The sequence below is a fragment of the Bacillus rossius genome, chromosome 12 (assembly GCF_032445375.1).
Source record: "Bacillus rossius redtenbacheri isolate Brsri chromosome 12, Brsri_v3, whole genome shotgun sequence".
In the NCBI taxonomy this organism is placed as follows: Eukaryota; Metazoa; Arthropoda; class Insecta; order Phasmatodea; family Bacillidae; genus Bacillus; species Bacillus rossius.
In genome coordinates, this window is record NC_086339.1 from 159895 (window position 1) to 218547 (window position 58653).

Genomic DNA, 58653 nt, shown 5'->3' on the forward strand with positions numbered 1-58653 from the left:
ATGAGGGCCAAGTTGAAACAGATTAAAGAATATAAGTTCGTTGCTTGAGGGGATAAACATAGCTTTATTCCTACGGAGTGTATTTAAAGTTTACCCCAAACACTAAGATCGTACAGGGAGATTATTGAAAAAACCGTCAACGATATAAAGTGTTGAACATTTCCAAAGTAAAGTTGGAAAACCATTTACGAAATCTTTTTTAACATGGCAGAATAAAAACATTAACTGATGCTGCTTCACTCCCCAGTTTTTACTCATTTAGGGGTTTCCTACAACAAACAAAACACAATCTGCGTTCCTGTTTACACTTCGGCCTACATCGAAACTAAATCATTAACGCACAAATAAGTTATTACGTTCAGGTCGGTACGCGTTCACTAAATTCAAAGTTCTGTCAGCTAAAAATGTTATCTTAAACAATGAAGACTGCCTGGAATACTGTGGAGTTATTCTCTATTCTCAGGCATGATCATCATTTTACAATCTTCAGATTTTATAACCGGAATTTATTTGCCAGTATGTGGCAAGAACAGATTTCCGAAATTTGTAGACACTTGTGAATTTAATATCAGCGGAACTGTTGTTAAGTGGTTGGAATCATAGCCGAAGAAAACTTTGAATTTGAAAACATAACTAGTTACATTAAAAAATTTTAGCGTAAAATTTGTCTTTTATAGTAGCCAGTACTCGGAATCGTTTTTCTACGAAAATTCTTTCCTGCGACAGCAATAACGAGAGATTAGCAGCCAATGAAATGTTGCTTGTTCCAGCAGACACACTTTTTTTTCTGTCTTGGAACGAACCGGTTACGTATTGTGTATAATTCAGAAATAAGGGAAGTCGCTCGGAGTCGCCTGTAGGACTGTACAGGGGGGGGGGGGAGGGGAGAGGGAGCTCGCACTGCGCATGCGCGGTGGCTGGCCAATCGGGAGGCGAGCTCGGCGTCTAGGCGTCCCAGAAGCCCGCGACTCCATTATTCACGAGGCACTATGCGCCGCGGCGCCGGTCGCTGGCTCCCGCGCCGTGATTGGTCGAGCCGCCTAGCTGCGGGAGCGCAGCGCCTGCACCACTCGCTGGCCAAACACGTGGACCTGATACTCCCAGACCATGGCCAAGAAGAGGAAGTGACAGTGCATCGGCGAGCCCGGCTGGAACTGTCCTAACCTTGAAAATGTAGACTTCACACGCTTGGTTTGCCTCTTGACGAACTAAAATGATGGGAGGAGTTGATAATGTTTTCGTTTAACCTCATTGTTTTTATTTCTCTTTCGAGAGAATAAACTGTTTTTTTTTTTTTTTTTTCGTTTATCGTTCTGTGGATGAGCAACGTCGAGAATCACCGCAACGCCAATCCGCATAGCTCAACCTGCTGTGACCCTGGACTATGGGAATTTGCTTGGACACAGGTAAGTGAATTGTTGCTTAACTAATGCACACATGTGTTATATTAATCGAGTCATAACATGTTAGTGCAACGCATTGTGGTGCGCAGAAAAATATTTTCTCTACTTTTACACAAGATTCCTTTGGAAACTTGTTGCCAAGAAATAGTTTGTAATACTACAAGAAATATAGTAACTTTGTATAACACATGGCTGTGGTTATTTTTTCATATATTAAATACGTTTTACGAGATAACATTGTATATTTATGACGAAAATAGCCTCATAATTATATATTTTATGTTTCATTAAAGCATAGGTTTTCAAACCAATGAAAATGTAATCAAATATGTAATAATTTGACTTTATTTGGTTTTATCGTGCTTATTAATTTCCGCAGTTAATACTGTAAAGCTATTCAGGGAACGGTTTACAAATAACTTCAACTATTGGAGTTACTTGTACAACACAGCGTAAATGGCCGGGTAAGAATACGAACCCAGTATTACTGCAAACACTGTATTGTAGTGATACAGTTGCTACACATTTACAAATATCTATAATTTTACATGAATATTTATATTCCATTTACAAACCTGAAAAATTGTTAGTGCCACAATTAAATAATTTTCATTCTTAATTACCAGCATAATTATTATTTTTTAAATTAATAATTCTATTTATGTACTGGAAAGTTAAGACCTCAAAGACATACATTCACTGGATGGACACAAATATAGCCAATTTTTACGTACCTAACAATTATTGTTTTCAGTTGTAGTAAATAATTTAATTGATGTATATGAACTATGCACTTTAAGTATAACTTTATGGTCTTCCACACTTCCATAGTGATATGGAGCATGTTTGTTCATCCGGTGGCATAAGAATCAGGGAAATAGTTACTTATGCATCCAATCCAACTATATCGCTGTCACAAGTCTTGACTGCGGTGTAATTCTGCACGTTAAGCTGACCGAGTACCTTAAACACAAATCCACACTTGAGCTTGTAGGGAATATTGATGAAGACATCGCCCAATTAAAAATACTTGAATGTACCAAGTATGGCGAAGTTGAATCAGCGAGTCCCGTGGAAGCGGAGGAGAGGTCCTCGGCCATGCACAGAGGCTAAATGTGCAACCCACTCGGCGCTCGTGCGTGTGGGTCGTGCTGATTGGCTGGTACAGCGTCACGTGTGTACACCGTCTCGTCCACCGAGCTCCTTGGAGCACGCGTCCTAGATCCACAACACAGACCCGAGTGAGAACTCTAACTTACCGTCACTTCAAGCTATTTTACAAATAAATAACCAGCTGCGGTACTCGGCTTCGCACGGTAAACAGTGAGATTTTAAAAGAATAGATTTTCTTTAAATAAACACCATAAAAATCTAATACACAAATTAACTGTCAAAATTCAGCTAATTTTTTTCTTTCGTTTCTGGCCTTCAAATTCAAATTTATTGAACTAATACTGTGAAAATTTGATGGGAAAAAAGATAATTAAAGATGGAATGAATTGTCCCAAATTATGTTCACTTGTAAGCATACATAAGACAACACACACTGACGTGTTCAGCACGTGCCGGAATGTCGTGGTTGTTGGGTCACACTGTAACGGTTTAACTGGCTTAAGCTAATAATGCAGTCCGATTGATCGTTTTTCTCCGATGTTAGTTAGAAAACTTCCTTAAAGCATATATTAAGGAAACAGTATTTTTTTAAAAATAAAACACAGTCTATGTCTATTTGTAATAATGTATCTCCAAATTGTAAAAAAAAAATTGAAATCGTCTCATTGATTTTCGAGTATATATTTCTTACAAACAAACTGACACTCTTTCTTTATAATATTAGTGGAAATTAGTCAACTCATTTTTAAATATCTGGTGACACTCATTTCCCATTCCGATTACATATGATGCTCTGAGAGTTTGTCTTTTTTCGTTACTGCGTTTGCCTACAGATAGAGAAGTGAAGTTTATGCCATCTACTAGACAGACGTGTGGTAAAAACAACGCAAGGCTTTCTTGGGAAAATATGTGAGCTGTTAGGCATTGGTATATAGAGTATCTTCTTGGAATTAGTGAGGACTTCATTGGCATCTATTAGGTACCACTATAAGCATAACCCAACTGAAATTCCCACAATGTAGAAAAAATCCCTCAGAAAATTTCTTTCCAAAAATGTTTTTTGGTCTTAGAGAATAGACTGGTAAAGTCAGCAATGCAACCAAGTTTAATTTGTAAAATATAAAAAAGTTATAAACCTTCAAAGATTGTAAGTGAAAGTACTACTACTTTAAGTCAATAAATAAGTATCCATGAAAATGTACAAAATTTTCTATTAGAAACAAATACCTTGAGATATATCTACATATAAATTATTCAGATTGTAGTTTTGAACCAAAAAAATTTGTGTATAAAGAACACTGGGATAAAGAGGAAGATATAGGTATGTACAAACTGAGTAATCTAGAGTTAGTGCATAGTTTTTTTAGTTTTTGCCGAAATAATTATACTGGATTGGGAAGTTGTATTTTTGTTCAGACAGGTATACATAACAACTTAAAATGTAGATATGATATTTTGTCTCTCAGCAGGGAAAAGGATATTGAGTGTTCGGTCATTGAAATATATTTGGAAAACATAAAATATTTTCTGATTGGCATTTTATAGATCTCCAAATGGGAATTTAAATATATTCTACCAATAGGCAAACTTGTTATTAAGGTTGTATAATACTACGTGGAGATCTGAACATAGTGCAAAAGAAATCAAAAGTAGAGATGATTCTTACATTTCTTAAAATCATATGACTTTAACAACACAATCACGCAGTTTACAAAAGAATCACACACTACTCACTCTAAATATCTTATCTATATATCATTGGCACGGACCAATCATGAACATGGAGGAGGAAACTGAGATAGGACCACTGAGACTGCGCCCACCTGTTTCCGTCCTCCTTGGCTATTCGTAATCTATACGTTAAACATGTTATAACCATCGTGGAAAATTTTCAAATGTATTGTAAAAGGTGCGTCGCTACATGGTAATAACCAAACCCTCCCATCGTCTCCCATTGTTCAATGATCCAATAACATATCACTTAATATTATATTATACTGTTACGATTTACCGCGGGTTCGTAAAGGATAGCCCAATTAAAGATTTTATTACACACACAGTTTTATTTATTGCCACTATTTGCATTACTAACAAATAATCTAAAAATGTCATTTAATCAATTGTACTTAAAAATGTTGCTTCCTCCAGTTGCTCGTTTTTAGACACCGCACACCTCGCAGGGCCGCACCTCTGGCGCAACTCTCGCCGCAGCACCCCTCGTGGTCCTCCGTCGCAGGACTCCGTCGCCACACTCCTCCACCGCCGCCGCCGCACTTCCCTTCGCCGAAGATACACTCTACTCCTTGCTCGGAACTTCGCTAGGAACTCCGCCGCGGAAAAACTCCCGACTTCACTCACTCACTGACTCCCTGCCCTGGAACCTTCGTCCAAGGACTTCGCCACTCTGCAGCACCCGCGGCACTATCGCCCCGGAAACTCCGCCGCGGGAAAGCTCCCGCCTGAACTCTCTCTGTCTGACTCTACTCACTCTCCCAGGCCGGCGTACCGGGCACATATATATATATATATAGGCCCAGACACCTTCCAGAACTCTCGAGCGGGGCTGGGGCCAGTCGCGTCATTCCGCGCCGACCCGACGGCAGAAATCTCTCGAAACACGTGTCGGCGGCTCGCGTAACTCCGCAGCTGCCAGGTGTCAGTTACGTGTCAAAGGCAGGGCGCCGCGCGGGGAGTGGAGGGAAGGAGGGGTGAAAGCGACAATCCTTGTAATCTTCCAGGCGCGCGCGGCGCATATCATGTTGCGGCAGCTGTCAGCCAGCTATGCACCTGCACGTGTCGCGGCCTTGCTCACGTTCGTAACAATACTTAATATACAACAAAAATTAATTAGTTGATATTAAGAAAGGTTTTGTCAACTTACAAAATATATTTTTTTTTTGTTATTTGGCGAGCCAATGGGAAACATAAAACCAAAAAAAATAGAACTCTGAAAGACATTGGGAAAGTTACATGTGCCGAGAGTAAAATACGGTGAAGTCCATCCAAGAGTCACTGATAAACTCGCGAATTTTCCATTCTCTTCAAATGATTACTTCGTATGATTTTAATTGTAACGACACAAATGCTTTCATAGACAGTAAAAATAATATATAGTTATTATATAATATATATGTATGTAAATTAAACATATTGTCATAGCAGAATTATAAGTTAGTCTTCACTTTTATTCTTTAATTTTATCAGATAACATGAAAAAAATGCTAAAGATTCATTTTGGAAATAACCTCTGCATTTACATTGAATTATTAGACTTTAATCCAAGCTAAACCTATTTGTCAATTTCTTTACTGGTACAAAGATATTATTTAAGTGCTAAAATTGTTAAGCTTTTTGCTCGGTAACACTATTTAGTTTTGTGGAAGAAACATCCATCAGTTCTCGCTTAAATTATATATTGAGGCATATTATTAAAGGGGAGATATGTGAGCCTAAATACGCAATATTGATTTCACCAGTTTTAATGGCATAATAGTTTTGTGTCATTTTATATTTAAAAAATTGACTTTACTTAAGCGGAGATAGCACATAAAGATATTTAAAAATATCATGACATATTATATAATGAATTATTATCACAGTTGTATCCATTCCCAAAATATTAATTAAATATTAATTTTAATGACTCCACAGGGCAAATTTTTAATAGCAGCCATTCGCTATTAACTTCAGCTTTTCTATTGAATTTTAAATAATGCTTTTAATTTGGCCATTTTTTTGAAAATTTAAAGGTGCGAATTAGTTATTACTAAAAATGTTTGAATCCAAGATAGCGTTTTCCGGTTCCTGTCTCCCCCATAAAGCCCCATAGCTGTATACAGCACTACTTTAGCGTCTTTTGCGCAAAGGCGACTGGGTAGTTTGAGTCGACTTAAAAATATTATTTTGTTGATAACGGTTAATGACGTTTTTTTTTTCCTATTTAGGAAAGTTTTCATTAATCTTGATTTATAATAACTTCATGGAACGTAGATTTTTATCGTTACTCTCTAAACCTTCGTACGTATTTAAACGCCATATGTGTATTGTGTAACTAGCATTACTACATGCAGTCACGGGAGATGGAACATTTGATTGGAATAGATTTTTCAGGGTAAGTCCTCGCAATGCCCCTCCAAATAATAATAACAACTACTTATGACCGCTGACGCACGCAGGGAGCGCCTGAGGCTGAATGAGGGAGGGAGGGGTAGGGGAAGGGGGCGGGTCGATGCGTGGCGGTGGCCCAAGCGACCAGGCGAAGGCGCGTAATCGCTTGGGAAACACGGCCTGCGGTATCGACTTGTCACGCACAGGGAGGGAGGGAGGGGTGTCCTGGACGCAGTTCTAGCTGGTGTCCAACCCGGAAAAAAAAATGCTTTAACAATTATTGTTATTTCGTTGTTGTTCGCCTCATCTACGAGATCAGATACACCATTAGTTCACCACAAGGGGCCAGTGATGTCGAGGAAGTGTTTTTCCTAGAGTACCTTGGAGTAGCCGGGAGTAGCCAGTCGTTCTGTCCGGGTAACATTCACAAGTTGTCGCCGATGGTTTGTAGTCGTGATCCTCAGCCTGCCAGCCTCTGTCCACTCCACCACAGACCACCCTCTTGTGTTTACATATGCCCTTCATGCACTAAACACTTCGTCTTACTCGCTTGCGACTTCACTCGTCAGGCGAGTAAAAATTCTGTCAGGTCGTCGGCGAGACTTTTCAAACAGCAGGTGCTATTCTACGCATCTAATACTACCCTATACTACCCGATGAGCGAGTTTTGCATTCAAATCGCTCCCCGGTTTCCCTTACCAATGGATTGCCGAGTTACCTTGCTCCACCGCTGCACTAAGTCCTTATGGCTGGCGCTGCTTCGTCCTCCTCGAAGTCAACAATATAAGTGTTCAACTTCTTACCCGGTGCAGAGGCTACGTCAAATGTCTCGTCAGCGCGTGGTCGGGCAGAGTGACTTAGTAGCAGCGGTGACACTGTGGCGTCGTCTTGAGAGGTTCCCTCTCTCTCCATCTCTGCCGCTGTGTCATCTGCCCGAGGAGGCCTCTAAGTCACGTGACCAGTGTGACCTGCCACGTGGTCACTCGTGGTCACTCCCACTCACGGGGTTCTGGTCACATGACAAGGGCCGTGCAATGCCACCTCGTGACGGCCAGCCATGTTAGCTTTCAAAAGTGCAGCAGAATTTTCTAACAGCTTGGCAACTTCTATAAGTATGATTTATGTTCAATGGTTGAATGTCATAATATGGTGGCGAGAACATCCAACAAAAGAATTCGTACTCGAAGGTTCCCGGAAAAGAACATTACGTGGCAATTCTCGGCCCTCCTATTCTGAGAATTAGTTCTTTCTAGCCGACGACGTTAAAAAAAAGAGGGAAAATGAATGGCGCGTATTGAATTTTTAGTCCATAGTTGGAATGCCAGCTGAGGAAATATGTGTTCGTCTATGGAGAATTGCGGTCGATATCAATCTTGCAATCCACCGAGTTCTCCCTTCTCGTACGTTGGTAGAAGCTGCGTCGTTCTATCGAAAACGACAACAGTCCTTTTGCTGTCTCCGTTGTTGAGAATTTGAATTTCGTGTAGTGGAAAAAAGAAAAAAAAAGAAAAAAAGAAAAAAAAGAGCGATGAAACAGGAAATTGGAGGACGAGGATAAAGGCTGACAATTCTTTGACATGATTCATCGATTTTAATTCCTTGGTGTTTTTGTGTTTGCCCTATTTTTTGTGGGTTCCGATGACCTTTACAACAGGGGCTGTTTGAGGCGTTCTGTCGTGACCTGATAGCTACATCGCGACTCATTTTCGATGCCCTAAGTGCGAATTCGTCGCCTTTTAAAGTTTACAAATTTTATAATAATTTTATTTAGTTGATAATTTTTTTTAAATTTGGATTTGCTAAAGCATAGTATATAATTTATTAAAATACTTAAGTTAAAACGTAGTTGAAGCTACTGTACACTACCTTGCTTTAACTTTCTCATAAATTCAAAAGGGGAAGAGTGAGCAAAGGTAGTAAGTAATACCAAAAGAAAGAAATTAGTATTAAGTTAAATTAGATTGATAAATTTCTCAAACACCTTAATATTTATTGCCCATCTCAACAATATTTAGGGAACTCACGAAAATAATTTTAAATCAAAGCACACCAAACAACAAGATCATAAGAAATCAAAAACATTATTCTGTAACTCATTCACTTTGTCATAGAAAAAGGGAAACCTTAAATGTTTTGTGCAGCTGCAGTATACAAGTTTTGCATCTGTGTGTAATGTAAACATCACTCTTCACAGTACTATCGTTACCCACGTAACATGTTATCTTCTCACACACCACAACACTATGCATTAAAACTTTGTATGTATGTGCCAGAATAATGGCCAACCAACATTTGCCTAAAACTCCAACCATACCTTGCAAGTTATTTATAAACCTCTACACACTATAATAAACAATTAAAATATATGCACAACTTAATAGAAGCATATTGATTTTCTAAAATCATAAATACGCATTAGCTATAAAGGCCATTTTTTCCCCCGCAGATAAAGCACACTTTCAAGAATAAATATAAATAAATATACAAGTTCTATAAAACGTTCTTGCTTAGCCAGCTCTTAAAATTTACTAAATAATGTTTCAGTGTATATAAATAGTCCAGCGTACAAATTTATGATGGACAACTAGCGCAGAATCTGAGAATACATATTTACACTCAAAGTACATTACACCTCTGAGCCCCTCTTAGCAAAAAAATTACCTCACAGGTGAAATTTCTTAACCATAATAACATATTTTTATGGCCTCTAAATATCACAATGCCTCAATATAACTATTATTTCAAAACTTATTCAAAATAAAATCTCACGATCTTATAATCGTACTAACAAAAATTTACATTGATTAGAACATTCTATTTTCCTTCGTAACTATTTATTTGACACATTAGTTAATGACTATCCACGACTGCAAATGTAGATTACAGTTTTTTTTAAGCTTGGTTAAAAATTCGAGATTTTTGCGAGTTCTTGTTCAAATTAAGTAAATTTGATTAAAATCATTATTTTGGGGAAATGCCCTGCTAGTTTTCACTTTATGTCATAGAGAAATAACGAGGAACAGGCTAAGGAAGTGGATACAAAAGACACAGAAAACAAGCCTCTATCAGACGATGTCAAATGTTAAATGTAAAGACAACATAGATAATTCTGTGGACGTAATCAGTCAGAACAATATCACAGCACAGACGAAAATAGTGGGCAGTCAATGACGAAATAAAAAAATAGATACAGACAAGCAACAACTTTTGACAACACAGTGGCAAACAGAAGAAACCAACGATGATCTGGGCATCACACCGACAAAACCGCTACGTACGACATAGCTGATTTTGGCTTGTTTTCTGTGTCTTTGTGAATTAATCCTTCTTTGTCTATTCTTCGACATTTCTCTATGACATACAGTACAAACTAACAATTGTGTATGTTTAAAACAAATGGTCTAAATATATATTTTTACATCGCGAGAATCTTTAAAAGAACATAAGTAAATTGACATTGGATGAGTTGAAAGCAGTGTAAGTGCAGGTGTCCTCGGGTGCCCGCAGCCCAGCAGAATGTCCCGTGGATGAGTTGACAGCAGTGTTGTTGAGCGCAGTGTAGCGCAGGTAGAGTGCAGGTGTGCTCGGGTGCCCGCAGCCCAGCAGAATGCCCCGTGGATGAGTTGAGAGCAGTGTTGTTGAGCGCAGTGTAGCGCAGGTAGAGTGCAGGTGTGCTCGGGTGCCCGCAGCCCAGCAGAATGTCCCGTGGATGAGTTGACAGCAGTGTTGTTGAGCGCAGTGTAGCGCAGGTAGAGTGCAGGTGTCCTCGGGTGCCCGCAGCCCAGCAGAATGTGCAGTGGATGAGTTGAGAGCAGTGTTGTTGAGCGCAGTGTAGCGCAGGTAGAGTGCAGGTGTGCTCGGGTGCCCGCAGCCCAGCAGAATGTACCGTGGATGAGTTGAGAGCAGTGTTGTTGAGCGCAGTGTAGCGCAGGTAGAGTGCAGGTGTGCTCGGGTGCCCGCAGCCCAGCAGAATGTACCGTGGATGAGTTGAGAGCAGTGTTGTTGAGCGCAGTGTGAGCGCAGGTAGAGTGCAGGTGTGCTCGGGTGCCCGCAGCCCAGCAGAATGTGCCGTGGATGAGTTGACAGCAGTGTTGTTGAGCGCAGTGTAGCGCAGGTAGAAAGCAGGTGTGCTCCGGTGCCCGCAGCCCAGCAGAATGTGCCGTGGATGAGTTGAGAGCAGTGTTGTTGAGCGCAGTGTAGCGCAGGTAGAGTGCAGGTGTGCTCGGGTGCCCGCAGCCCAGCAGAATGTGCCGTGGATGAGTTGACAGCAGTGTTGTTGAGCGCAGTGTAGCGCAGGTAGAGTGCAGGTGTGCTCGGGTGCCCGCAGCCCAGCAGAATGTCCCGTAGATGAGTTGACAGCAGTGTTGTTGAGCGCAGTGTAGCGCAGGTAGAGTGCAGGTGTGCTCGGGTGCCCGCAGCCCAACAGAATGTGCCGTGGATGAGTTGACAGCAGTGTTGTTGAGCGCAGTGTGAGCGCAGGTAGAGTGCAGGTGTGCTCGGGTGCCCGCAGCCCAGCAGAATGTCCCGTAGATGAGTTGACAGCAGTGTTGTTGAGCGCAGTGTAGCGCAGGTAGAGTGCAGGTGTGCTCGGGTGCCCGCAGCCCAGCAGAATGTCCCGTAGATGAGTTGACAGCAGTGTTGTTGAGCGCAGTGTAGCGCAGGTAGAGTGCAGGTGTGCTCGGGTGACCGCAGCCCAGCAGAATGTACCGTGGATGAGTTGACAGCAGTGTTGTTGAGCGCAGTGTAGCGCAGGTAGAGTGCTGGTGTGCTCGGGTGCCCGCAGCCCAGCAGAATGTACCGTGGATGAGTTGACAGCAGTTTTGTTGAGCACAGTGTAGCGCAGGTAGAGTGCAGGTGTGCTCGGGTGCCCGCAGCCCAGCAGAATGTCCCGTGGATGAGTTGACAGCAGTGTTGTTGAGCGCAGTGTAGCGCAGGTAGAGTGCTGGTGTGCTCGGGTGCCCGCAGCCCAGCAGAATGTCCCGTGGATGAGTTGACAGCAGTGTTGTTGAGCGCAGTGTAGCGCAGGTAGAGTGCAGGTGTGCTCGGGTGCCCGCAGCCCAGCAGAATGTCCCGTGGATGAGTTGACAGCAGTTTTGTTGAGCACAGTGTAGCGCAGGTAGAGTGCAGGTGTGCTCGGGTGCCCGCAGCCCAGCAGAATGTCCCGTGGATGAGTTGACAGCAGTGTTGTTGAGCGCAGTGTAGCGCAGGTAGAGTGCAGGTGTGCTCGGGTGCCCGCAGCCCAGCAGAATGTCCCGTGGATGAATTGACAGCAGTGTTGTTGAGCGCAGTGTAGCGCAGGTAGAGTGCTGGTGTGCTCGGGTGCCCGCAGCCCAGCAGAATGTGCCGTGGATAAGTTGAGAGCAGTGTTGTTGAGCGCAGTGCGAGCGCAGGTAGAGTGCAGGTGTGCTCGGGTGCCCGCAGCCCAGCAGAATGTGCCGTGGATGAGTTGAGAGCAGTGTTGTTGAGCGCAGTGCGAGCGCAGGTAGAGTGCAGGTGTGCTCGGGTGCCCGCTGCCCAGCAGAATGTGCAGTGGATGAGTTGAGAGCAGTGTTGTTGAGCGCAGTGTGAGTGCAGGTGTGCTCGGGTGCCCGCAGCCCAGCAGAATGTGCCGTGGATGAGTTGACAGCAGTGTTGTTGAGCGCAGTGTAGCGCAGGTAGAGTGCAGGTGTGCTCGGGTGCCCGCAGCCCAGCAGAATGTCCCGTGGATGAGTTGACAGCAGTGTTGTTGAGCACAGTGTAGCGCAGGTAGAGTGCAGGTGTGCTCGGGTGCCTGCAGCCCAGCAGAATGTACCGTGGATAAGTTGACAGCAGTGTTGTTGAGCGCAGTGTAGCGCAGGTAGAGTGCAGGTGTGCTCGGGTGCCCGCAGCCCAGTAGAATGTCCCGTGGATGAGTTGACAGCAGTGTTGTTGAGCGCAGTGTAGCGCAGGTAGAGTGCAGGTGTGCTCGGGTGCCCGCAGCCCAGCAGAATGTGCAGTGGATGAGTTGAGAGCAGTGTTGTTGAGCGCAGTGTGAGCGCAGGTAGAGTGCAGGTGTGCTCGGGTGCCCGCAGCCCAGCAGAATGTGCCGTGGATGAGTTGAGAGCAGTGTTGTTGAGCGCAGTGCGAGCGCAGGTAGAGTGCAGGTGTGCTCGGGTGCCCGCAGCCCAGCAGAATGTGCCGTGGATGAGTTGAGAGCAGTGTTGTTGAGTGCAGTGCGAGCGCAGGTAGAGTGCAGGTGTGCTCGGGTGCCCGCAGCCCAGCAGAATGTCCCGTGGATGAGTTGACAGCAGTGTTGTTGAGCGCAGTGTAGCGCAGGTAGAGTGCAGGTGTCCTCGGGTGCCCGCAGCCCAGCAGAATGTGCAGTGGATGAGTTGAGAGCAGTGTTGTTGAGCGCAGTGTAGCGCAGGTAGAGTGCAGGTGTGCTCGGGTGCCCGCAGCCCAGCAGAATGTGCCGTGGATGAGTTGAGAGCAGTGTTGTTGAGCGCAGTGTAGCGCAGGTAGAGTGCAGGTGTGCTCGGGTGCCCGCAGCCCAGCAGAATGTGCCGTGGATGAGTTGACAGCAGTGTTGTTGAGCGCAGTGTAGCGCAGGTAGAGTGCAGGTGTGCTCGGGTGCCCGCAGCCCAGCAGAATGTGCCGTGGATGAGTTGAGAGCAGTGTTGTTGAGCGCAGTGTAGCGCAGGTAGAGTGCAGGTGTGCTCGGGTGCCCGCAGCCCAGCAGAATGCCCCGTGGATGAGTTGAGAGCAGTGTTGTTGAGCGCAGTGTGAGCGCAGGTAAAGTGCAGGTGTGCTCGGGTGCCCGCAGCCCAGCAGAATGTGCCGTGGATGAGTTGACAGCAGTGTTGTTGAGCGCAGTGTAGCGCAGGTAGAGTGCAGGTGTGCTCGGGTGCCCGCAGCCCAGCAGAATGTGCAGTGGATGAGTTGAGAGCAGTGTTGTTGAGCGCAGTGTAGCGCAGGTAGAGTGCAGGTGTGCTCGGGTGCCCGCAGCCCAGCAGAATGTCCCGTGGATGAGTTGACAGCAGTGTTGTTGAGCGCAGTGTAGCGCAGGTAGAGTGCAGGTGTCCTCGGGTGCCCGCAGCCCAGCAGAATGTGCAGTGGATGAGTTGAGAGCAGTGTTGTTGAGCGCAGTGTAGCGCAGGTAGAGTGCAGGTGTGCTCGGGTGCCCGCAGCCCAGCAGAATGTGCAGTGGATGAGTTGAGAGCAGTGTTGTTGAGCGCAGTGTGAGCGCAGGTAGAGTGCAGGTGTGCTCGGGTGCCCGCAGCCCAGCAGAATGTCCCGTAGATGAGTTGACAGCAGTGTTGTTGAGCGCAGTGTAGCGCAGGTAGAGTGCAGGTGTGCTCGGGTGCCCGCAGCCCAGCAGAATGTGCCGTGGATGAGTTGACAGCAGTGTTGTTGAGCGCAGTGTGAGCGCAGGTAGAGTGCTGGTCTCCTCGGGTGCCCGCAGCCCAGCAGAATGTGCCGTGAATGAGTTGAGAGCAGTGTTGTTGAGCGCAGTGTGAGCGCAGGTAGAGTGCTGGTGTGCTCGGGTGCCCGCAGCCCAGCAGAATGTACCGTGGATGAGTTGAGAGCAGTGTTGTTGAGCGCAGTGTGAGCGCAGGTAGAGTGCAGGTGTGCTCGGGTGCCCGCAGCCCAGCAGAATGTGCCGTGAATGAGTTGAGAGCAGTGTTGTTGAGCGCAGTGTGAGCGCAGGTAGAGTGCTGGTCTCCTCGGGTGCCCGCAGCCCAGCAGAATGTACCGTGGATGAGTTGAGAGCAGTGTTGTTGAGCGCAGTGTGAGCGCAGGTAGAGTGCTGGTCTCCTCGGGTGCCCGCAGCCCAGCAGAATGTGCCGTGGATGAGTTGAGAGCAGTGTTGTTGAGCGCAGTGTGAGCGCAGGTAGAGTGCTGGTCTCCTCGGGTGCCCGCAGCCCAGCAGAATGTACCGTGGATGAGTTGAGAGCAGTGTTGTTGAGCGCAGTGTGAGCGCAGGTAGAATGCTGGTCTCCTCGGGTGCCCGCAGCCCAGCAGAATGTGCCGTGAATGAGTTGAGAGCAGTGTTGTTGAGCGCAGTGTGAGCGCAGGTAGAGTGCTGGTCTCCTCGGGTGCCCGCAGCCCAGCAGAATGTACCGTGGATGAGTTGACAGCAGTGTTGTTGAGCGCAGTGTGAGCGCAGGTAGAGTGCAGGTGTGATCGGGTGCCCGCAGCCCAGCAGAATGTCCCGTGGATGAGTTGACAGCAGTGTTGTTGAGCGCAGTGTAGCGCAGGTAGAGTGCAGGTGTGCTCGGGTGCCCGCAGCCCAGCAGAATGTGCCGTGGATGAGTTGAGAGCAGTGTTGTTGAGCGCAGTGTAGCGCAGGTAGAGTGCTGGTCTCCTCGGGTGCCCGCAGCCCAGCAGAATGTGCCGTGAATGAGTTGAGAGCAGTGTTGTTGAGCGCAGTGTGAGCGCAGGTAGAGTGCAGGTGTGCTCGGGTGCCCGCAGCCCAGCAGAATGTGCCGTGGATGAGTTGAGAGCAGTGTTGTTGAGCGCAGTGCGAGCGCAGGTAGAGTGCATGTGTGCTCGGGTGCCCGCAGCCCAGCAGAATGTGCCGTGGATGAGTTGAGAGCAGTGTTGTTGAGCGCAGTGTAGCGCAGGTAGAGTGCAGGTGTGCTCGGGTGCCCGCAGCCCAGCAGAATGTGCCGTGGATGAGTTAAGAGCAGTGTTGTTGAGCGCAGTGTAGCGCAGGTAGAGTGCAGGTGTGCTCGGGTGCCCGCAGCCCAGCAGAATGTGCCGTGGATGAGTTGAGAGCAGTGTTGTTGAGCGCAGTGTAGCGCAGGTAGAGTGCTGGTCTCCTCGGGTGCCCGCAGCCCAGCAGAATGTACCGTGGATGAGTTGAGAGCAGTGTTGTTGAGCGCAGTGTAGCGCAGGTAGAGTGCAGGTGTGCTCGGGTGCCCGCAGCCCAGCAGAATGTGCCGTGGATGAGTTAAGAGCAGTGTTGTTGAGCGCAGTGTAGCGCAGGTAGAGTGCAGGTGTGCTCGGGTGCCCGCAGCCCAGCAGAATGTGCCGTGGATGAGTTGAGAGCAGTGTTGTTGAGCGCAGTGTGAGCGCAGGTAGAGTGCTGGTCTCCTCGGGTGCCCGCAGCCCAGCAGAATGTCCCGTGGATGAGTTGAGAGCAGTGTTGTTGAGCGCAGTGTGAGCGCAGGTAGAGTGCTGGTCTCCTCGGGTGCCCGCAGCCCAGCAGAATGTCCCGTGGATGAGTTAAGAGCAGTGTTGTTGAGCGCAGTGTAGCGCAGGTAGAGTGCAGGTGTGCTCGGGTGCCCGCAGCCCAGCAGAATGTCCCGTGGATGAGTTGAGAGCATTGTTGTTGAGCGCAGTGTAGCGCAGGTAGAGTGCAGGTGTGCTCGGGTGCCCGCAGCCCAGCAGAATGTGCCGTGGATGAGTTGAGAGCAGTGTTGTTGAGCGCAGTGTGAGCGCAGGTAGAGTGCTGGTCTCCTCGGGTGCCCGCAGCCCAGCAGAATGTCCCGTGGATGAGTTGAGAGCAGTGTTGTTGAGCGCAGTGTAGCGCAGGTAGAGTGCTGGTCTCCTCGGGTGCCCGCAGCCCAGCAGAATGTCCCGTGGATGAGTTGAGAGCAGTGTTGTTGAGCGCAGTGTAGCGCAGGTAGAGTGCAGGTGTGCTCGGGTGCCCGCAGCCCAGCAGAATGTGCCGTGAATGAGTTGACAGCAGTGTTGTTGAGCGCAGTGTAGCGCAGGTAGAGTGCTGGTCTCCTCGGGTGCACGCAGCCCAGCAGAATGTCCCGTGGATGAGTTGAGAGCAGTGTTGTTGAGCGCAGTGTAGCGCAGGTAGAGTGCTGGTCTCCTCGGGTGCCCGCAGCCCAGCAGAATGCCCCGTGGATGAGTTGAGAGCAGTGTTGTTGAGCGCAGTGTGAGCGCAGGTAGAGTGCAGGTGTGCTCGGGTGCCCGCAGCCCAGCAGAATGTGCCGTGGATGAGTTGAGAGCAGTGTTGTTGAGCGCAGTGTGAGCGCAGGTAGAGTGCAGGTGTGCTTGGGTGCCCGCAGCCCAGCAGAATGTGCCGTGGATGAGTTGAGAGCAGTGTTGTTGAGCGCAGTGTGAGCGCAGGTAGAGTGCTGGTCTCCTCGGGTGCCCGCAGCCCAGCAGAATGTGCCGTGGATGAGTTGAGAGCAGTGTTGTTGAGCGCAGTGTGAGCGCAGGTAGAGTGCTGGTCTCCTCGGGTGCCCGCAGCCCAGCAGAATGTGCCGTGGATGAGTTGAGAGCAGTGTTGTTGAGCGCAGTGTGAGCGCAGGTAGAGTGCAGGTGTGCTCGGGTGCCCGCAGCCCAGCAGAATGTGCCTTGGATGAGTTGAGAGCAGTGTTGTTGAGCGCAGTGTGAGCGCAGGTAGAGTGCAGGTGTGCTCGGGTGCCCGCAGCCCAGCAGAATGTGCAGTGGATGAGTTGAGAGCAGTGTTGTTGAGCGCAGTGTGAGCGCAGGTAGAGTGCAGGTGTGCTCGGGTGCCCGCAGCCCAGCAGAATGTGCCGTGGATGAGTTGAGAGCAGTGTTGTTGAGCGCAGTGTGAGCGCAGGTAGAGTGCAGGTGTGCTCGGGTGCCCGCAGCCCAGCAGAATGTGCCGTGGATGAGTTGAGAGCAGTGTTGTTGAGCGCAGTGTGAGCGCAGGTAGAGTGCAGGTTTGCTCGGGTGCCCGCAGCCCAGCAGAATGTGCAGTGGATGAGTTGAGAGCAGTGTTGTTGAGCGCAGTGTGAGCGCAGGTAGAGTGCAGGTGTGCTCGGGTGCCCGCAGCCCAGCAGAATGTGCCGTGGATGAGTTGAGAGCAGTGTTGTTGAGCGCAGTGTGAGCGCAGGTAGAGTGCAGGTGTGCTCGGGTGCCCGCAGCCCAGCAGAATGTGCAGTGGATGAGTTGAGAGCAGTGTTGTTGAGCGCAGTGTGAGCGCAGGTAGAGTGCAGGTGTGCTCGAGTGCCTGCAGCCCAGCAGAATGTGCCGTGGATGAGTTGAGAGCAGTGTTGTTGAGCGCAGTGTGAGCGCAGGTAGAGTGCAGGTGTGCTTGGGTGCCCGCAGCCCAGCAGAATGTGCCGTGGATGAGTTGAGAGCAGTGTTGTTGAGCGCAGTGTGAGCGCAGGTAGAGTGCTGGTCTCCTCGGGTGCCCGCAGCCCAGCAGAATGTGCCGTGGATGAGTTGAGAGCAGTGTTGTTGAGCGCAGTGTGAGCGCAGGTAGAGTGCTGGTCTCCTCGGGTGCCCGCAGCCCAGCAGAATGTGCCGTGGATGAGTTGAGAGCAGTGTTGTTGAGCGCAGTGTGAGCGCAGGTAGAGTGCAGGTGTGCTCGGGTGCCCGCAGCCCAGCAGAATGTGCCTTGGATGAGTTGAGAGCAGTGTTGTTGAGCGCAGTGTGAGCGCAGGTAGAGTGCAGGTGTGCTCGGGTGCCCGCAGCCCAGCAGAATGTGCAGTGGATGAGTTGAGAGCAGTGTTTTTGAGCGCAGTGTGAGCGCAGGTAGAGTGCAGGTGTGCTCGGGTGCCCGCAGCCCAGCAGAATGTGCCTTGGATGAGTTGAGAGCAGTGTTGTTGAGCGCAGTGTGAGCGCAGGTAGAGTGCAGGTGTGCTCGGGTGCCCGCAGCCCAGCAGAATGTGCAGTGGATGAGTTGAGAGCAGTGTTGTTGAGCGCAGTGTAGCGCAGGTAGAGTGCAGGTGTGCTCGGGTGCCCGCAGCCCAGCAGAATGTGCCGTGGATGAGTTGAGAGCAGTGTTGTTGAGCGCAGTGTGAGCGCAGGTAGAGTGCAGGTGTGCTCGGGTGCCCGCAGCCCAGCAGAATGTGCCGTGGATGAGTTGAGAGCAGTGTTGTTGAGCGCAGTGTGAGCGCAGGTAGAGTGCAGGTGTGCTCGGGTGCCCGCAGCCCAGCAGAATGTGCAGTGGATGAGTTGAGAGCAGTGTTGTTGAGCGCAGTGTGAGCGCAGGTAGAGTGCAGGTGTGCTCGGGTGCCCGCAGCCCAGCAGAATGTGCCTTGGATGAGTTGAGAGCAGTGTTGTTGAGCGCAGTGTAGCGCAGGTAGAGTGCAGGTGTGCTCGGGTGCCCGCAGCCCAGCAGAATGTGCCTTGGATGAGTTGAGAGCAGTGTTGTTGAGCGCAGTGTGAGCGCAGGTAGAGTGCAGGTGTGCTCGGGTGCCCGCAGCCCAGCAGAATGTGCAGTGGATGAGTTGAGAGCAGTGTTGTTGAGCGCAGTGTAGCGCAGGTAGAGTGCAGGTGTGCTCGGGTGCCCGCAGCCCAGCAGAATGTGCCGTGGATGAGTTGAGAGCAGTGTTGTTGAGCGCAGTGTGAGCGCAGGTAGAGTGCAGGTGTGCTCGGGTGCCCGCAGCCCAGCAGAATGTGCCGTGGATGAGTTGAGAGCAGTGTTGTTGAGCGCAGTGTGAGCGCAGGTAGAGTGCAGGTGTGCTCGGGTTCCCGCAGCCCAGCAGAATGTGCAGTGGATGAGTTGAGAGCAGTGTTGTTGAGCGCAGTGTGAGCGCAGGTAGAGTGCAGGTGTGCTCGGGTGCCCGCAGCCCAGCAGAATGTGCCGTGGATGAGTTGAGAGCAGTGTTGTTGAGCGCAGTGTGAGCGCAGGTAGAGTGCAGGTGTGCTCGGGTGCCCGCAGCCCAGCAGAATGTGCCGTGGATGAGTTGACAGCAGTGTTGTTGAGCGCAGTGTGAGCGCAGGTAGAGTGCAGGTGTGCTCGGGTGCCCGCAGCCCAGCAGAATGTACCGTGGATGAGTTGAGAGCAGTGTTGTTGAGCGCAGTGCGAGCGCAGGTAGAGTGCAGGTGTGCTCGGGTGCCCGCAGCCCAGCAGAATGTCCCGTGGATGAGTTGAGAGCAGTGTTGTTGAGCGCAGTGTAGCGCAGGTAGAGTGCAGGTGTGCTCGGGTGCCCGCAGCCCAGCAGAATGTCCCGTGGATGAGTTGAGAGCAGTGTTGTTGAGCGCAGTGTGAGCGCAGGTAGAGTGCTGGTCTCGTCGGGTGCCCGCAGCCCAGCAGAATGTGCCGTGGATGAGTTGAGAGCAGTGTTGTTGAGCGCAGTGTAGCGCAGGTAGAGTGCAGGTGTGCTCGGGTGCCCGCAGCCCAGCAGAATGTCCCGTGGATGAGTTGAGAGCAGTGTTGTTGAGCGTAGTGTAGCGCAGGTAGAGTGCAGGTGTGCTCGGGTGCCCGCAGCCCAGCAGAATGCCCCGTGGATGAGTTGAGAGCAGTGTTGTTGAGCGCAGTGTAGCGCAGGTAGAGTGCAGGTGTGCTCGGGTGCCCGCAGCCCAGCAGAATGCCCCGTGGATGAGTTGAGAGCAGTGTTGTTGAGCGCAGTGTGAGCGCAGGTAGAGTGCTGGTCTCGTCGGGTGCCCGCAGCCCAGCAGAATGTGCCGTGGATGAGTTGAGAGCAGTGTTGTTGAGCGCAGTGTAGCGCAGGTAGAGTGCAGGTGTGCTCGGGTGCCCGCAGCCCAGCAGAATGCCCCGTGGATGAGTTGAGAGCAGTGTTGTTGAGCGCAGTGTGAGCGCAGGTAGAGTGCTGGTCTCGTCGGGTGCCCGCAGCCCAGCAGAATGTGCCGTGGATGAGTTGAGAGCAGTGTTGTTGAGCGCAGTGTAGCGCAGGTAGAGTGCAGGTGTGCTCGGGTGCCCGCAGCCCAGCAGAATGTCCCGTGGATGAGTTGAGAGCAGTGTTGTTGAGCGCAGTGTAGCGCAGGTAGAGTGCAGGTGTGCTCGGGTGCCCGCAGCCCAGCAGAATGCCCCGTGGATGAGTTGAGAGCAGTGTTGTTGAGCGCAGTGTAGCGCAGGTAGAGTTCAGGTGTGCTCGGGTGCCCGCAGCCCAGCAGAATGTCCCGTGGATGAGTTGAGAGCAGTGTTGTTGAGCGCAGTGTAGCGCAGGTAGAGTGCAGGTGTGCTCGGGTGCCCGCAGCCCAGCAGAATGTACCGTGGATGAGTTGAGAGCAGTGTTGTTGAGCGCAGTGCGAGCGCAGGTAGAGTGCAGGTGTGCTCGGGTGCCCGCAGCCCAGCAGAATGTCCCGTGGATGAGTTGAGAGCAGTGTTGTTGAGCGCAGTGTAGCGCAGGTAGAGTGCAGGTGTGCTCGGGTGCCCGCAGCCCAGCAGAATGTCCCGTGGATGAGTTGAGAGCAGTGTTGTTGAGCGCAGTGTGAGCGCAGGTAGAGTGCTGGTCTCGTCGGGTGCCCGCAGCCCAGCAGAATGTGCCGTGGATGAGTTGAGAGCAGTGTTGTTGAGCGCAGTGTAGCGCAGGTAGAGTGCAGGTGTGCTCGGGTGCCCGCAGCCCAGCAGAATGTCCCGTGGATGAGTTGAGAGCAGTGTTGTTGAGCGTAGTGTAGCGCAGGTAGAGTGCAGGTGTGCTCGGGTGCCCGCAGCCCAGCAGAATGCCCCGTGGATGAGTTGAGAGCAGTGTTGTTGAGCGCAGTGTAGCGCAGGTAGAGTGCAGGTGTGCTCGGGTGCCCGCAGCCCAGCAGAATGCCCCGTGGATGAGTTGAGAGCAGTGTTGTTGAGCGCAGTGTGAGCGCAGGTAGAGTGCTGGTCTCGTCGGGTGCCCGCAGCCCAGCAGAATGTGCCGTGGATGAGTTGAGAGCAGTGTTGTTGAGCGCAGTGTAGCGCAGGTAGAGTGCAGGTGTGCTCGGGTGCCCGCAGCCCAGCAGAATGCCCCGTGGATGAGTTGAGAGCAGTGTTGTTGAGCGCAGTGTGAGCGCAGGTAGAGTGCTGGTCTCGTCGGGTGCCCGCAGCCCAGCAGAATGTGCCGTGGATGAGTTGAGAGCAGTGTTGTTGAGCGCAGTGTAGCGCAGGTAGAGTGCAGGTGTGCTCGGGTGCCCGCAGCCCAGCAGAATGTCCCGTGGATGAGTTGAGAGCAGTGTTGTTGAGCGCAGTGTAGCGCAGGTAGAGTGCAGGTGTGCTCGGGTGCCCGCAGCCCAGCAGAATGCCCCGTGGATGAGTTGAGAGCAGTGTTGTTGAGCGCAGTGTAGCGCAGGTAGAGTTCAGGTGTGCTCGGGTGCCCGCAGCCCAGCAGAATGTCCCGTGGATGAGTTGAGAGCAGTGTTGTTGAGCGCAGTGTAGCGCAGGTAGAGTGCAGGTGTGCTCGGGTGCCCGCAGCCCAGCAGAATGTGCCTTGGATGAGTTGACAGCAGTGTTGTTGAGCGCAGTGTGAGCGCAGGTAGAGTTCAGGTGTGCTCGGGTGCCCGCAGCCCAGCAGAATGACCCGTGGATGAGTTGAGAGCAGTGTTGTTGAGCGCAGTGTGAGCACAGGTAGAGTGCAGGTGTGCTCGGGTGCTTGCAGCCCAGCAGAATGCCCCGTGGATGAGTTGAGAGCAGTGTTGTTGAGCGCAGTGTGAGCGCAGGTAGAGTGCTGGTCTCCTCGGGTGCCCGCAGCCCAGCAGAATGTACCGTGGATGAGTTGACAGCAGTGTTGTTGAGCGCAGTGTAGCGCAGGTAGAGTGCAGGTGTGCTCGGGTGCCCGCAGCCCAGCAGAATGTGCCTTGGATGAGTTGACAGCAGTGTTGTTGAGCGCAGTGTGAGCGCAGGTAGAGTTCAGGTGTGCTCGGGTGCCCGCAGCCCAGCAGAATGCCCCGTGGATGAGTTGAGAGCAGTGTTGTTGAGCGCAGTGTGAGCGCAGGTAGAGTGCTGGTCTCCTCGGGTGCCCGCAGCCCAGCAGAATGTGCCTTGGATGAGTTGACAGCAGTGTTGTTGAGCGCAGTGTAGCGCAGGTAGAGTGCAGGTGTGCTCGGGTGCCCGCAGCCCAGCAGAATGTACCGTGGATGAGTTGAGAGCAGTGTTGTTGAGCGCAGTGTAGCGCAGGTAGAGTGCAGGTGTGCTCGGGTGCCCGCAGCCCAGCAGAATGTACCGTGGATGAGTTGAGAGCAGTGTTGTTGAGCGCAGTGTAGCGCAGGTAGAGTGCAGGTGTGCTCGGGTGCCCGCAGCCCAGCAGAATGTGCCGTGGATGAGTTGAGAGCAGTGTTGTTGAGCGCAGTGTAGCGCAGGTAGAGTGCAGGTGTGCTCGGGTGCCCGCAGCCCAGCAGAATGTGCCGTGGATGAGTTGAGAGCAGTGTTGTTGAGCGCAGTGTAGCGCAGGTAGAGTGCAGGTGTGCTCGGGTGCCCGCAGCCCAGCAGAATGTACCGTGGATGAGTTGAGAGCAGTGTTGTTGAGCGCAGTGTGAGCGCAGGTAGAGTGCTGGTCTCCTCGGGTGCCCGCAGCCCAGCAGAATGTGCCGTGGATGAGTTGACAGCAGTGTTGTTGAGCGCAGTGTAGCGCAGGTAGAGTGCAGGTGTGCTCGGGTGCCCGCAGCCCAGCAGAATGTGCCGTGGATGAGTTGAGAGCAGTGTTGTTGAGCGCAGTGTAGCGCAGGTAGAGTGCAGGTGTGCTCGGGTGCCCGCAGCCCAGCAGAATGTACCGTGGATGAGTTGAGAGCAGTGTTGTTGAGCGCAGTGTGAGCGCAGGTAGAGTGCTGGTCTCCTCGGGTGCCCGCAGCCCAGCAGAATGTGCCGTGGATGAGTTGACAGCAGTGTTGTTGAGCGCAGTGTAGCGCAGGTAGAGTGCAGGTGTGCTCGGGTGCCCGCAGCCCAGCAGAATGTACCGTGGATGAGTTGAGAGCAGTGTTGTTGAGCGCAGTGTGAGCGCAGGTAGAGTGCAGGTGTGATCGGGTGCCCGCAGCCCAGCAGAATGTCCCGTGGATGAGTTGACAGCAGTGTTGTTGAGCGCAGTGTAGCGCAGGTAGAGTGCAGGTGTGCTCGGGTGCCCGCAGCCCAGCAGAATGTGCCGTGGATGAGTTGAGAGCAGTGTTGTTGAGCGCAGTGTAGCGCAGGTAGAGTGCAGGTGTGCTCGGGTGCCCGCAGCCCAGCAGAATGTACCGTGGATGAGTTGAGAGCAGTGTTGTTGAGCGCAGTGTGAGCGCAGGTAGAGTGCAGGTGTGATCGGGTGCCCGCAGCCCAGCAGAATGTCCCGTGGATGAGTTGACAGCAGTGTTGTTGAGCGCAGTGTAGCGCAGGTAGAGTGCAGGTGTGCTCGGGTGCCCGCAGCCCAGCAGAATGTGCCGTGGATGAGTTGAGAGCAGTGTTGTTGAGCGCAGTGTAGCGCAGGTAGAGTGCAGGTGTGCTCGGGTGCCCGCAGCCCAGCAGAATGTCCCGTGGATGAGTTGACAGCAGTGTTGTTGAGCGCAGTGTAGCGCAGGTAGAGTGCAGGTGTGCTCGGGTGCCCGCAGCCCAGCAGAATGTGCCGTGGATGAGTTGAGAGCAGTGTTGTTGAGCGCAGTGTAGCGCAGGTAGAGTGCAGGTGTGCTCGGGTGCCCGCAGCCCAGCAGAATGTCCCGTGGATGAGTTGAGAGCAGTGTTGTTGAGCGCAGTGTGAGCGCAGGTAGAGTGCAGGTGTGCTCGGGTGCCCGCAGCCCAGCAGAATGTGCCGTGGATGAGTTGAGAGCAGTGTTGTTGAGCGCAGTGTAGCGCAGGTAGAGTGCTGGTCTCCTCGGGTGCCCGCAGCCCAGCAGAATGTGCCTTGGATGAGTTGACAGCAGTGTTGTTGTTCGCAGTGTAGCGCAGGTAGAGTGCAGGTGTGCTCGGGTGCCCGCAGCCCAGCAGAATGTGCCGTGGATGAGTTGAGAGCAGTGTTGTTGAGCGCAGTGTGAGCGCAGGTAGAGTGCAGGTGTGCTCGGGTGCCCGCAGCCCAGCAGAATGTGCCGTGGATGAGTTGACAGCAGTGTTGTTGAGCGCAGTGTGAGCGCAGGTAGAGTGCAGGTGTGCTCGGGTGCCCGCAGCCCAGCAGAATGTGCCGTGGATGAGTTGACAGCAGTGTTGTTGTTCGCAGTGTAGCGCAGGTAGAGTGCAGGTGTGCTCGGGTGCCCGCAGCCCAGCAGAATGCCCCGTGTATGAGTTGAGAGCAGTGTTGTTGAGCGCAGTGCGAGCGCAGGTAGAGTGCAGGTGTGCTCGGGTGCCCGCAGCCCAGCAGAATGTCCCGTGGATGAGTTGAGAGCAGTGTTGTTGAGCGCAGTGTGAGCGCAGGTAGAGTGCAGGTGTGCTCGGGTGCCCGCAGCCCAGCAGAATGTGCCGTGGATGAGTTGAGAGCAGTGTTGTTGAGCGCAGTGTGAGCGCAGGTAGAGTGCAGGTGTGCTCGGGTGCCCGCAGCCCAGCAGAATGTCCCGTGGATGAGTTGAGAGCAGTGTTGTTGAGCGCAGTGTAGCGCAGGTAGAGTGCAGGTGTGCTCGGGTGCCCGCAGCCCAGCAGAATGTGCCGTGGATGAGTTGAGAGCAGTGTTGTTGAGCGCAGTGTGAGCGCAGGTATAGTGCTGGTCTCCTCGGGTGCCCGCAGCCCAGCAGAATGTGCCGTGGATGAGTTGAGAGCAGTGTTGTTGAGCGCAGTGTAGCGCAGGTAGAGTGCAGGTGTGCTCGGGTGCCCGCAGCCCAGCAGAATGTGCCGTGGATGAGTTGAGAGCAGTGTTGTTGAGCGCAGTGTAGCGCAGGTAGAGTGCAGGTGTGCTCGGGTGCCCGCAGCCCAGCAGAATGTGCCGTGGATGAGTTGACAGCAGTGTTGTTGAGCGCAGTGTAGCGCAGGTAGAGTGCAGGTTTGCTCGGGTGCCCGCAGCCCAGCAGAATGTGCCGTGGATGAGTTGAGAGCAGTGTTGTTGAGCGCAGTGTAGCGCAGGTAGAGTGCAGGTGTGCTCGGGTGCCCGCAGCCCAGCAGAATGTGCCGTGGATGAGTTGAGAGCAGTGTTGTTGAGCGCAGTGTAGCGCAGGTAGAGTGCAGGTGTGCTCGGGTGCCCGCAGCCCAGCAGAATGTGCCGTGGATGAGTTGACAGCAGTGTTGTTGAGCGCAGTGTAGCGCAGGTAGAGTGCTGGTCTCCTCGGGTGCCCGCAGCCCAGCAGAATGTGCCGTGGATGAGTTGAGAGCAGTGTTGTTGAGCGCAGTGCGAGCGCAGGTAGAGTGCTGGTCTCCTCGGGTGCCCGCAGCCCAGCAGAATGTGCCGTGGATGAGTTGAGAGCAGTGTTGTTGAGCGCAGTGTGAGCGCAGGTAGAGTGCAGGTGTGCTCGGGTGCCCGCAGCCCAGCAGAATGTGCCTTGGATGAGTTGAGAGCAGTGTTGTTGAGCGCAGTGTGAGCGCAGGTAGAGTGCAGGTGTGCTCGGGTGCCCGCAGCCCAGCAGAATGTGCAGTGGATGAGTTGAGAGCAGTGTTTTTGAGCGCAGTGTGAGCGCAGGTAGAGTGCAGGTGTGCTCGGGTGCCCGCAGCCCAGCAGAATGTGCCTTGGATGAGTTGAGAGCAGTGTTGTTGAGCGCAGTGTGAGCGCAGGTAGAGTGCAGGTGTGCTCGGGTGCCCGCAGCCCAGCAGAATGTGCAGTGGATGAGTTGAGAGCAGTGTTGTTGAGCGCAGTGTAGCGCAGGTAGAGTGCAGGTGTGCTCGGGTGCCCGCAGCCCAGCAGAATGTGCCGTGGATGAGTTGAGAGCAGTGTTGTTGAGCGCAGTGTGAGCGCAGGTAGAGTGCAGGTGTGCTCGGGTGCCCGCAGCCCAGCAGAATGTGCCGTGGATGAGTTGAGAGCAGTGTTGTTGAGCGCAGTGTGAGCGCAGGTAGAGTGCAGGTGTGCTCGGGTGCCCGCAGCCCAGCAGAATGTGCAGTGGATGAGTTGAGAGCAGTGTTGTTGAGCGCAGTGTGAGCGCAGGTAGAGTGCAGGTGTGCTCGGGTGCCCGCAGCCCAGCAGAATGTGCCTTGGATGAGTTGAGAGCAGTGTTGTTGAGCGCAGTGTAGCGCAGGTAGAGTGCAGGTGTGCTCGGGTGCCCGCAGCCCAGCAGAATGTGCCTTGGATGAGTTGAGAGCAGTGTTGTTGAGCGCAGTGTGAGCGCAGGTAGAGTGCAGGTGTGCTCGGGTGCCCGCAGCCCAGCAGAATGTGCAGTGGATGAGTTGAGAGCAGTGTTGTTGAGCGCAGTGTAGCGCAGGTAGAGTGCAGGTGTGCTCGGGTGCCCGCAGCCCAGCAGAATGTGCCGTGGATGAGTTGAGAGCAGTGTTGTTGAGCGCAGTGTGAGCGCAGGTAGAGTGCAGGTGTGCTCGGGTGCCCGCAGCCCAGCAGAATGTGCCGTGGATGAGTTGAGAGCAGTGTTGTTGAGCGCAGTGTGAGCGCAGGTAGAGTGCAGGTGTGCTCGGGTGCCCGCAGCCCAGCAGAATGTGCAGTGGATGAGTTGAGAGCAGTGTTGTTGAGCGCAGTGTGAGCGCAGGTAGAGTGCAGGTGTGCTCGGGTGCCCGCAGCCCAGCAGAATGTGCCGTGGATGAGTTGAGAGCAGTGTTGTTGAGCGCAGTGTGAGCGCAGGTAGAGTGCAGGTGTGCTCGGGTGCCCGCAGCCCAGCAGAATGTGCCGTGGATGAGTTGACAGCAGTGTTGTTGAGCGCAGTGTGAGCGCAGGTAGAGTGCAGGTGTGCTCGGGTGCCCGCAGCCCAGCAGAATGTACCGTGGATGAGTTGAGAGCAGTGTTGTTGAGCGCAGTGCGAGCGCAGGTAGAGTGCAGGTGTGCTCGGGTGCCCGCAGCCCAGCAGAATGTCCCGTGGATGAGTTGAGAGCAGTGTTGTTGAGCGCAGTGTAGCGCAGGTAGAGTGCAGGTGTGCTCGGGTGCCCGCAGCCCAGCAGAATGTCCCGTGGATGAGTTGAGAGCAGTGTTGTTGAGCGCAGTGTGAGCGCAGGTAGAGTGCTGGTCTCGTCGGGTGCCCGCAGCCCAGCAGAATGTGCCGTGGATGAGTTGAGAGCAGTGTTGTTGAGCGCAGTGTAGCGCAGGTAGAGTGCAGGTGTGCTCGGGTGCCCGCAGCCCAGCAGAATGTCCCGTGGATGAGTTGAGAGCAGTGTTGTTGAGCGTAGTGTAGCGCAGGTAGAGTGCAGGTGTGCTCGGGTGCCCGCAGCCCAGCAGAATGCCCCGTGGATGAGTTGAGAGCAGTGTTGTTGAGCGCAGTGTAGCGCAGGTAGAGTGCAGGTGTGCTCGGGTGCCCGCAGCCCAGCAGAATGCCCCGTGGATGAGTTGAGAGCAGTGTTGTTGAGCGCAGTGTGAGCGCAGGTAGAGTGCTGGTCTCGTCGGGTGCCCGCAGCCCAGCAGAATGTGCCGTGGATGAGTTGAGAGCAGTGTTGTTGAGCGCAGTGTAGCGCAGGTAGAGTGCAGGTGTGCTCGGGTGCCCGCAGCCCAGCAGAATGCCCCGTGGATGAGTTGAGAGCAGTGTTGTTGAGCGCAGTGTGAGCGCAGGTAGAGTGCTGGTCTCGTCGGGTGCCCGCAGCCCAGCAGAATGTGCCGTGGATGAGTTGAGAGCAGTGTTGTTGAGCGCAGTGTAGCGCAGGTAGAGTGCAGGTGTGCTCGGGTGCCCGCAGCCCAGCAGAATGTCCCGTGGATGAGTTGAGAGCAGTGTTGTTGAGCGCAGTGTAGCGCAGGTAGAGTGCAGGTGTGCTCGGGTGCCCGCAGCCCAGCAGAATGCCCCGTGGATGAGTTGAGAGCAGTGTTGTTGAGCGCAGTGTAGCGCAGGTAGAGTTCAGGTGTGCTCGGGTGCCCGCAGCCCAGCAGAATGTCCCGTGGATGAGTTGAGAGCAGTGTTGTTGAGCGCAGTGTAGCGCAGGTAGAGTGCAGGTGTGCTCGGGTGCCCGCAGCCCAGCAGAATGTGCCTTGGATGAGTTGACAGCAGTGTTGTTGAGCGCAGTGTGAGCGCAGGTAGAGTTCAGGTGTGCTCGGGTGCCCGCAGCCCAGCAGAATGACCCGTGGATGAGTTGAGAGCAGTGTTGTTGAGCGCAGTGTGAGCGCAGGTAGAGTGCAGGTGTGCTCGGGTGCTTGCAGCCCAGCAGAATGCCCCGTGGATGAGTTGAGAGCAGTGTTGTTGAGCGCAGTGTGAGCGCAGGTAGAGTGCTGGTCTCCTCGGGTGCCCGCAGCCCAGCAGAATGTACCGTGGATGAGTTGACAGCAGTGTTGTTGAGCGCAGTGTAGCGCAGGTAGAGTGCAGGTGTGCTCGGGTGCCCGCAGCCCAGCAGAATGTGCCTTGGATGAGTTGACAGCAGTGTTGTTGAGCGCAGTGTGAGCGCAGGTAGAGTTCAGGTGTGCTCGGGTGCCCGCAGCCCAGCAGAATGCCCCATGGATGAGTTGAGAGCAGTGTTGTTGAGCGCAGTGTGAGCGCAGGTAGAGTGCTGGTCTCCTCGGGTGCCCGCAGCCCAGCAGAATGTGCCTTGGATGAGTTGACAGCAGTGTTGTTGAGCGCAGTGTAGCGCAGGTAGAGTGCAGGTGTGCTCGGGTGCCCGCAGCCCAGCAGAATGTACCGTGGATGAGTTGAGAGCAGTGTTGTTGAGCGCAGTGTAGCGCAGGTAGAGTGCAGGTGTGCTCGGGTGCCCGCAGCCCAGCAGAATGTACCGTGGATGAGTTGAGAGCAGTGTTGTTGAGCGCAGTGTAGCGCAGGTAGAGTGCAGGTGTGCTCGGGTGCCCGCAGCCCAGCAGAATGTGCCGTGGATGAGTTGAGAGCAGTGTTGTTGAGCGCAGTGTAGCGCAGGTAGAGTGCAGGTGTGCTCGGGTGCCCGCAGCCCAGCAGAATGTGCCGTGGATGAGTTGAGAGCAGTGTTGTTGAGCGCAGTGTAGCGCAGGTAGAGTGCAGGTGTGCTCGGGTGCCCGCAGCCCAGCAGAATGTACCGTGGATGAGTTGAGAGCAGTGTTGTTGAGCGCAGTGTGAGCGCAGGTAGAGTGCTGGTCTCCTCGGGTGCCCGCAGCCCAGCAGAATGTGCCGTGGATGAGTTGACAGCAGTGTTGTTGAGCGCAGTGTAGCGCAGGTAGAGTGCAGGTGTGCTCGGGTGCCCGCAGCCCAGCAGAAAGTGTCGTGGATGAGTTGAGAGCAGTGTTGTTGAGCGCAGTGTAGCGCAGGTAGAGTGCAGGTGTGCTCGGGTGCCCGCAGCCCAGCAGAATGTACCGTGGATGAGTTGAGAGCAGTGTTGTTGAGCGCAGTGTGAGCGCAGGTAGAGTGCTGGTCTCCTCGGGTGCCCGCAGCCCAGCAGAATGTGCCGTGGATGAGTTGACAGCAGTGTTGTTGAGCGCAGTGTAGCGCAGGTAGAGTGCAGGTGTGCTCGGGTGCCCGCAGCCCAGCAGAATGTACCGTGGATGAGTTGAGAGCAGTGTTGTTGAGCGCAGTGTGAGCGCAGGTAGAGTGCAGGTGTGATCGGGTGCCCGCAGCCCAGCAGAATGTCCCGTGGATGAGTTGACAGCAGTGTTGTTGAGCGCAGTGTAGCGCAGGTAGAGTGCAGGTGTGCTCGGGTGCCCGCAGCCCAGCAGAATGTGCCGTGGATGAGTTGAGAGCAGTGTTGTTGAGCGCAGTGTAGCGCAGGTAGAGTGCAGGTGTGCTCGGGTGCCCGCAGCCCAGCAGAATGTACCGTGGATGAGTTGAGAGCAGTGTTGTTGAGCGCAGTGTGAGCGCAGGTAGAGTGCAGGTGTGATCGGGTGCCCGCAGCCCAGCAGAATGTCCCGTGGATGAGTTGACAGCAGTGTTGTTGAGCGCAGTGTAGCGCAGGTAGAGTGCAGGTGTGCTCGGGTGCCCGCAGCCCAGCAGAATGTGCCGTGGATGAGTTGAGAGCAGTGTTGTTGAGCGCAGTGTAGCGCAGGTAGAGTGCAGGTGTGCTCGGGTGCCCGCAGCCCAGCAGAATGTCCCGTGGATGAGTTGACAGCAGTGTTGTTGAGCGCAGTGTAGCGCAGGTAGAGTGCAGGTGTGCTCGGGTGCCCGCAGCCCAGCAGAATGTGCCGTGGATGAGTTGAGAGCAGTGTTGTTGAGCGCAGTGTAGCGCAGGTAGAGTGCAGGTGTGCTCGGGTGCCCGCAGCCCAGCAGAATGTCCCGTGGATGAGTTGAGAGCAGTGTTGTTGAGCGCAGTGTGAGCGCAGGTAGAGTGCAGGTGTGCTCGGGTGCCCGCAGCCCAGCAGAATGTGCCGTGGATGAGTTGAGAGCAGTGTTGTTGAGCGCAGTGTAGCGCAGGTAGAGTGCTGGTCTCCTCGGGTGCCCGCAGCCCAGCAGAATGTGCCTTGGATGAGTTGACAGCAGTGTTGTTGTTCGCAGTGTAGCGCAGGTAGAGTGCAGGTGTGCTCGGGTGCCCGCAGCCCAGCAGAATGTGCCGTGGATGAGTTGAGAGCAGTGTTGTTGAGCGCAGTGTGAGCGCAGGTAGAGTGCAGGTGTGCTCGGGTGCCCGCAGCCCAGCAGAATGTGCCGTGGATGAGTTGACAGCAGTGTTGTTGAGCGCAGTGTGAGCGCAGGTAGAGTGCAGGTGTGCTCGGGTGCCCGCAGCCCAGCAGAATGTGCCGTGGATGAGTTGACAGCAGTGTTGTTGTTCGCAGTGTAGCGCAGGTAGAGTGCAGGTGTGCTCGGGTGCCCGCAGCCCAGCAGAATGCCCCGTGTATGAGTTGAGAGCAGTGTTGTTGAGCGCAGTGCGAGCGCAGGTAGAGTGCAGGTGTGCTCGGGTGCCCGCAGCCCAGCAGAATGTCCCGTGGATGAGTTGAGAGCAGTGTTGTTGAGCGCAGTGTGAGCGCAGGTAGAGTGCAGGTGTGCTCGGGTGCCCGCAGCCCAGCAGAATGTGCCGTGGATGAGTTGAGAGCAGTGTTGTTGAGCGCAGTGTGAGCGCAGGTAGAGTGCAGGTGTGCTCGGGTGCCCGCAGCCCAGCAGAATGTCCCGTGGATGAGTTGAGAGCAGTGTTGTTGAGCGCAGTGTAGCGCAGGTAGAGTGCAGGTGTGCTCGGGTGCCCGCAGCCCAGCAGAATGTGCCGTGGATGAGTTGAGAGCAGTGTTGTTGAGCGCAGTGTGAGCGCAGGTAGAGTGCTGGTCTCCTCGGGTGCCCGCAGCCCAGCAGAATGTGCCGTGGATGAGTTGAGAGCAGTGTTGTTGAGCGCAGTGTAGCGCAGGTAGAGTGCAGGTGTGCTCGGGTGCCCGCAGCCCAGCAGAATGTGCCGTGGATGAGTTGAGAGCAGTGTTGTTGAGCGCAGTGTAGCGCAGGTAGAGTGCAGGTGTGCTCGGGTGCCCGCAGCCCAGCAGAATGTGCCGTGGATGAGTTGACAGCAGTGTTGTTGAGCGCAGTGTAGCGCAGGTAGAGTGCAGGTTTGCTCGGGTGCCCGCAGCCCAGCAGAATGTGCCGTGGATGAGTTGAGAGCAGTGTTGTTGAGCGCAGTGTAGCGCAGGTAGAGTGCAGGTGTGCTCGGGTGCCCGCAGCCCAGCAGAATGTGCCGTGGATGAGTTGAGAGCAGTGTTGTTGAGCGCAGTGTAGCGCAGGTAGAGTGCAGGTGTGCTCGGGTGCCCGCAGCCCAGCAGAATGTGCCGTGGATGAGTTGACAGCAGTGTTGTTGAGCGCAGTGTAGCGCAGGTAGAGTGCTGGTCTCCTCGGGTGCCCGCAGCCCAGCAGAATGTGCCGTGGATGAGTTGAGAGCAGTGTTGTTGAGCGCAGTGCGAGCGCAGGTAGAGTGCAGGTGTGCTCGGGTGCCCGCAGCCCAGCAGAATGTCCCGTGGATGGGTTGAGAGCAGTGTTGTTGAGCGCAGTGTAGCGCAGGTAGAGTGCAGGTGTGCTCGGGTGCCCGCAGCCCAGCAGAATGTGCCGTGGATGAGTTGACAGCAGTGTTGTTGAGCGCAGTGTGAGCGCAGGTAGAGTGCAGGTGTACTCGGGTGCCCGCAGCCCAGCAGAATGGCTCGCAGGTGTTCGAAGGCCAGCAGCCGCACGGGCGGGACCCCTGGATGCACGGCGACACGCGCTTCCCCGGATCTCCGCGCGCCAACGGAGCAGCCCCGGGTCTCGGCGGCGCCGGCCTGGTCAAGTTCGAGGCGCCCAAGGTGCCCGTCATCTTCGTGCTGGGTGAGTCTGTCTTCGCCTCTCAGGCGAGATAGGAGAAGGCGGAGTTGAAATGCAGCCCAATAACAAAAGCTCATACTGTAATCACTGCACACAATTTTAATATTAAATAATTCGTATTGCTACTCAGTTTGTATTCAAGTCTAAATGCACGAGTTAAATGCGAGGATTTTACGTCTCAGAGGCATGTACATGAAGTCTTAAAGCTATGAGAGTTGATTCTTTTGTTCAACCAACTCTGTGATCATGAATTACGCCGCGTTTATTAAGTACGCAAAGAACGCAACGGTTCTAAAAAGCAATACGCAACCCTCGCAAGAAACTCACAGTTGTTAATAAAGTACGGAAGTCGCAAGACGTAACCAACCCAACAACTTGAAACTGTCAAATGTAGATAACAACTCTCTTTCCCGGGCTTCTAATAATAGTTCACGTTTATCATTAAAAAAAATGAAATGTTGTCAATAATCTGAATGTAAAGTGTTATTTTCATCCATAGTGTATGGTTCAACAATGCAATAATAAACACAATATTGTAACATTCTAAGCACATAATGCCTGCGTCGTTAAAAGTGTTCGGAACACTCACTTCAAATACGGAAGGCGGAAACGCAAGTCGGAAAGCCATGTTCTTGTGCTACGTTTTTGCGTCTTGCGTAGTTTATAAAACCAGCTTAGTGTTAGCTATGCCGTGGGCTGGGATCCAACCACCGAGCACCGCGTCACGTGACTGAGCTTCAGTAAAGCGCTCGCCCGACCCAGCCCAGAGCGATGTGAGGAAATTACCCAACACTTCGCAAACAAAGAAAATTAATCCTGTGTTTGAACTATTCCTCTATGCACACTTGATGGTGGTAAATAAGTATGAATTAGAATGTACGTGGTTAAAACCAGTCACTTCCATGAAACACAGTCCTTGGAAGCTGTTTCTGCAATGCGAACTGTTCTGGGCGTCGTGCAAGCTGGACAGAGAGCGGTCCACGCGGTGTCAGTAGTCAGTATAACTGCGGGCATGGTCGCCCCTGGCTGTTAGCACAGGAAACAAGTGAAGCGCGCTGCTTGCAGGCGGACCTGGCAGCGGCAAGGTGACGCACTGCGACAACTTGATGCACGAGAAGAGAGGCGTCGCGCACATCAACATGACGGACCTCTTGCAGCAGTACGCCATCGGTAATGGTGAGGCACCATCACACTCGGGCCCTGCTACAATAGGACGCTACTGTCATGTTTTGTTTGCAAGCTAATTCTTCGGCCAATCAAAGTTCATGAGTGATCTTGTTTTAACAACAGATATTTCGATTGTTTATATGTTTTTTATTTCATAGAATAAATATTCAGCGTGCCTACTTTGTTTCTTGCGAGTAGAAATTTCATTTACCGTACGCCATTTGTGATGTCACATAGCAATAGCCAATCACGCGCGCCCTGTCGATCTGCCGACGGACCCGAAGATGAAAGTTAGCCATCGCGACCGCAGAGTCATAGCTCGTAGCATCAATCCAGGCCGGCGTGACGTCACGTCCAATCAGCTTCCAGAGTTGGGAGCAGCACGTAGCGTCACGTCCTATAGTAGCAGGGCCTTTGCTGTTCTGCACTCAACACCTGACTTCCACTTGTTTCAGCAGTATTATTGCTGGATCACAACAGCGTGAACACGCGGTCTCTGGCCGTGCGATAAACACAAATAAACAACTAGTTATAAAATGTTTTAGGATACCATGTTTTCACCACAAATATTACATCATTAATGTTTACAAGTGTCTTTGATAGAAATTAAAACTATGTGATCAAAATTTAACACTAAGCCTGAAAAAATTTATTGATAAATGTATTGAATATTTTACAAAATATTTCAGTACCTAAACAAAAACTCAAAAATACATTGATCGCATAACCAATATGCTAGTTAACCATCATTATCTTGAAAAGGAAATTCTGAAACTCGGCCCCCGCGATGTGATGCAATTATTAGACACTTTCTAATCGCAAGTGTGTCGCGTTCGCGAATTTTTTTCGCCCTGACGTCACAGATGAGATGAAAATTATTTTATTCGCGTCGCATCCATCTCATCGCAACCATCGCGCGATGTGATTACAGCATGACTCCATTTTAGCTTTAAGCCCTTTCGTCTAGTGACAATACGCCCCTACACAGTACAAATGCATACAAGAAAATAATTATAATTTTACTATTCGTTAAAATATGAGGCACTGCACTATTGCTCTATATAAACCGGTAATTATTATTATTGTTATGATTACAATAGTCATAGATACACCGTATAACTGTGTGTGTTTCAAACATATACAATATGACATTCATTTGCCATGTGCCAGATGTTTAACTAAAGCCAGTTGCTCGCTACATGGCGCAAGACATTTACCTCGGTCCACATCCGTCATTAGTGTCCGGTCAGAAGTGGATTCCGAAATGTTGAGACTCATCTCTACACGCCCTGTCGCACCATACACTTTTAGTTTTAAATATATTTGATAACAAATATGGCTTTCAATTTCTCCATCAAATAAAGTTGGACAGATACATCAACTATGTTTTAAATTCTGTCGATTTATCAACTTTTATTATGGGACTGATCCAGCTCAAAATTTTTAATTTTAATGTTATTTTAAAAAACTTAATTAAATCACACTGATGGATGGAATATCTGAATTTGTTATGGTGTTTGTCCATTTCTTAACTTTTAAAACATTTGAACCGCAATAATGTATGTTCTGCAATCTCTCAAAGTTATAGTCACATAATTTATATTTACAGATAGCTTACTTCACAAACGACAGTAAGGCAGGGGTGTGCCTGTGTTAGCGGGCGGGATAAGAGCGAGGCTTTGTGGTGCTTCTATTGCGCGTCTCGTTCTTGGATTCCAGCCTGCATTTCTCTTTACAATGCATGATTTATGTCACGAGTGCTGTCCTTGTTTCGGTGTACACCATAGAGCACAAACTATTTAGACACAACTTAATAATGTAACTAGAAAATTTTTAATGTACCTGAAAAATTGTATTTTGTGGAGTAAAATTTGGAATCAGAATTTTGGAAATACATTTTCCTGAAGTATACCATCACGAGCAACACATGATAATATTCATTATTTATTTCCAAGGAGTTGAGATTGAAATAAGCCATCTTGTTTAGGCATGGGCTGTGTGTGTCAGGGTAGAGTGGAGAGACACTGAGCCGTGTGTGTGTGTGTGTTGCAGCGGACATGAAGGACTTCTCCCAGCTGTCCAGCCAGACGGTGACCGAGGTGCTGATGCTGGAGATGAAGATGGCGCCCGCCGCTAAGACCTACCTGGTGTCCGGCTACCCGCGCAGCATGCGTGACGTCGTCGAGTACTCCGAGAAGGTCGGCACAAACCCCTGCTCGTTCATTGGTCCGCGTGACCCTCTGACGTCATGGGTGGTGTTGGCAATGGTCTGAATACCTTGGTCAACTTGAACTTTTTGTCCCAATCTGTGTCCTTTGGTAACATAGTAGAAAAAGAATGATCATGATATTTCCGATAACCGGTTATCGTTTCAAAGATGTGTTCTTAAACAGAAAGGAATGACTTGATAATTTTGACCTCACACAAATTTCATAAGTAAAATGAATGTTCGAAAATTAGCTACGTAATCTTTTACAATGTATAAAACAATAAACAAACACAATCTAAAAACTCTATTTTGGCACTCTATTTTTACTGCGCCCTGGTGACTTCTTCATAAATCAGTATATTTGGACATTGAAATTATAGACATGCCAGATTTCCGTGCTACAGTGTAACGTCATTCATATTAGGATAAAGACACCGCCCACAGGATCAGACCTTTGTAGACAGGCCTTAACACGATTTCACGCTAATGCAATCTTAGGTAATTGTTGGGAACTAAGCTTTTAAGCAAACATATCCCTTTAGCGACTTGACGTGCAAACGAAGAATCCGCTGTACATGCGGCAATGTTTTAAAGAGGCATCACAAGTATAAAAAGTATTTTTATTAGTTAAAATTAATGCACTGGAGTTACAAACACTAAATTTTAATTATCAGACACTAGTCGATGGCGTAAGGGGTCCTTTAGATATTAATGGATGCAAACCTAGTTCTATAAAGTATTAGAAGATATCCTTGTGTTGTATAACTTCAGTCTATGTGATGCAGCTCGACACTAAGCTATAAGCAACCTGGACAGCAACACAGTGTTTAAGTGGCCAAGGTTCTAGGCGATCGTCCGTAACACTATATCTTTTGTTTTCAATTGAGTAACCCCTTCGCTTATCGAGACAAGGATAATTTACATTTCTGCCCAGTTTTTTAAAGCGAAACCGCTCCAAAGATATAACACATCAAGTGGTTTTCTAGTTAAACTAAACACAGTTTTATAATTTATGTTCCAGGATGTCTTAAAAATTTGTTTTAAAGGGATATTTTTCAAATTTTACGTTATTCTATACCTCTTCCCCCGGCGCTCTGGCACGGTCTCTTTCCAAAATTTTAGGGCCCCGCAAAAGCAAGTGGCCCAGGGAGCGCATAATCCAGGACCGCGGCAAATGTGCTGGCATGGTTTGGCCTCTCCATATCGACGTTGCTGTTGGAAATGTTCCAAAACATATCATGAAAAATATAAGAAAATGCGTTATATGGAATTAGCAATAATAACATGTTACATTTCCTTAAGATTTAACTTTCTTTTTTAAAGACGTGCAACAGTGGCCATAATCACTCACTGCGCTCTTCATGGCCTCTACGTTGAGTCCTAGTCCGTGGAAATGATGGTCCCGACGATCCGGCATGATTTGCTGCAGCCATATTTAGGTTCTATTTTGAAGGTGCGCCTTTTTGAATTATACATGATTATCAACATTAAGTGTTAGAATCCACAACTTGTAGATGGTTGCAACAGGCATGCCCTAACATCGGACACACTATAGTTTCCTTGGATCTCAGCGAGAATAGGAGGAAACTACTCGCCCCACCCACTACAAGAATGTGGAACAACCAGCTCGCCCAAGATGGTTGCAGGAGGAACGGTAGGTTACTACCCACCCACTCCGGAAAGGTTAAGCTATAAAAGGGGAGACATATCCATAGATGTTATAGAAGTGCAGAAACCACGGTGCAGAAAGGCAGTTTCAGCGGTGCTGCCTGTCCGGCCACTGGGAGGCAGTGTGGTGTGCAGCTGTGGCCATGCTGTGTCGTGAGCGTGTGGTAGTCTCAAGTGCCGGCGAGCAGGGAGGAGCCGCTCCGCTTCTGTGTGGCGTGGCTGTTCTGTGCTGTCGCCAGAGGCGCGACCAGCGACCGCTCGATGCGTGGTTACTAGGCGACACAAGCACAAACAAACAGGCGGTCAACTGTCGCATCACCTGCGTGGTGACAATACGCTTCAGCTCTTTCGTCACGTTCCCACCAGGCTCTGCATAACCGACCAACCTTTTTTAGCTATCAATTTGAAGTTTATTGTTACGAATTTATAAGAAAAAAAACAGTAAATATGTTTTACATTATCCATGTTATCACTCCTGCACTCATACCTCTTGGCTTCTGGGTTGAGACCACGTCCCAGGAAACTATAGGGTGTCCGATGTTAGGGTATGTCTGTTGCAACCATCTTCAAGGGCAATGTCAAGTTATGGATTCTAACACTTAATGTTGATAATAACGTATAATTCAAAAAGGCGCACCTTCAAAACAGAACCTAAATATGGCTGCAGCAAATCATGCCGGATCGTCGGGACCATCATTTCCACGGACTAGGACTCAACGTAGAGGCCATGAAGAGCGCAGTGAGTGATTATGGCCACTGTTGCATATCTTTGGGGGAAAATAGTTGAATGTTAAGGAAATGTAACATGTGCTTATTGCACGGTGTTGTATCTCAGATCCAGGTGGTGAGCGGCGTGGTGCTGGTCAGCTGGCGGCAGAAGGTGCTGGAGCGCCAGATCGAGTTCGGCGCCAAGCTAGGTCACGTGGTGCTGAGCCTCGCGCGCATGGAGCTCGGCAACTTCTACAAGAACGTGATGCCCGTCGCCGACTACTTCGACCAGCGCGGCATGCTGTACGCGGTGAGTAGGCCCTGCTGCCTGGACTGGTACTGGCGAGACTACTTCGAGCAGCGCGGCGTGCTGTACGCGGTGAGTAGGCCCTGCTGCCCAGACTGGTACTGGCGAGACTACTTCGAGCAGCGTGGCATGCTGTACGGTGAGTAGGCCCTGCTGCCCGGACTGGTACTGGCGAGACTACTTCGACCAGCGCGGCATGCTGCACGTGGTGAGTAGGCCATGCTGCCCGGACTGGTACTGGCGAGACTACTTCGAGCAGCGTGGCATGCTGTACGGTGAGTAGGCCCTGCTGCCTGGACTGGTACTGGCGAGACTACTTCGAGCAGCGCAGCATGCTGCTCGTGGTGAGTAGGCCCTGCTGCCCGGACTGGTACTGGCGAGACTACTTCGAGCAGCGTGGCATGCTGTACGGTGAGTAGGCCCTGCTGCCCGGACTGGTACTGGCGAGACTACTTCGAGCAGCGTGGCATGCTGTACGGTGAGTAGGCCCTGCTGCCCGGACTGGTACTGGCGAGACTACTTCGAGCAGCGCGGCATGCTGCACGTGGTGAGTAGGCCCTGCTGCCCGGACTGGTACTGGCGAGACTACTTCGAGCAGCGTGGCATGCTGTACGGTGAGTAGGCCCTGCTGCCCGGACTGGTACTGGCGAGACTACTTCGAGCAGCGTGGCATGCTGTACGGTGAGTAGGCCCTGCTGCCTGGACTGGTACTGGCGAGACTACTTCGAGCAGCGTGGCATGCTGTACGCGGTGAGTAGGCCATGCTGCCCGGACTGGTACTGGCGAGACTACTTCGAGCAGCGCGGCATGCTGCACGTGGTGAGTAGGCCCTGCTGCCCGGACTGGTACTGGCGAGACTACTTCGAGCAGCGTGGCATGCTGTACGGTGAGTAGGCCATGCTGCCTGGACTGGTACTGGCGAGACTACTTCGAGCAGCGCGGCGTGCTGTACGCGGTGAGTAGGCCCTGCTGCCCGGACTGGTACTGGCGAGACTACTTCGAGCAGCGTGGCATGCTGTACGGTGAGTAGGCCCTGCTGCCCGGACTGGTACTGGCGAGACTACTTCGACCAGCGCGGCATGCTGCACGTGGTGAGTAGGCCATGCTGCCCGGACTGGTACTGGCGAGACTACTTCGACCAGCGTGGCATGCTGTACGGTGAGTAGGCCCTGCTGCCTGGACTGGTACTGGCGAGACTACTTCGAGCAGCGTGGCATGCTGTACGGTGAGTAGGCCCTGCTGCCTGGACTGGTACTGGCGAGACTACTTCGAGCAACGCGGCGTGCTGTACGCGGTGAGTAGGCCCTGCTGCCTGGACTGGTACTGGCGAGACTACTTCGAGCAACGCGACGTGCTGTACGCGGTGAGTAGGCCCTGCTGCCTGGACTGGTACTGGCGAGACTACTTCGAGCAGCGCGGCATGCTGTACGGTGAGTAGGCCCTGCTGCCCGGACTGGTACTGGCGAGACTACTTCGAGCAGCGCGGCATGCTGTACGCGGTGAGTAGGCCCTGCTGCCTGGACTGGTACTGGCGAGACTACTTCGAGCAGCGCGGCATGCTGCACGTGGTGAGTAGGCCCTGCTGCCTGGACTGGTACTGGCGAGACTACTTCGACCAGCGCGGCGTGCTGTACGCGGTGAGTAGGCCCTGCTGCCTGGACTGGTACTGGCGAGACTACTTCGACCAGCGCGGCATGCTGCACGTGGTGAGTAGGCCCTGCTGCCTGGACTGGTACTGGCGAGACTACTTCGAGCAGCGCGGCGTGCTGTACGCGGTGAGTAGGCCCTGCTGCCTGGACTGGTACTGGCGAGACTACTTCGAGCAGCGCGGCATGCTGCACGTGGTGAGTAGGCCCTGCTGCCCGGACTGGTACTGGTGAGACTACTTCGAGCAGCGCGGCGTGCTGCACGTGGTGAGTAGGCCCTGCTGCCCGGACTGGTACTGGTGAGACTACTTCGAGCAGCGCGGCGTGCTGTACGCGGTGAGTAGGCCCTGCTGCCCGGACTGGTACTGGCGAGACTACTTCGAGCAGCGCGGCGTGCTGTACGCGGTGAGTAGGCCCTGCTGCCTGGACTGGTACTGGCGAGACTACTTCGACCAGCGCGGCATGCTGCACGTGGTGAGTAGGCCATGCTGCCCGGACTGGTACTGGTGAGACTACTTCGACCAGCGCGGCATGCTGCACGTGGTGAGTAGGCCATGCTGCCCGGACTGGTACTGGTGAGACTACTTCGAGCAGCGCGGCGTGCTGTACGCGGTGAGTAGGCCCTGCTGCCTGGACTGGTACTGGCGAGACTACTTCGAGCAGCGCGGCATGCTGCACGTGGTGAGTAGGCCATGCTGCCCGGACTGGTACTGGTGAGACTACTTCGACCAGCGCGGCATGCTGCACGTGGTGAGTAGGCCATGCTGCCCGGACTGGTACTGGTGAGACTACTTCGACCAGCGCGGCATGCTGCACGTGGTGAGTAGGCCATGCTGCCCGGACTGGTACTGGTGAGACTACTTCGAGCAGCGCGGCATGCTGCACGTGGTGAGTAGGCCCTGCTGCCCGGACTGGTACTGGTGAGACTACTTCGACCAGCGCGGCATGCTGCACGTGGTGAGTAGGCCCTGCTGCCCGGACTGGTACTGGTGAGACTACTTCGAGCAGCGCGGCATGCTGCACGTGGTGAGTAGGCCCTGCTGCCCGGACTGGTACTGGCGAGACTACTTCGAGCAGCGCGGCATGCTGCACGTGGTGAGTAGGCCATGCTGCCCGGACTGGTACAGGCAACTGTGTACTCTCTTGCTATTGGACCGACTTCACTATGAACCTGACATCGGACAATTACTGAAATTCACTGTTGAAACAGTCACATTCACTTACTGAAATAGACTGAACGGACTTCGTAGATTCAAGTGGGGATGTTTCCACGAATTCTTAGTCAAGTTGCAATGATTTGGATAAATATGGTGGATGCAATATGGTGGATCAAGATGACAGCCGGGTCCAAGTCAAGAATACACGTTAGGGAGACCTTCTTTAGGGTAAATTATGCATCTGAATTGAAAACTGTCCACATATTAGTAAAGAGCCCTTCTGGAATTTTTTCAAAGACAGAAATATCTCTCCTAAAAAAAATTTTTCTTTGGAAATAGGGTAATTGTGGGACATTTTGGGTATATTTTGGGCAAACGAGGAGTTTTGTAGTTCTAGATAACGAACGTGACTTCGGAGAAACCGAGACATCATTCAAGGTTGCAGAATCCTTCACTGACCCCTCACCGAGAACCCATCGCCAGAACCTACATTTATATACTGCTTAATGCCCATGACCTAATGCCACCAAAATCAATTATGTGCTTCGTGTATAATTAATATTGTTAATATGGATGGTATTATTAGATATTGATGTATAACGTATATTACAAATATGTAATGCTTATTATCCAATACAGGTACATATTACCTAACACCATGTGTCCATAATCGTATGGTTACGATATTTTTTGCTATATCGTATCTCAACCGATTTTTAACATACTGCCCTAACCAAGAGACACTAACGGAAGCTTATAGAGATATTGGTAATTAAGTTTTTAAAGTGACAATGTTTATATTATCTTATATGACTTGAATTTCAGAGTTATTATTTTTAACATGAAAATAATTTTAAAAGTTTTTTTCTGTACAAAGAGAACAGTTTTGGAGGTACGTTGTAGTCATGAAAATTTGTAACATTAATTTATTATTTAATTTTGCTATTCAAGCATGTACAGAGGATTATTCGTTTGCACGTCAAGTCGCTAAAGGTAATTAATTATATGTTTGCTTAAAAAACTTAGTTCCCTACAATTACATATTTTCCCAACAAAAAGCGGTGCGTTTACTTATTATGTACGCACGTTATAAATTTTACTTCATTATGATTTACGATGCTGAAATATTTTGAAATTTATTGTAACAAAAGTGAATTAAATTATTACTCATTAGTCAATGTTAATATAAACACGTTTACAAGATTAATTATTGATTTAGAAAAATATTAGAGTTAAATGTTTAATAATAATGATGATAAATAAATATGCTGAAAGTTTATTCTAATTTATCATTTTTAATTATTTATTAAAAACCAAATTATGTAATAATTTATAATGCAAATAAATTAAATTTGCTGGAGCATAACCTCGCTTAGGTATATTAATACACTTGAAAATTAACTTCAAAAAGTTTATGAACACAATTTTTAAAACCAATACCTATTCACAGTAAATAAATGTTTTAATTATACTGACCCGTATTCAATATCGATTTCTAAATGCGTCCAACACGTAGTTCCGCACCCGCCGCTAGTTTCTCTATCATAAAGTTTCATTTGGCTATCCAATACGATTTTTGTCCCCTAATTTTTATGAAAGTGACTATAAATGGGTTTATGTTCATAAACGTGGGTCCACAATCTTCCTGTGAAAATGTCGTTGCATAATGGGCTCGCATCGTAAAAATTTACTCTCATTATTTTTCCCATAACGCGCTTAAAGAAGTACAACTTCAAAAATATTGTAAAACAACATTTTACACCTCAGTTTATTATTTCATCTTCGAATGTTTGCGGCCTCCTTTGTTGAGGTTTTCGCCCAGCACTCCTCCGCCGACGCGGGACGCTGCAGAATGAATGAGTCGCCGTGGAGAACACGGCTAAAGGCTCTGGCAAAAAGAACAGTTGAGAAAGAGATTAAAGAGCAGGCGGCGGAGTAAGTTGGATAGCCATAGAAGAGGCCTATAGCATGGCGCGTGAATTAATGATCGGGCGAGGCTTTGGGAAAATGATAAATTCTGAAGGCCGAGAGGGGCGTGGGGGAATCGATCTCGTCGGAAGCAAGTGGTTTGCTTGACGAGGGGGGGATCAATAACTCCAGGCCCGCGTGAGGCCGACGGGCTGCGCTGCAGTTGCGGTGTGTCATGCGGGGTCCGCGATGGATCGGGAACTGGAAAGGAATAATTGATGACGCGACAGTTGGCAACTCTGCCGCCGGCCTGAGTCGGCTCGCTCGCACGGGCCGTCGACCTCAAGGTCACGTGCTCGGGTTCGATACACGCCGGGAAACATGGCGATCTTCAGCCACGCCCCAAGTGTCATCCATAGACAAGAGGCAGTCTACACAGAACGTTCGAAAATTGCTGGGCATGAATTTAACTGGTAGCATTGGGAGCCAACACAAACGATTTTGGTTAGGGAACATATGTCCGGAAACGTAACCCTGTAAAGTTAATGCCCGTCTACAACAGTCCGAACCCGTGGGTGGTCCGTGTCCTTATCCTAATGTGAAGGACGTCACATTGTCCATGGAATAACTTTCCAGTCTACAATTTTGATGTCTGAATTCCGAAGTCGTCAATAGAATCACAGTAAATGTTTTTCGATTGTTTTTTTGTTTACTTTTTTCATTCATGTTTTTCAAACGGAATCCGAAAACTCAAATATCGTGAGTGTTCTTTTGTTGTTCTATGCTACCAAAGGACACAGATCGGGACAAAACGTTGAAGTTTACCAATGTATTCGGAACATTGCCTACACCACGCATGGCGTCAGAAGGTCACGTAGGCAGGTCAGCGATCAGTGTCGGTCAGACACAATTTGGGGCATTGCAGTTGTACTACATACGACACTTTATTTGAATTTCGCGCGCATTATCCACCACTCCAGTGGCTGAGAGCAGTGCCGTGACATTCAGACGCTCCGCAGGAAGCTAGCGTCGAGCGGACACAGACCTCTGGAGCTAGCCCTACGCACTAGCCCCAGCAGTCTGGCGTGGCACTAGCCCCAGCAGTCTGGCGTGGCACTATCCCCAGCAGTCTGGCGTGGCACTAGCCCCAGCAGTCTGGCGTGGCACTAGCCCCAGCAGTCTGGCGTGGCACTAGCCCCAGCAGTCTGGCGTGGCACTAGCCCCAGCAGTCTGGCGTGGCACTAGCCCCAGCAGTCTGGCGTGGCACTAGCCCCAGCAGTCTGGCGTCGCACTAGCCCCAGCAGTCTGGCGTGGCACTAGCCCCAGCAGTCTGGCGTGGCACTAGCTCCAGAAGTATGAAGTGGCACTAGCCCCAGCAGTCTGGCGTGTCACTAGCCCCAGCAGTCTGGCGTGGCTATAGCCCCAGCAGTCTGGCGTGGCTATAGCCCCAGCAGTCTGGCGTGGCACTAGCCCCAGCAGTCTGGCGTGGCACTAGCCCCAGCAGTCTGGCGTGGCACTAGCCCCAGCAGTCTGGCGTGGCACTAGCCCCAGCAGTCTGGCGTGGCACTAGCCCCAGCAGTCTGGCGTGGCACTAGCCCCAGCAGTCTGGCGTGGCACTACCCCCAGCAGGCTGAAGAGGCACTAGCCCCAGCAGGCTGAAGTGGCACTAGCCCCAGCAGTCTGGCGTGGCACTAACCCCAGCAGTCTGGCGTGTCACTAGCCCCAGTAGTCTGGCGTGGCAATACCCCCAGCAGGCTGAAGTGGCACTAGCCCCAGCAGGCTGAAGTGGCACTAGCCCCAGCAGGCTGAAGTGGCACTAGCCCCAGCAGTCTGGCGTGTCACTAGCCCCAGCAGTCTGGCGTGTCACTAGCCCCAGCAGTCTGGCGTGTCACTAGCCCCAGCAGTCTGGCGTGGCACTAGCCCCAGCAGTCTGGCGTGGCACTAGCCCCAGCAGTCTGGCGTGGCACTAGCCCCAGCAGTCTGGCGTGTCACTAGCCCCAGCAGTCTGGCGTGGCACTACCCCCAGCAGTCTGGCGTGGCACTACCCCCAGCAGGCTGAAGTGGCACTAGCCCCAGCAGGCTGAAGTGGCACTAGTCCCAGCAGTCTGGCGTGGCACTACCCCCAGCAGGCTGAAGTGGCACTTGCCCCAGCAGGCTGAAGTGGCACTAGCCCCAGCAGGCTGAAGTGGCACTAGCCCCAGCAGTCTGGCGTGTCACTAGCCCCAGCAGTCTGGCATGTCACTAGCCCCAGCAGTCTGGCGTGGCACTACCCCCAGCAGGCTGAAGTGGCACTAGCCCCAGCAGGCTGAAGTGGCACTAGCCCCAGCAGTCTGGCGTGGCACTACCCCCAGCAGGCTGAAGTGGCACTAGCCCCAGCAGGCTGAAGTGGCACTAGCCCCAGCAGGCTGAAGTGGCACTAGCCCCAGCAGTCTGGCGTGGCACTAGCCCCAGCAGTCTGGCGTAGCACTAGCCCCAGCAGTCTGGCGTGGCACTAGCCCCAGCAGTCTGGCGTGGCACTAGCCCCAGCAGTCTGGCGTGGCACTAGCCCCAGCAGTCTGGCGTGGCACTAGTCCCAGCAGTCTGGCGTGGCACTAGCCCCAGCAGGCTGAAGTGGCACTAGCCCCAGCAGGCTGAAGTGGCACTAGCCCCAGCAGTCTGGCGTGGCACTAGCCCCAGCAGTCTGGCGTGTCACTAGCCCCAGCAGTCTGGCGTGGCACTAGCCCCAGCAGGCTGAAGTGGCACTAGCCCCAGCAGTCTGGCGTGTCACTAGCCCCAGCAGTCTGGCGTGTCACTAGCCCCAGCAGTCTGGCGTGTCACTAGCCCCAGCAGTCTGGCGTGTCACTAGCCCCAGCAGTCTGGCGTGGCACTACCCCCAGCAGGCTGAAGTGGCACTAGCCCCAGCAGTCTGGCGTGGCACTAGCCCCAGCAGTCTGGCGTGTCACTAGCCCCAGCAGTCTGGCGTGGCACTACCCCCAGCAGGCTGAAGTGGCACTAGCCCCAGCAGGCTGAAGTGGCACTAGCCCCAGCAGTCTGGCGTGGCACTAGCCCCAGCAGTCTGGCGTGGCACTACCCCCAGCAGGCTGAAGTGGCACTACCCCCAGCAGGCTGAAGTGGCACTAGCCCCAGCAGGCTGAAGTGTCACTAGCCCCAGCAGTCTGGCGTGTCACTAGCCCCAGCAGTCTGGCGTGGCACTAGCCCCAGCAGTCTGGCGTGGCACTAGCCTCAGCAGTCTGGCGTGGCACTAGCCCCAGCAGGCTGAAGTGGCACTAGCCCCAGCAGTTTGGCGTGACACTACCCCCAGCAGGCTGAATTGGCACTAGCCCCAGCAGTCTGGCGTGGCACTAGCCCCAGCAGTCTGGCGTGGCACTAGCCCCAGCAGTCTGGCGTGGCACTAGCCCCAGCAGGCTGAAGTGGCACTAGCCCCAGCAGGCTGAAGTGGCACTAGCCCCAGCAGTCTGGCGTGTCACTAGCCCCAGCAGTCTGGCGTGGCACTACCCCCAGCAGGCTGAAGTGGCACTAGCCCCAGCAGTCTGGCGTGTCACTAGCCCCAGCAGTCTGGCGTGGCACTAGCCCCAGCAGGCTGAAGTGGCACTAGCCCCAGCAGGCTGAAGTGGCACTAGCCCCAGCAGGCTGAAGTGGCACTAGCCCCAGCAGTCTGGCGTGTCACTAGCCCCAGCAGTCTGGCGTGGCACTACCCCCAGCAGGCTGAAGTGGCACTAGCCCCAGCAGTCTGGCGTGTCACTAGCCCCAGCAGTCTGGCGTGGCACTAGCCCCAGCAGTCTGGCGTGGCACTAGCCCCAGCATTCTGGCGTGGCACTAGCCCCAGCAGTCTGAAGTGGCACTACCCCCAGCAGGCTGAAGTGGCACTAGCCCCAGCAGTCTGGCGTGTCACTAGCCCCAGCAGTCTGGCGTGGCACTAGGGCCAGCAGTCTGGCGTGGCACTAGCCCCAGCAGTCTGGCGTGGCACTAGCCCCAGCAGTCTGGCGTGGCACTACCCCCAGCAGGCTGAAGTGGCACTAGCCCCAGCAGTCTGGCGTGGCACTAGCCCCAGCAGTCTGGCGTGGCACTAGCCCCAGCAGTCTGGCGTGGCACTAGCCCCAGCAGTGCCAAAGTTTCTGCACCCGCCGCAATAATTCACTGCCTGAATTGTAAACGTTACTTGCCGCCATAACGTGCAGATATCAGCACGAAACACACAGAAATTTTAAACTATTATAAATGGCTCGGATAAAAGCGAAAAAGACTTGAAAATATCCTAAGCCCAGCTACGAAACCTATTGCGACTTTAAAATGAAAATAAATACTATCATTATTGTAATACTAGTTTTCTTACGTATTTTTATTTATTTTAAATAAACGAAGATGTAGGTACAAACGAGAATTAAACGTGCCTCTGACTCGGAGTAAGTGAATCATAGGCTTGTCCCTCCCCTCGTAAGAACACGATATGCCTGCAGCTGTGTGACTCGCTGAGCACCACGGACTCCCTTGCTTCTGACGACACTGCCCCCTTACGACGTCCCGGCATGCAACCATTGTTTTTTCTTTAATAATGACGCTATTGTTACCCTTTCCGATTTTTAATCTTTGTCTATATTTTTGTTATTGTTGTCGATATAAGTATTGTAATTAATGATAAGGTGTTGATTTTTATGCTGAGTTTGTTGTTATTGTTAATTATGGAAATACAGATCATTTATCCGTCGAAGAAAACCTGCGCGTTTGAATGCCCTTAGCTTGTTTCCTCTGTTTTGTTCGTGTACCTTTGCAATTCTTTTTTTCTTTTCACCCTTGGTTTTCTACGACGGACAAATGCTCTCCAATATCATAACTTGACAGTTACTTTCCCTCATTGAAATAAAAATTTAATTTTGAACTATTACATGGATGTTTGTGTTGGCGCTGTAGTTGTAGCGTGAACTGACTGCCGGCAGGTGAACGGCGAGCGCGACCCGGCGGAGGTGTACAAGGACTTCCGCTCGGCGGTGCTGCGGATCCTGGGAGCGCGAGACCCGCCGCCGCCGCCACCGCCGCCGCCGCCGCCGCGCGTGGCCGCTGACGTGACGGTGGAGGCGGAGGACCCGCCCCCGGTGCAGCCGCCCCCGGCCCCACCGCCCCCCAAGGCGGAGGCCGACCCCGGCTACAAGGCGCCCGCCAAGGGCTTCCCGCCGGTCATCTGGGTCATAGGTCGGTCATCAGCCCTTGGCACATGTACCTTCCACCTCAGCACCAAGGGCAAACATGTGGCGTGAAAATTACATGCTTAGTTAAGTAAAAAACAAAGGGGGTTGTCTGTCAAGTCGGTTTACGGACGATAATTTTACGTGATAACGTCATAAGAAAACATTGATGTAAAATTGCATACTTTTTAATTTTCTAATATTATATACTGTTTTTGCACATTTAATTTAAATAATTTGTTCAAACATAATCACGAACATTTAGTTAAAAAGCCCGCCTTAACCTGTTTGATATTGTAGAAGATTTTCTCGCACGGTGGTTGGCCGGTTCTTGCACGCTCGGCTCAGACGGAACGTGACAATTTTTCGTCCGTGCTGCCGGCGTTCATCGATTTGTCAGGCGTTATCACAACAAAAACTTGTGTTTGTCAATACATGCATGGTTTGTACAAATTAAAGTTAACGTTTAGCAGGTATTTTAAGGGGAATTTTTTTTTTCAAAAGGACATAATATTTACGAAGCTTATACTTACAGTGAAATGTCATTGAAGTCTTAAAAGAAGGCATTAACGTAAAATTGAAATACCCGAATATAGTAGCGGACATACATATTCTCTTGCGGTTAAGTAATTAGATATTTTTGTTACTATTGTAACTAAATCGAGAAAGTTGATAATGATTTTTAACTTTACCGGTGCATTATATACTGTCCATATTATAAATAGGTGTTAAATTTAAAATAATATTACAATGAAATATTGGATGGATGGAAATTTTCAATTTTACTGCTGTTTATGCATCTAAAAACATTTATTTACCTTCCGTGGCAATATTTAGAATTTAGATGACTTGGCCTTTTTAAGAAGTCGCACCGTGGTTAAAAAATTAAATACTAACTTCCGAAAATATATTTTAATGAATTTTAATGAATCTTGCTTTATAACTAGTTGATATCAATTTAAAACTTATTAATTAACCATTAAGTTTAGTTGAGACTCAAACAATTATATATATTTTTCTTTAATTTCTTTTCAATTATTATATAAATATTTTAGTGGCCTCTTTTAATATTTTTTTTGAGTTATGGGACTTAAGTAGATTTTCACTGATGGAAAATGTGTATGAAAGATACACGAAGAGCCTTGCGTCAGGAAGATTTTCAGTTGTTCGCCTGGGCGTGTTGTGAGCGCTGTAGGAAGTGTGTTGTCGCTCGCGCTGCAGCGACGTGGAAGCGACGGGCGGAGCGCGCATGGGCTATGCTATGTGCATGAGCTATGTAGGTCGGAGTCCTGGGCATCGACCACTGGTCAGCGGCGCGCAATAAGCGGGTCACGAGAAAAATCGTTCCTCCCCGTGACCTTGAGCGAAGGCCGTGTGCGGTCTGTCAGTGGAACAAGGCAGCGAGACTCCTGGGAGGCTGCGGCATTAAACAAATCAGAGATCAGCCTCGGAATATTTACAAACTTTACAACTTTATTCATTTCATAATGTTCGCAGGCTTTCACGGCCATTGTCTGAAGTAGCTTGGCTTCTGGGTTGTAGCCGTGTCCTAGGCAAATAATTCACCAACGTTTCGATCGACATTGCAGTCGCCATCATCAGGGGGCAGTTACCTAGATGAAAAATGTTTACGATTTTTCCCTAAAATGAATATTTTTTGTGTATTTATCATAATCGGCTTTATTTTTAAGAATTATAAGTTAAATTTCGTTTCCGAGTTTCGTATTATAAGTTTATTTCCAACATGAGAACACACGAATTTGCTTGTTACCGAGTTTAGATGTTTACACATCACTCGCGAGCAGGAAGACTCAGTCACATGTTTTTATCGCTTGAGTTTCGAGTTTTTTTTTTTTTTGTTTTTTTTTTAGTATATTCTTCCTTTTTTTACCTTATTTTCTTGTGTCAGGCTTCCAGTTCCTTTTTGCGTGTTTTATCCGCCTTATTCTTCTGTGTCAAGGATGGAGTGTTGAAAAGGTTTGTAATAGGTGTGGGGCCTATTAGGGGTTGGAGGGAGGCCAGAACCTGGCTAGGACTGGGGTTTACGTGATTGGAGCAGTTAGGTAAGCAAGGTAAATGGTTTCAGGTACACATACATTTTATTCAAATTCAATATTAATTCAAGATTAATATTACGTTAACATTTATGATAATGTTAAGTTTAAACAATGTAATGTTGAATACATAAAGCATGAACAAATTCAATATTAATTCAAAATTAATATTACGTTAACATTTCTGATAATGTTAAGCTTAAACCATGCAAGGTTGAATACATAAAGTGAGAACAATTTCTGAAAAAGCGAGTTAGTTGACAATTATAATTTGAATGGGTAAGCCGGCTACACAGTAAGCGATTTAATCAAAGATCGTCAAAAAGAGACATAAATTCCACGAATGAAGTTATATTACAAAAATTGAATTTACAAAACTACTGCAAAGTGCAGGTACAAGAAAGAAAGAAGTTACATTATTCTTTAAAAAACTTTACACACAAATAAAAACGTGCGACGACGTCTCAGGGGGAGACAGTTACAAACAGAAAAACGGAAGCGAAGGTTAAGTTAAATTTAAAGCAAATAATCCAAACAATTTTTGATGGTGGCGGCCAAAAAGGAATTTAGACAGAACAAATTCAAACATAAATGACTCTACATGAGGGTGAGGGCCACCGCCTCACTGACGACTCGATTCAACTTACATTTCTCCCCTGAGGTCGCACACGCACGAAGACTAAGTAGAAGCTCTCGGACTACATGCTAGTGAAATAACAACAGGTCAGCTACTGCTGACAACCAAGCCTGACCAAGGCAACCTGTAGAAGAAGGAGGCCCTCTACATGGCTGCAGCTGAATTTATAAACTCGCGCCGCAGCGCGCGCATGCGCATATTGAAAGGGTGGGGGAACGAGTACAAATTGAACAAGCACTAAGAGGGGGGGAAAAGGAGGGAGAAGGATGAGGGGAGCGGAGTGCCGGAGGCCCGCGATGGTGCGCGCAGTTCAAACTTAGCGGGCCTAACCGCTACAGGTTCATATATTGAAATAAATTCTGATGTAATTAAACAGCCGTATTAAGTAAAGCATTAAACTAAACTAATAAGCATTCCAAACATTTGAAATAGGATTATTACTTGTTGGAATCGTTTGCAATGCTAGAAAAAAAATCGTTTTTATACGTCTATTATATTACCTGGAATTTTGTAAATCGTTTTCTCATATTTATGTCTAATCACAGTTATAACCTGCATAAAGTGCACACGCGCAGAGTGGGTTCTATAGATGATTGTAAGGCGCCAGTGACCGCGGCTCAGCTCGGAATGGAGTGGTTGGTGCAGTGGTGATGAAGCGGTGTGCCTGGCTGGTGGTCGCAGGGGGCCCGGGCAGCAACAAGTCCTCGCTGTGCCAGAAGGTGGTCCGCCAGTGCCCCGGCTGGGTGCACTGCTCCGTGGGCCGCCTGCTGAGGGCCGCCACAGACTCCACGGACCACTCGCAGTCCAGCGACTCGCAGCTCGTGCGCCGCGCCATCTCCACTGGCGAGATGGTGCCCCAGGTGAGCTCTCTCCCTTCACGGTTCAGCTTGTCACATTGTTCCTGCATGTTCTTCTGTTCGCCCGGAGCTTTTGTACGCTTCAAAGTCATTGTAGGAGAATGGTATAATCCAATATGGCGTGGACAGGATGACTCACTGGAGTGACGGCGCTGTTGCAGACATGCGTCCTGCAGCTGGTGGAGTCACAGATGAGGACCAACATGAGCGCGCAGGGCATTCTCATGGACGGCTTCCCCAGGGACATCAACCAGGTCACGGAGTTCGAGAACAAGGTGAGCCAGCTCGGCTCCCTGCATGAGGAGGAGGTTGCCACAGAATCACTTCTCTCGAAGGATGCTGCTTGTTTGTTGTCTCACATTACTCTAATAGTGCCATACAACTTGTGATGAAATAAGAATTTAACACATGAATTTAGGTTTTTAAGTTAACATAATATACTCTAAAATAAAATAACAAAAAATAAAATTTGTGTTCACTAGAGGCTATTAACCCCCTCTCCATTTTGTCTGGAGCCTCGCTTGCATGGATAACACAGAGTTTCCATTTCTTAATTAGTTTCTTTCGAAGTGTTGCGATACCAAATACTAACCTGTTAATATTTTTTTTTAATGTTAATACGTTACGTTTTATTTATTTTTCCAGTTGGTAATGAGGAGGGGGGGAGGATAGCTGCCTGCCCCCTCGAAACTCCTCGGATACGCCCTCGATAACAGTCAGTGGGAAAAAAAATAAAACGCAATTATAATCTTAGCCACTAGCTAACTGAACAGGAAAATATATTTCTCAGTTAAGCATACCGAGAAAAAAGGTTGTGTTTATAGGATCCAGATTTCGGTACTCACAACTCATGTCGACAGTTAACTAATGGACTGCTATCTGATGTGTTGCCGGTGCCTCGCAACTGCACTTTAATCCCAAAGGACTGTTTGGAACTATGGTACATAGATCATCCGGTTGCTTGTGGTGAGACCAAGAACAATATTTTCAAAAAAAAGGTGGTTGTCTGTAAAGTCGGTTTACAAACGATAATTTTCCGTGATAATGTCATAAGAAAACATTGATTAAAAATTGCATACTTTTTTAATTTTCAAATATTTTTTTTACAGTTTTTGCAAATTTAATTTAAATAATTTGTTTAAATATAATTACGAACAATTAGTTAAAAAGCCCGCCTTAACCTGTTTGATATTATAGAAGTCTAGCTGCCCGACCCAGCTTCGCACGGCTATACTAATGGAAAAAAATTAAGCCACATCTCCCATTTACAGTAATGGTAAATAAAAAAAATAAGTTAAAATTTATTACAATGCTGTATAATGTACCGGAGAGAAAATGAATAGCACCGATGGTTTCCCGACTCGTGCACGCAACGTACAACTGATGTACCCGTACTTCGCTACGGCAGTCTACAGGCAGATCACTCTTGCGCCGCTCATTATGCATGCCCCTCCTTGTGGGTACGCCACTGCCGCGCGATGCCCGTTGCCATGGAGATGCAGAAGGCATGAACAATTCAAAATCCTGTACTCATGCAGACAAAGTACCCACTGTTGCCTGGTTTTAACCACCAATGGGATCTAATTTTCGGAAAATGTCATCCTGCGTATAACGAACGCTGGGCTGCAGGTAAAAACTCAAAAGTGAAAAATTAAATTAAGGCCTTTGAAGCGTGCTGGGCCCATAACCCAAAGGTCCGTGGATCGAAACCATGCTCTGCTACGATTTTTATAACGAATGCTGGGCCGCAGGTAAACACTCAAAAGTGAATAATTAAATTAAGGCCTTGGAAGCGTCAGCCCAGAAAACAAAACAATAACAACAATAATCACAGAGGTGCCCAGACATCGTATAAAAGAATTTTATTTATAACCTCCTAGCAACTCTAGTAGGCTATGTGGATCGGGGATGAATACTAATGAAATAACAAGACTGGTGGTTTGATTTATATAAGTGCCCTTTTTACTAAAATAATTTACTTTTTTTTTTAATCTTTTAAGTACACTGGTATTAAAACATATTGATTACAAAATGGAGGGAGCCCCGGGTCAACAAAATACATATAAAAGTAACACAATAATACATATTGAACTTAATACTGGTTTTAAGTTAGCTCGCAGGCTCAAAAGAAATAAACAATTACATTGAAATTTAATTATATCCTGTGTCCTGGCACCGGAGGTTTTGGCAGATTAAAGTCCAGAAGAAATCATTTTGAGTAGAAACTTGGAGATAAACTCGGAGTTAAACTTGGAGTGGAGCTTGCAGCTAATTTTGGAGCTTGCAGCTAATTTTGGAGCTAATCTTCGAAGCTCATTTTGGAGCTCATTTTGGAGGCTGATTTTGGAGGCTGATTTTTGACCCCGCCTGCAACCAAAGTCCCAAATTACTTAGACTGGTTAACAGGCGGCTAAGCCTGGGCAAGACTATGCCCAGTGAAATGCAAAAAAAAGGGGGGGTAGTAGGGATGACGACCACTTACCCAAAACAGCGGGGTGAAGTTCATGTAGACTGCCTCCAGGAGCAGGGAATGCAGTTCGCGGCACGGAAGTTCTCGGTAATCATGATCAGAGAAAATGAAATAATTTAGATTAACAAAAAAAAACTATTGCGGGCAGCAAAATTTAAAAATAAGAAAATTGAGGCCTCTATGCCTTGACGTTGGCGACTACATGACGTAGTGTCGAGTCTGGGACGAACAACGGAGATTAACTCTCGCGGATCGTGACGCGTGGTCCGCACAGACCAGATGCTGCCCACCGAATCTTCAAAAAATGGCGTCGGGGCGCCTAATTAAAGGAAGCAACTGTCCCCCAGCCCAAGAAAGGGGGGGTGGTGATTGCCCGAAGGTGAGCAAGGTTAGGGATTTTTCCCGCCGCTAGACTTCGCTGAGGGCTCTGTTTGACAAGTGGGAATGTCCTTGGGGAGACAATGTCTCCCCCCAGGGTTCACTGGGGGTCGTTGCTCCGGGTTGTAGTTCCCGTGAAGCCACCGGTGGTTGATGAGGGGAGGGGGGTTTAAATTTTCTAAGTCGCCTGGGAAAGGCGTCATGTGGACCATCCCGAGGCTTTGCCGCTGGCTGTAACTTGGTCCAGAGGCGTGCTTGCAAAACCCTTACCTATGCTTGCCTCCGAGAACTGAAAGTTGCTAGCAGTGGGGTTGGGGTAGCGTTCACTAGCACGAAAGTCATTTTGTTACATGGAGAAAACGTGACGCGAACCGCAGCCGAGATGCTGCGATCACAAATCGTCAGCAACCAGTATCTAATAGAAGCCTGCGAACAAGCACAGGTGCACTGGGTAGCACAAGCTTACGTCGGAGTGTACAGTAATGGAAACAAAATTAAATAAAATAAAAAATACAAATTTATTTTTGGTTTCCTTCTTTAAAAATTAAAAATTAAATTTAAATTCGTACATTTGTGACTGAAAGTGGCACTGAAACGGCACATGCGTAACATAAGGAACATTACTGTGAAGTTTCAAGTCTGTAAAATATATATACTTGAAAAAAAAGGGCAATTTTTGATATTTAAAGTACCCGCAAAATTTCAACGGTGATGAGGACTGCACTAACAATGAAATAGTCGTTGCCATAGAGACGAATGAAGCATCAACAAAGCAACAGCCGTTGCCATGGTGATTTCCTACCAAAAACTGGAAATTTTGATATATTACACCCCCGAAACTCCCCTTGGGATCGGATTTCCGCAGAATCCGTTCTTAGTGAGCGTCTACATCACAAAATGAGTAACTATGCTAAATTTCAAGTCAATCGGGTGTATAGTTTTAGAGATCTCGTGATGAGTGAGTCAGTGAGTGGTATTTCGCTTATATATATATGTATATATATGTATATACATATATATACATATACAAGTCCTTGTCAGAATTGTAACGGGAGAGGAAAATTATTGATGGTCCGAAAAATGAAAATTAATTAAAAATAATAAAAATAATTCTAGTAAAAGAAAAAAAAAACAAATTAAACACAGAGAGAGAGAAAAAAAACAATAGTTTAGGTTTGCGATTTAAAGTGATAAAAAGTATTTAAATACTAATTGAACTCTTATGAGGGTACTGATTGCTTCGTTGTTAATATCACACGGGTGTTTTTTACTTGTATGGGGAAATTAAGAATGATATGGCATCTAGTGCGTGGCAACAATGTTAATAGGCAATAGGAAATAAACTTCTAGCGCCTGCGGCATTGTCAACACACACTTCGTACGTGTACTGCATGTTGTATCTAACCCCCTCCAACGCATTTGATTCTAAATTGGACTTTTAGTAAGGATCCCTAATGTTATTGATAATATAATATAGCCTTCCTCGATAAATGTACTATCCAACACTGAAAGAATTTTTCAAATCGGACCAGTGGTTCCTGAGATTAGCACGTTCAAACAAACAAACTAACAAACTCTTCAGCTTTATAATATTAGTATAGATTCTCACGCACGGTGGTTGGCCGGTTCTTGCACGCTCGGCTCAAGCGGAACGTGACAATGAGTCATGCTTTTTTCGTGCGTGCAGCCGGCGTTCATTGATTTATAAGACGTTATCACGTCAACATCTGTTAGTTTCGCCTGTCCTTCGATGTAGTGAACTGGGGATGTACGTGAGGGCCGGGCGGTGTCGCAGTTCCGGCAGACGCCCTCGGTGATCCTGCTGGACTGCTCCAAGCTGCAGCTGGGCCGCGGCCGGCCGGACGACAGCGTCGCAGCCTTCCGCCGGCGCCTGGAGCAGTTCCGCGAGCTGTCGCTGCCCATGCTGAAGGCGCTGGACGCCGAGAGCCGGCTCACCATCGTGGACGGCGACACAGACGCGCCGGCCGTGCAGGCCGAGTTCTCGCGCGCCGTGCTGGCGCAGGTGGCGCAGCTCAAGAGGACGGGCGGCCTCATCATGCCGCAGCACGCCGTCAAGCCCTCGGCCGCGCTGCGCGACCCGGAGGACGAGGACGAGCCGGCGCCGCGGGCCAACGGCTTCGCCGGCGGCCACCTGGTGCACCCGGGGCAGCTGGGGCAGCTGGGGCAGCTCGCCAACGGAGCCGCGCCGCGCCTGCCCGCCGTCGCCGCGGACGTGCCGGAGACCCCCGCCGGCGGCCGGCTGTCGCGCGAGACCATCCGCGACATGTACGCTCACCTGGAGACCTACCCGGTGGACCCGCAGCTGTGACCGCGCGTCGCCGTGGCTCCGGGACACCGGAGGAGCTGAGGAGCGCTTGCCGTCCCCACAGATGGTCCATTGCAACGATCTCTTTTAGATCTCCTCGTTTACTTCGGATTATTTGGGGTGCTCGCCGTGGGAGCTGGTGACCTCTGTTGACACAGTTGGACCTTGTTCAGAGCAGGCGCGACTCATCCACGGTGGTGTGCACACGCCTGCTGCTCTTGGCTATTGTTGCGTTTCACTTGCTCTTATGGCCGTCATCAGCCATCTTGCTCCTGCCTCTCAGCAGGACTTCATCAGCCATCTTGTTCCTGCCTCTTAGCAGGACTTCATCAGCCATCTTGCTCCTGCCTCTCAGCAGGACTTCATCAGCCATCTTGCTTCTGCCTCTCAGCAGGACTTCATCAGCCATCTTTTTCCTGCCTCTCAGCAGGACTTCATCAGCCATCTTCCTCCTGCCTCTCAGCAGGACTTCATCAGCCATCTTGCTCCTGCCTCTCAGCAGGACTTCATCAGCCATCTTGTTCCTGCCTCTCAGCAGGACTTCATCAGCCATCTTGTTCCTGCCTCTTAGCAGGACTTCATCAGCCATCTTGCTCCTGCCTCTCAGCAGGACTTCATCAGCCATCTTGTTCCTGCCTCTCAGCAGGACTTCATCAGCCATCTTGTTCCTGCCTCTTAGCAGGACTTCATCAGCCATCTTGCTCCTGCCTCTCAGCAGGACTTCATCAGCCATCTTGTTCCTGCCTCTCAGCAGGACTTCATCAGCCATCTTGCTCCTGCCTCTCAGCAGGACTTCATCAGCCATCTTGCTCCTGCCTCTCAGCAGGACTTCATCAGCCATCTTGTTCCTGCCTCTCAGCAGGACTTCATCAGCCATCTTGCTCCTGTTTCTCAGCAGGACTTCATCAGCCATCTTGCTCCTGTCTCTCAGCAGGACTTCATCAGCCATCTTGTTCCTGCCTCTCAGCAGGACTTCATCAGCCATCTTGCTCCTGTCTCTCAGCAGGACTTCATCAGCCATCTTGCTCCTGCCTCTCAGCAGGACTTCATCAGCCATCTTGCTCCTGCCTCTCAGCAGGACTTCATCAGCCATCTTGCTCCTGCCTCTCAGCAGGACTTCATCAGCCATCTTGTTCCTGCCTCTCAGCAGGACTTCATCAGCCATCTTGTTCCTGCCTCTTAGCAGGACTTCATCAGCCATCTTGCTCCTGCCTCTCAGCAGGACTTCATCAGCCATCTTGTTCCTGCCTCTCAGCAGGACTTCATCAGCCATCTTGCTCCTGTCTCTCAGCAGGACTTAATCAGCCATCTTGCTCCTGCCTCTCAGCGGGACTGCGGCCCGAATGAACCTCGCCTACAGGCATGGTTCAGACAGCACGCAGGGGTAGAGTTGAACATTTAAGAGTTTCAATGCATTAGTCGGCCTTAAAATCTTCACGACCAATAACTAAACAACAAAGTGTTCTTCGGAGAAATGTCACACATTTCCCTGTAATAACAGTACCGACAATTTACTTTACACAATTATAGTACTTTTTAAAATGTATATGATTACTTAAACTGACTTTAGAATATGACAATACCTACCTAAGTGTCATTATTGTTCGGAAGAAAATAATGAATTTTGTATTTAGCGATATATTTA

At 50.8% G+C, this 58653-nt stretch overlaps 1 protein-coding gene across 1 annotated transcript; it reads left to right on the plus strand.

The window, feature by feature from the left end:
- Window positions 1-1321: 1321 nt before the first annotated feature.
- LOC134537225 (adenylate kinase isoenzyme 5) lies at window positions 1322-57011 on the plus strand. Its single transcript, XM_063377490.1, has 9 exons — window positions 1322-1406; window positions 32163-32339; window positions 33402-33512; window positions 35556-35701; window positions 38216-38398; window positions 48041-48293; window positions 51659-51837; window positions 51996-52109; window positions 56478-57011. Exons 1-9 carry the CDS (start codon window positions 1385-1387, stop codon window positions 57009-57011), a joined length of 1719 nt encoding a protein of 572 aa, XP_063233560.1. The 5' UTR covers window positions 1322-1384.
- Window positions 57012-58653: the final 1642 nt, after the last annotated feature.

Excerpts from the sequence above, each read along its gene's own strand:
- LOC134537225 (XM_063377490.1), top strand. The coding sequence starts at position 1,385 with ATGGGAATTTGCTTGGACACAG. Across the intron at positions 1,407-32,162 it reads GGGAATTTGCTTGGACACAG|CCCAGCAGAATGGCTCGCAG; the intron begins GTAAGTGAATTG and ends GGGTGCCCGCAG. Across the intron at positions 32,340-33,401 it reads GCCCGTCATCTTCGTGCTGG|GCGGACCTGGCAGCGGCAAG; the intron begins GTGAGTCTGTCT and ends CGCTGCTTGCAG.